The sequence below is a fragment of the Megascapheus bottae genome, chromosome 17, assembly GCF_031878675.1.
Source record: "Megascapheus bottae isolate mThoBot1 chromosome 17, mThoBot2.hap1, whole genome shotgun sequence".
Classification (NCBI taxonomy): domain Eukaryota; kingdom Metazoa; phylum Chordata; class Mammalia; order Rodentia; family Geomyidae; genus Megascapheus; species Megascapheus bottae.
In genome coordinates this window covers 42,150,581-42,206,549 of record NC_143525.1, presented here as the reverse complement: position 1 = coordinate 42,206,549, position 55,969 = coordinate 42,150,581, and the positions used below count along the sequence as shown (strand labels likewise).

Below are 55,969 nucleotides of genomic sequence, written 5' to 3'. Positions count from 1 at the left end.
TTGTGGCTTTGCTCTGGAGATCCTCAGACCTCTGTGGGTCCTGATCCATGGGCTGCACAAGTCTGCTTTAAATGTGAAGGGTGGTGGCAAACACGACCCCCGTTCTGTGTCCATAGTTCGTTCCCCTAGGCTGTCTCTCCACATATTATGTTCATCTGAACCCTTTCTTTCTTTCTTTCTTTCTTTCTTTCTTTCTTTCTTTCTTTCTTTCTTCTTTCCTTCCTTCCTTCTTTCTTTCTTTCTTTTTTTCTTTCCTTGACTATTCACAGTGTTTTCAAAACCAAATGTTTCTTTTTGTGTTTTTAACCTTCAATACTTGGTGCAACAGAAGCTGCAAAGATGCGTGCCACTTTATCTATGAAATGGAGCTTTGTATATCAATAAATTCTAATCAAAAAAAAAGAATGGAAGTAAGGGCCAGCCAAGGCATGATAGGCCTGCCTGTCATCCCAACACCTGCTAAGTAGAGGCAGGAGGATTGTGAGTTCAAGATCAACCTGAAATACCTAGTAAGATCTTGTCTTAAAAGCAAAACAGAAAAGGCAAAACCAGAAACAAGTGGAGAAAGGCATTGTCCAAAACCAAATATACTCTTTACATGACTAATGTAACTCTAATCCCTCTCTATATCACCTTTATAATAACAATAATTTTATTAAAAAAAAGAGTGAAGGAAGGAGTTTGGATGTGGGGCCAATATAATAGCATAATGTAGAAGAGCTTAAACCTGGTTTGTGTACAAATATTATCTGCAATATGAACAATTAATTTCTGAAAGATTTTGAAGAACGATAAGATCCAATCTAAGGACTGAATGCAAATGAGGTATTTGTATAGTCCTTTTTCCAACTCTCAGCTTCTATAGCCTTCCATAGCCTCCTTCTAAACCCCCACCCCACAAAATCATGCTGTAATTCCAACTGAATGGTTTCAGTTACAGCATTAAGAAAGAATAAGCTGTTTTGTAAGCAGTAGCTGACCAGGTTAACCGTTGAGCAGTGAGGCTTGGGAAAGCTGAGTGAAGGAATGTGAAGACAGAAATCTAGTACATTGGGTGGGTGTATGGGGGGGTTTCTTCCACTGCGGCCGTTTCAATGGGGCCATCTAGGGAGCACTGTCCTTCCTGTCACCACCCCCCCCACCCCACCTGGGTGTGGGGAACTGGAATGTGAATGTGACCAGTGCAACAAAGCTAGTTTGGGAACTTCTTCCAGGGAGAAACATCTTCTGGTTACTCTGCTTTGAGGCTTTGAGCCTCAAACATACCCAGAATGGAATACATTAAAGGGGCCTAGGGTAAAGGCTCAATACAAGTGGTGATGAGAAGCCAGGCACGGTGGCTCATGCCTGTAATCCTAGCTACTCAGGAGGCTGAGATCTGAGGATTGCAGTCCAAGGCCAGCCTGGGCACTAAAATCCATGAGACTCTTACTCCAATTAACCTCTAGAAAGCTGGAAGTGGCACTGTGGCTCAAGGGGTAGGGTGGTAGCCTTGAGCTGAAGAACTCAGGGGACAATGCCCAGGCCCAGAGTTCAAGCCCCATAACCAACAAAAACAAACAAACAAACAGAAAACAAGTGCTGATGGGAGAGGCAGCTGATCTTTCAGCCACTCTGGTTGAGTGATTGTTAAATGGTTAGAAACACTGAAAAACCTCATAGCATCTCCAGCCTCTGCACAGACATAAGCTTAGAGCCCAGCTCTGAGCCAAAGAAGGGGATCCAGAGGTGTTCCATCTTGGGTATTATCCCCTTAGTTGGCTAGGCACCTAAGAGCATTTGAACATCACCCTTTGGAAAAGCTTTCTAATAAATGTTAGAAAAGCTTTAAAAAGAGATTTCTTTGTTTCTATGACATACAAACCCTTAGCCTAATTTGGATTAAGTTCTAAAAACTAAGTCCCAGTGATTGTATATAGAGATTCCCTTCTTGAACACTTGTTTGTTAAACTTGTCATTTGAAATATGATGTAAAAATCAATGTTAATAAATTATGTAATAAAAAAAAGAAATTTCTTTGGTGCCAGGTGCTGATAGCTCATGTCTGAAATCCTACCTACTCAGGAGGCTGAGATCTGGAGGTGGCAATTCAAAACTAGCCCAGGAAGTAAAGTCCTTAACACTGTCATCTCCAATTAACCATCAAAAAAAAAAAAAAGCTGGAAATGGAGCTGAGGCTGAAGTGGTAGAGTGCTGGCCTTGAGTGACATGGGGCTGAGAGTGTAGTCTAGTGGTGGAGTGCTTGCCTAGCATGCAGCAAGCCCTGGGTTCGATTCCTTGGTACCCCATACTCAGAAAAAGCTGGAAATGGTGCTGTGGCTCAAGTGGCAAGGTGCTAGCCAAGAGCAAAAAAAATGTGTCCAAGGACAATGCCCCAGGTCCTGAGTTCAGCTCAAGCCCTGAGTTCAAGCCCAAGGACTGGCACAAAACACACACACACAAAATTATATTCTTTGACAACACTCTAGCACTAAGCCTCATTCCCAGCCCCTGCCTTGGTTATTTTCAAGATATCAGAGTCCATGTCTAGGCTGTAATCCTTTTGTTTATATTTCCTCATGCCACTGTATATGCCACCTACCCTGGCCATTGGTTGAGATTGAGTCTTAGAAACTTTTATGCTTGGATTGGGCTCAAATTGTGATTTCCCAATGTCTGTCTTCAAAACAGCTAACGTTTTTAAAAGTGTAGATAAGAGCTGGGTACTGGTGGTTCACACCTATAATCCTAGCTACTCAGGAGACTGAGGATCATGGTTCAAAGCCAGCCTGGGCAGGCAAGTTCACTAGACTCTTATCTCCAATTAACCACTATAAACCAGGAAGTGACACTGTGGCTCAAAGTGGTAGAGCATTAGCTTTGAGAAAAATAGCTCACGGACAGTGCACAAACTCAACGCCCTCATTTCAAGCTCATGACTGACAAAATAAAATAAAGCTATGATTATAGACTTGAGCCACTGTGCCTAGCTAGAAAAGCTTTTCAAACCTTTGTTGCCTTGTGGCTGCCTGTGTGCACACAGGGAAGACCTCTGCACTGGTGTGACATGAATGGATGCTCTTGGCTCTGGGCCAGTCTAGTCAATGCATCCTTCATGTGCTGTCCAAGTGACAGCTTGTCTTATCCTGCTTCACAGACTTTGTGGATCCTTAGAGGAATCCAGGATAAGAACTTCTCAGCAGGCCAGTATGGTGTTGGGCCCTGCCTGGGCCTCTGCCGTCTCCACAGCCTCATCTTGTCCCTGCCTCACCCCTGCACTGAAATGATCTGACTGCAGTTCCACTGTGCCAGGCCTGTGAGATAGCATTCTCTAGGCCTAGATGCTTTTCCTGACCTCTGTCCACTTGTTTACCTCAGAAAATCCTTCAACACCATCTTGAGTACCAGTCCCTCAGGAAGTCAGAAAGGTGAGGTACAATCTCCACAAGGCCACTTGACAAGAAATATTAAGAAGTTCTAAAAATATATGAGCTCAGAGTGAGGGAAGAGGTGACATTTTCCAGAAAGAAATGTACTCTTGACTTAAGTAACTGTGACCCCTCTGTACATCATCTTTATAATAACAACAAGAAAGGAAAAAATAATGGAAAAAAATGTACAAGCTCAGCCAGGCACTGATGGCTCATGCCTGTAATCCTAGCTACTCAAGAGGCTATGATCTGAGGATTGTGGTTTGAAGCCAGTGTGGGCAGAAAAATGAAGGGATTTAATTAACCAGCAAAGAGCCAGGAGTAAAGATGTGGCTAAAAAAGTGGAGTGCTAGTTTTGAGGGAAAAATCAGATAAGAGCGCAAGACCCTGAGTTTATGTCCCAGCATGCACACACACATGCACACATATGCAAGCTCAAATATGCAGCAATTTTAGTTTTTAAATATTTTTGTCAGTCATGTAGCTTGAACCCAGGGTATGAGTCATATTATTTCTATGCATAGGATGCCAAATTATTAAATGGGGATATTGGTGAGATTATGGGAAGTTATTTATGAGTAAAACAATGACAAACTGAGAAAATACTACCCACAATCTCACTTGTGTGTAAAAAATTCAAACTTAGTTTTCTTTTTTTGCTTGTGTTTTCTAACTTATCACCAGTGAATTTCAAAAAGTATTTCCAGCTGTGTACTGTAGGTCAATCCCATAATTCCAGATAGTCAGGAGGCAGGGATTGGGGAAATCTCAGTTTGAGTCTAGCTTGAGCATAAAAATTCTCAAGACTCCATCTCAAGCAATGCCTGGATCCAAAGGCCTGTTATCCTGAGCTCTGAGAGAAGTAGGACAGCTGAGAACAAACGTGTGTGTCTGTCATCTCAGAGACAAAGGGAAACAAATAGGAAGATCTCAGTCCAGGCTGGTTTGGACATAAAGCAAAACCTATCTCTGAAAATAACCAACACAAAAAGGAACTGGTAGAGTTGTTCAAGTGGTAAAGGGTCTGCTTAGTAAGTTCCAGGTCTTCAAATCCTAGTATTGAAAAAGAAGGGAAGAAAGAAAGGAAGCTAGAAAGAAAGAAAGAAAGAAAGAAAGAAAGAAAGAAAGAAAGAAAGAAAGAAAGGAAAGAAGGAGGGAAGGAAGGAAAAAAGGAAGAAAGAATTTCCCAAAGCCTGTACAGTTTTAGAAACTTTGATTCAAAGGACCACTTGACAAGTTACAAATAGCCAGTCACTGGCAGAGCAACATTGTAAAAGTCGCCTCCTCCCTCCTGGCTCATTTTTCCAGCAGGCAACAAGATCCCTAGGCTCAGGAGATGTGCTTGGGTGTGTTATTCCTTGTTCCTTGGCCAAGACGTGGTCAGCTCATAGAAGGCAAGAGTGAGTGGCAAGAAGGAGACTGAAAGCACGAGGTATAGCCAGACCAAAGCAGCACAGGGAGACATTGCAGGCATGTGCTTGGCCTCAGGTATGTCTCAGAAGGTAGAAACACAGTCATAAGTCATAGGTAATTTTCCTGCCTGAGAATGGCAATCAGTCTTTCTCAAGGGAGATATTCCTGCCCCTTCCCAACTTCTATTCGAGAATGATCCTACATTATTAACCTAAATCTTCCTAACTGACTGACCTTGTCTCAGAGAGGCCCTGGGTTGTGTCAGCTCACCACTAACCACAACAAGCTCTGCTGTCTGCTAGTTCCTGAAATCCAGGAACAGATGATGGGGTGCTAGAGATAGCATATTCTCCCTCTCCTCATAGGCCAAGAAGAAAGGAGAGGAAAGGAGGGGTAGAGGAAGTTACCTTGCTCTAGCCTTTAGCCCCTAGGATCCTTCTTCTTGTGAAGCCTAACGGTCTCCAGTCAGATTTCCGGTCCCCTTGGCAGCCTTTTGAGGCTGCCTGCCGGGGTTGGGCAGAGGGGTGACTGTTGGGTGGGGGTGGTTCTGAGGGTCCCTGGGTCAGTGCCATTTCATGCTTTCCCGCCACCCACCCTCCTCCTTTCTTTCTTGGGTCACACTGCTCCCACAATTCCTTAGCTGTTGCTTCCTGACTTTTGTATCTTTCCAAGGAATCTCGGATGCTCAGCTTAACCAGAGTTTTGAGAAGTTCATTGATTTCTTTTGGGAATAGCTCTGACTGGGGATTGCAAGGAGGAGATGAGGAATCCTGGGGCAAGACTGTTATGGTCAAAAGCTGGGGAATAGGGCCGGGAGTTTGGCCTAGTGGTAGAGTGCTTGCCTAGCATGCACAGAGGCCTGGGTTCAATTCCTCGCTACCATATACATAGAAAAAAGCCAGAAGTGGTGCTAAAGCTCAAGTGGCAGAGCTCTAGCCTTGCGAAAGTCCAAGGACAGTGCTCAGGCCCTGTGCTCAAGCCCAGGACTGGCAAAAAAAAAAAAAAAAGCTGGGGAATACTCTGTCCTTTCTTTGGCCCCTCCCCATTTCCCTTCTCTATACACCCACCAATCCCAGTGGGGGAGGAAAGGGTTAAGTCTCTGGAGAGCCCTCCCTCTGTCCTCCAACGTGGAGGGCATAAAAGCACTGACTCCTTCAGAGGAGATGACTCTATCAGGTGAGCTGCAGAGTTGAAGTCCTCGGGGTATCTGCAGCTGGAAGTGGGGTGTGTTGTGGGCCCCTTCCTCATGGAGGCCTGCTGTTGAGATGGGGGATGGGTGTGAAGGTGGGAGTAGAGAAGGACAGGGGCACCTGCCTTCTCCCCCACACTCAGGGGCCTTTCTGGGCTGGGGTGTCATTGCAGAGATGAAGCTGTTGCTGGCTGTTGCAGGGCTTCTGGCCCTTCTGATCCTGCCCCACAGGGCCACTCCAGGTAACAGTTCAAGAAGGGAGGAAAACGGGTGCACTGTGGAGGTTCTGAGTCCAAGGGCTCCTTCTCAGGGCAGGTCTTCTTGGTTCTGGAGCCTGGTGAGGGGCTCTGGACCCACTGCTGATCTAGTGATGTGCTCTGGGCAGCTGTCCCTGGGGAAGTGGACACCTCCGTGGTGTTGACCTGCATGGAGGAAGCCAAGCAGCTAGTGGACAAGGCTTACAAGGAGCGACGGGAAAGGTGGGGTGTCTAGCACTGGCGGAAGCTGCCTCAGGCCTTTCTGAGAAGAAGCAGGCAGCGGGGGTGGGGGTGCGGTGATGAGAGGAGATGGACCCCCTGTCTCTCTGTCCTTATGACTCTGGGTTCAAAACATCTTTAGAGCCATCTCTCCTATAGTCGTGCTTCTGTCTGGACACTTGGATCCATATCTCTGTGTGTGTGAGTGTGTGTGTGTATTGGAGCTTGAACTCAGGGTCTGGGTACTGTCCCTTAGCTTTTTCACTCAAGGCTGGTGCTGTACCGCCTGAGTCATTCCTCCGATTCTGTTTGCTGGCAACGGAGATAAGAATCTCATGAACTTTCCTTCCTCTGGGTTGGCATCAAACCAGAATCCTCGCCTCTCAGCCTCCCCTCCCCCCTCCCCGCCCCTGTTTTCTTTTTTCAAACCCCAGTACTACCCAAACCCCAACCCTTTTTATAAACAGAATCCCTCCTGCCTGGGGGGGTCTGTCCATCTTGTCCCCCGCCCCCCCACACCTTGGGCAGGCTCTCTCCTGAGTGTCCCTGCACCCCTTCCCCGGCCCCGTTGACAGCATCAAGCAGCGGCTGCGCAGCGGCCTAGCCAGCCCCATGGAGCTCCTCTCCTACTTCAAGCAGCCGGTGGCGGCCACGCGGACCGCGGTGAGGGCTGCTGACTACCTGCACGTGGCCCTGGACCTGCTCAAGAGGAAGCTGCAGCCCCTGAGGCGCAAGCCTTTCAATGTCACGGGTACTGCAGCTCTTGCGACCCCCGGGCCCTGCTCCAAGGCCTTCCGCGTAGAGACAGTTCCTCGGCCCCCCCTCTCCCCCGGGGCTGGGGGAGAGGGGCTTGCGGCTCCCCCATCCTTTCCTCCCCCTGGCAGACGTGCTGACACCGGCTCAGCTGACTCTGCTGTCCAAGTCGAGCGGCTGCGCCTACCAGGACCTGGGGGTGTCGTGCCCCAAGCAGGACGCGTACCGTACGATCACCGGGCATTGCAACAACAGGTAGAGGGGCGGGGGTGGGGTGGGGGTGGGGGCGGCCTGGCGGGGGCCCGGGTCCCGCCCCGGGTCCACGATCGCCCCCCCTAGCGCCCGCATCCTGTGCGCCCGGTGCAGGCGCAGCCCCACGCTGGGCGCCTCCAACCGCGCCTTCGCGCGCTGGCTGCCCGCCGAGTACGAGGACGGCGTCTCGCTCCCCTACGGCTGGACGCCGGGTGTCCAGCGCGGCGGCTTCCCCGTTCCCCTGGTGAGCGCCAGCAGCCAGAGGTGTGGAGGCCCCGGGGATCCCGGCGCCGCCGCCCGCGCCGAGACACCCGCTGTCCCCGCAGGCCCGCGCCGTCTCCAACGCCGTCGTGCGCTTCCCCACCGAGCAGCTGACGCCTGACAGGGAGCGCGCGCTCATGTTCATGCAGTGGGGCCAGTTCATCGACCACGACCTCGACTTCACCCCCGAGCCCGCCGCCCGGGCCTCCTTCCTCACCGGCCTCAACTGCGAGACCAGCTGCCTGCGGCAGCCGCCCTGCTTCCCGCTCAAGGTGCCTGGGGCGCGGCGGAAGCGTCCGCTCTTCTTCCCGGGGCCCCGAGGGAGGCTGGCTCTGATTCCCGAGTCCAAGCCCCAATCATGCCTGTCCCCAAGATGTCACCTGCCCCCCCCTTGCAGGGCCACCTCTTCCAGGCCAAGGGTGTGGGGGGGGCACTGGTCATGGTCTGGTGGTGAGATCCCTGGTTCTTTGCAAGGCTGGGAGAGAGATCTGGGGTGCGGACCTTGAGGCCAGTGCCTCTCCCATTCTCACGGCAGAAGCCCATTTCCTTCCCCCCTGAGGGCCCCTTTCCCCACAATGCCACAACACAGGGCAGAGAGCCTTGGGGAGATCAGGTTAAAGTACCTGCTGCAGAGAGGAAATGGAGAGGCAAATCTAAGGGGGAGGCAGAGAAAGGGACAAGAGACTGCCAGGAGCCAAGAGGGTAAAAGGCAGAAGAGAGAGGGAGGAGATGAGATTCAGTAAGAAGGGGTGAGCAGGCTGGCTCTCCCCCCCTTCCCTGTCCATTGCCCAGTGTCCTGGTCCCCGTCATCAGTACTGTGCTTGTAGAGGCCTCCCTGCATGCGGAAGGGACCAGAGGTCACGGGGTCAAGTCCTGCCCTATGAGCAGCCTCTGTCTGCGTCCCAGATCCCACCGAATGACCCCCGCATCAAGAACCAGCAGGACTGCATCCCCTTCTTCCGCTCCTGCCCAGCTTGCACCGGGAGCAACATCACCATCCGCAACCAGATCAACGCGCTCACCGCCTTCGTGGACGCCAGCGGGGTCTACGGCAGCGAGGACCCCGTGGCCATGAAACTGCGCAACCTGACCAACCAGCTGGGACTGCTGGCCGTCAACACCCGCTTCCAAGACAACGGCAGGGCGCTGATGCCCTTCGACAGCCTGCACGACGACCCTTGTCTGCTCACCAATCGCTCTGCACGAATCCCTTGCTTTCTGGCAGGTCAGCTCTAGTGCCTGGATCGGGGGTGTTCCCTGTGGGGAGCCCCGGGGGCTTGTGAGTGAGCAGCTTGTGGGTTTGTAATGACCGACAGTGTCCCCACCAATTTCCTACTAGGCCAGTTGCCTTGGTGACAGGTTGAATGGAGACAGGGAAAAAAAACATTCAACCCACTTCCAATCTAAGATGGAGTCACAGGGATGGCTGAGGAGCCTGCTATCTAGACTTGCCTTCCCTCCGGATTCTGAAGGACAGGCGAATTGAGTCCCATAGGGCCGTTGAGAAATATGTGGAACTCCCCCTCCCGAAGCAGTGCTGTCCACTCTAGAGCCAATAACCACATGTGGCTATTTCCACTATTATTATTTCCTTGGTGCCAGTATTAGACTCAGGGACTGAGCACTGTCCCCGAGCTTCTTTTTACTCAAGGCCAGTACTCTATCACTTGAACCACAGCACCACTTCCAGCTTTTTCTGTCTATGTGGTGCTGAGGAATCAAACCCAGAGCTTTATGCATGCTAGGCAAACACTCTATCACTAAGCCTCAGTCCCAGCCCCCAGGGGCCTTGCATGGAGCCTCAGGTGTGAACTTCACACACACCCCCATCCCTCCCCCACCACAGACTGCAGAACGGACAATCTCTGTTGAAATGGTGGTGGTTCTCTGGGGTCCTGTGCTGAGAAGGATTCTGAGGTTTAATCTGATTTGAGCAGAAATAATTATGCATGCCAGTGTGAGCATGGAAATAAGTCGTGCCAACGTGAGTGCTCTTTTCTGGCTTTCCTTGAATCAAGACAGAAGCTGACTAGGTAGCACGGGTGGATTGCCCACTTTGTGCCAGTCCCCTTTGTGCTTGCCCCATGTGCCAGTGAGTGTGGTGGGAAGGAGGGGAGGAAGGGATAGGAAGGTGGCAAGTCCTGGGGAGGGCCTCATGCCTCCTGGATTGGGGCAGCGTTGTCCCTGAGCAGGGACCAAAGACTTAAGTCAGCCTTGGACATCAAGGGTGGCCTCAAGAGTGTAGGTGAGCCTGGGTGAAAAGACAAGTGAAAGCATGATGTGCAAGAGACATTTCAGGCCTTGGCCGGATGGGAAACTTCAAACAAGCAAACCTGTCTTGGGATGGCAGCCACAGGAATGACCACAGCTTTGCTTCCCTCCGTCAGGGGACACCCGCTCCAGCGAGATGCCTGAGCTCACCTCCATGCACACGCTCTTTGTTCGAGAACATAACCGTCTGGCCACACAGCTCAAGCGCCTGAACCCCAGGTGGAATGGGGAGAAGCTCTACCAGGAGGCCCGGAAGATCGTGGGAGCCATGGTGCAGGTAGGTGTCCTGAGCAGCGTACAGACTTGGCACCCAGATGGGCCTCTGCAGTGTCTTAGCTGTGTGACCTTGAGCAAGTGACCCTCCTAAGTCCCAGCCTTCTTCTCCGTGATGCTGTGTGAACTGAAGCCCCCTAACAGGAAGAGCTTGACAAAGACCACTTTTCTTCCCTTTTCTCCTTCCCAGGCTTTTTTCCTGACCGTCCAGGAATGGTGTTTGGGTTTGGTGCCTAGCAGCGTTTCAGGAAATGTTTCTCACTCTCCTCACCTCATTATAACTCTTTTTGTTGTTGTTGTTGCCAGTCCTGAGGCTTGAACTCAGGGCCTGAGTACTGTTTGAGCCACATCTCCACTTCTGGCTTTTTTGGTAGCTTATTGAAAATAGGAATCTCATGAACTTTATTGCGTGGGCTGGCTTTGAACCATGATCCTCAGATCTGAACATGCTAAGTAGCTAGGATTATAAGTGTGAGTGAGTTTATAGGATGAGCTACTAGTGCCTGGCTTTTCCCTTTTTTTTGATGGGACTTGAAGTATGGGCCTGGCTGCTGTCCCTGAGCTCTTCAGCTCAAGAATACTGCCCGACCCCTGGGCTCGGGCATTGTCCCTGAGCTCTTTGGCTCAAAGCTACCACCCTATCCCTTGAGCCACAGCACCACTTCCAGTCTTCTAGTGGTTAATTGGAGATAAGAGTCTCAACGGACTTTAGTGCCTGGGCTGGCTTTGAACCGTGATCCTCAAATCTCAGCCTCCTGAGTAGCTAGAATTACAGGTATGAGCTAATGTCCCAATCTCTTTTGCTCAAGGCGCCTCAGCACTACTTCTGGTTCTGGTAGTTAATTGGAGATAGGAGTCTCACAGACTTTCCAGCCCAGGCTGGCTTTGAATCAAGATCTTCAGATCTCAGTCTCCTGAGTAGCTAGGATTACAAGCCACTCCCAAGGTTTGATGCTCCAATCCCTCTCTTCTCCTGGTGTGTGGCGGGGGGAGGGGGGTGGTTAAAGGTGCTGTGGGTTAAGTGTTTTACTCAGCATTAGAAATACAGTGGGGTTCCTATCAGCCTCAGAGGAAATTCTAGAGTCTCCATATTGAGGCCGACTATTCTCCATCGCGGTCTCTTTAGTCCTTCTTGTTTCCCTTCCATAAAGCATCATTAGGCCTACCTGTCACGGGCCAGGCTTTTGCTGGGCATGGTGAACAATTCATTTCCGTTTCCCTGGTTCTAAAGGAACTTTATAACATAGTCAACCGACATCCATAACTTGCGATGACAAACATTTTGCATTCCTAATTTACATTCAGGGTTCAAAGAGGTTATCAAGTGACCCAAGGTCACAGAGCCAGTCAGCCCTGTTTATGCCCTTCAGGGCTGCTTTTTAGTAACAGCACTGAGGGAAAGTGCTGCAACTGTGCGTGGCAGGGATCCCCCATCCTGCTTGGAAGGGGCAAAGACTTCTGCAGGGAGGAGGGGGTGGGCATGCTGGTTCAAGTCACTTTTCTTTAGATCATCACTTACCGAGACTACCTACCCCTGGTGCTGGGGCCAGCAGCCATGAGGAAGTACCTGCCCAAGTACTGCGGCTACAATGAGTCAGTGGACCCGAGAATCGCCAACGTCTTCACCAACGCCTTCCGCTATGGCCACACCCTCATCCAACCCTTCATGTTCCGCCTGGACAGTCAGTACAAGCCCATGGGGCCCAACCCGAGAGTCCCACTCAGCCAGGTCTTTTTTGCCAGCTGGAGAGTAGTGCTGGAAGGTGAGTGGGGCCTCGGCTGGCTGCTGAGGCAGGTTGCTGGGATGAGATCGTTCTTGATTTCTTTGGGGGCCGGGTCTGGCTTTCCCAAATCAATGTGCCAACTCTGCTTCTGGATCCAAATGGGGTGCAGATGGCAATGAGAAGACATGACTCTTTCCTGTGTGTGATGAGGCTCTGTGATCCAGGGGCCTCGTGCGTTGCCATCCTGGCAAGACTGAAGGGCTCACTTCCCTGAGACCTAAGTGCTTCTTGGGGCCTAATACTTGAGGGGTACTTGTGCATCGGTGTTGCACAGCTTCCTTCTCCACTCCCCTGATTCTCTCTGGACTGGACTGACTCCAGTCTGGGCTCTGGTTCCAGTAGTCCACACAGCTGGTTCTTGTTTCCCCTAGGTGGCATTGACCCCATCCTCCGGGGCCTCATGGCAACTCCTGCCAAGCTCAACCGCCAGAACCAAATTGTGGTGGATGAGATCCGGGAGCGATTGTTTGAGCAGGTCATGAGGATTGGACTGGACCTGCCAGCTCTGAACATGCAGCGCAGCAGGGACCACGGTCTCCCAGGTGAGGGCTGCAGAAATCTCCCGCCCACCTCCGCCCCGCCTCCAGGCTCCTCTCCACTCAGAGCCCCTCCCACTCCAGGGGCTCTGGCTGCTCAAAGCTCCCCCATTCTCCCCACTCTGCCCCACCAGCATTTGGGTCTCTGAAAGCCATGAGGTCAGGCCCTGCCTCTTCCTGGGCCCCGCCTCTCTCAGGGCCTCAGCCTGCTGGACTGAGTTAGTTCCATCCACATGGAACTAACAATAACCCACAGTCCAAATTCCATCTCCACCACCATTTTATGCTGACTCTTTATCAGAAACTCTGAGGGGGAAGAGATCATCACCTCTCTCTCTCTCTCTCTCTCTCTCTCTCTCTCTCTCTCTCTCTCTCTCTCTCTCTCTCTCTCTCTTTCTCTCTCTCTTTCTCCTTCCCTCACTCCCTCTCTCCCTTCTCCCCATACCCCTTTACCCTACTCTGTCCCTCTCCCTGCCTCTCCACCCCCTCCAATCCTGGAGCTTGAACCCAGGGCTGGGTACTATCCGTAAGTTTTGTTTTTGCCAGTCCTGGGCTTGAGCTCAGGGCCTGAGCACTGTCCTTGGATTTTCTCAAGGCTAGCTGTCTACCACTTGAGCCTCAGCACCACTTCTGGCTTTTTTCTATGCATGTGGTACCGAGGAATCGAGCCCCGGTCTTCGTGCATGCTAGGCAAGCACTCTACCACTAGGCCAAACTCCCAGCCCCTGTTTTTTGTTTTTTTGCTCAAGGCTAGTACTCTACTACTCAAGCCACAGCACCACTGTGGCTTTTTCTGTGTATGTGATACTGAGGAATCCATGCATGTTAGGCGAGCACTCCACCACTAAGTCACATTCCCAGCCTTCACCTCCTCTTTACTGACAAGGACACTGGGGCTTAGAGACATTCAGAACCTGTCCAGTGCTGTAACCAAGTCAATGCCAGATCTGGACCTTGGACCGGGATCAGTCTAGTCCCGAATCCTCTGCCTGTGCTACGGGGTGGTCTTTGAGACACTCTTCACCTCTCATGGCTCGGAGGCAGGAACATGGGGGGCTGCTCCCGGGGGACAATGAGGTGCCTATTTTTTTCTTCTGGCTTGAACTCAGGGTCTGGGCACTGTCCCTGAGCTCTTTCACTCAAGTCCAGTGCTCTTATTACTTTGAGCCACAACTCAAGTTTTGATTTTCTGGTGGTTAATTGGAAATAAGAATCTCATGGATTTTCTTGCCCAGGCTGGCTTTGGTGTGAGCCGCTGGCATCTGGTGAGGTGCCTCTATTCTTGAACCTGGAAGGGATTATGATAATCTAGGGTTTGTCTTAGGATGGCCAGGCAAGAGAAAGACAGTGGAGGGTCAGGGAGGCCCTGCCGTCCTCCTTGGCCTGAGGCAAAGGCTGCATCTCCCTCAAATCTATAGCCCAGAGTGTGAGAAGCTGGATCTTCTGTGCTGATGACCTACTGTCCCCTCTGTCCCCAGGGAGCTCTCCACCCTGCAGCCACCTCTCCCTTTCTCATGCAGGGTACAATGCTTGGAGGCGCTTCTGTGGGCTCCCCCAGCCCAGCACAGTGGGTGAGTTAGGCACGGTGCTCAAGAACCTAGACCTGGCACGGAAGTTGATGGAACAGTATGGCACACCCAACAACATTGACATCTGGATGGGTGGCGTGGCTGAGCCTCTGGAACACAGCGGGCGGGTGGGCAAGCTCCTGGCCTGCCTCATCGGCACCCAGTTCAGGAACCTCCGGGATGGAGATCGGTGAGTTTCTGGCAGCAGCCACCTTTCCCTGAATCACCTCCCCCGGCCCTGAGTTCCCCCCAGTAAATACAACGATGGAAAGAGTGGTTTTTCCAGTGTGCTCCAGGTTATCACTCTTGAGGTGCACTGAGGGGAAACTGGAGCTCTGGTGGTGAGAGGAAAATGCTTACTGCTCTTCCTCTGTCTTCGCTGTGCTACTATGAGCAGTCTCGGCTTTCTCACCGTTTCCATCACTGTGGTCCTGACATCTTCCCGTCTAAAGCTCTACTTAGCCTGCACTGTACCTTTGGGGATATTAACAAACCAAAATATGCCTCTCTTGGGCCAGACAACCCCCCCACACACACATGGATACCTATGTGTGTGCGCACGCATATGCGTGCACATGCACACACCTGTCCCAGGGTTTGAATCTCAGGGTCTCGCCCTCAGCTTTTGCTGCTCACAGCACAGCCAAGCATTCTACCACGTGAGCCTCCAGTTCCAGCTTTTTTTGCAGGCTAGCGATAATAAGACTCTCCTAGGTTTGTCAGTTTGGGCTGACTTCATACCTGCATTCTCAGATCTCAGCCTTCTGAGTAGCTAAGAGTATAGGTGTGAGCCACCAGTGCCTAACTTCCCACTGTATTATTATTATTATTATTATTGTTAGTACAATAAGTTGTACATTTTTTTATTTTTGTCTTTGGTCAGCTGTTGGCTTGAACTCGGGGCCTGTCTCTGAACTCTGTTGCTCAAGGCTAGCACTCTACCGCTTTGAACCACACTGCCACTTCCCGTTTTCTGGCAGTTAATTGGCGATAAGAGTCTTACGGACTTTCCAGCCTGGGCTAGCTTTGAACTGTGACTCTCAGGTCTCAGCCTCCTGAGTACAGGTGTGAGTCGCCAGTGCCTGGCTGTACAGGGGGTTTATTCTCATCTGTTCACATAGCATACAATGTAGCTCCATCAGACTTATCCTTTCTGCCACTCCCCCACATCTCTTCTTTCTCCTTCCTCAAATTAATTTCAGTAAGCTTCACTGTTTCCCTTTTACATAAGCACTTAACGTATTTTGACCACGTTAGCCCTCTCCTTCTCTGTTTGTCCTCTCTCGAGCACCTATACCTGTCATACCTGGGACTGTACCTGTTGTTTTACATTTCCGTTTTTTCATACATTTTTTATTGTAATTAATAGAAGGGTTACATGATATTTGCCAGATAGAAGGTGCATTAATTCACGTACATTGATACCCTTTCTCGTGTCTTGGTCCCCATTTCCCCCCCCCCTTGTTTTACATTTCCTGTGTTATGTACATCATTTAGCATGTGTTAATTGTTCAGAAGGCTTTCACTGGTGACATTTTCACATCATGCTACTATCAGACTTCTCTCATGAGTTTCCTCATCCTCATCAAAGCTCTGCAGTGACTGTGTTGCTGTCTTCATTCACAGAGGGAGAGAAGGGTTTGGGAAATTGACTCTTCCTCCCCCCAACATTCTCTTTTCCTCTTTTGGGGGACAAATTGGAAACTCACTCCTGTGGGCACAGCTCCAGGCACAAGGCTTCAGGAGCGTGTGTGTGTATGGGGGGGGGGTCTCCCTCTATAGCATGAATGGTACGGGAAAGTATTTCCAGGTGAGAGGAGAGGTAAGAGTGCCCTGGCATTGTATTCAACCCTTGAGTGGACTCCCCCTCTCCCACCGCCCCCCTCCCCGGGGTCTGGGGCCTGTCTTGTGCAGCAAGGCAGAGTCTTCTGCATTCCTCTTGCATCCAGGAAGTAGCTCAAGTCAGGTGACACCTTCTCAGCCCAGGGTAGCCCAGCCCAGGGCCCCTCAGCACAGCGCTTTGGGTGCTCTTCATGCAGGTTTTGGTGGCAGAATGCAGGCGTGTTCAGCACGAAGCAGCGCCAGGCCCTGGCCAGGATTTCCCTGCCCCGAATCATCTGTGACAACACAGGCATTACCATGGTGTCCAGGAACAACATCTTCCGGTCCAACTCCTACCCCCAGGACTTCGTGCGCTGCACTTCTCTGCCGAAGCTGGACCTCAGTTCCTGGAGGGAGGCCTAGAGGCTGGGTAAGGACACACAGGGCTTCGGGGAGAACTGGGCTGGCCCGTGGCAGCCAAGGAAACTCCCTTCCCAAGGTGAGAGCCCTCGGCCTGTGTTGGTGTGTTGGTGTGTTGGTGTGTGCGCGTGTGCAGTGTGTGTAAGTCAGCATTTCACATGCATGCGCTGTTTGTGAACTCGGGCAGTATTGGGTGTTTCGTGGCGCGTGTGCCATTTGTCAAGTGTGTGCACTTGCTGCTTCCAAGAGTATTAAGAACATGGGAAGCAGCCTAGGAGGCTGGTGAGGGGCCCGGCATAGGACAGACTTCCTGGTGTCACACTCTGGCTCTACAGATGACTGAGTGACCTGGAGCAAACTGTGCGGTTCCTTAAGCCGGAGTTTCCTTCCTTGTAAATAACTGAGATTATGTCTCCTAAAAGGGCCCATTCCAAGCTCTTCATTCATTGAGAAACTACTACATGTCAAGCACTGTTCTGGGCAATGGAGACACAGAGAGGCAAGAAAGATTCCTCAAGGAACTTGTGTCTTGACTGTGTCCTGGTTAGCCCAGATAACCAGTGGCTTCTGGAAGGATGACCTGTTAGCAGCTGGCATTATGGCAATTTGCAGTCAAATTATGGGTCAAAGCGAGTCAGGCTGAATCCATGGCTCCCCTTACTCTTGTTTTCTTGCTTATTCACAGGAACCCAATGGGTGGAAACCGGGACTTGCCGGCCTTTCTGTGTCATATGTTTGTACCTGACATTTACAGTAATAAACCACTGCCGCTGAGGCCTTCACTCTGCTCCGCTTGTGTGGGGAAGGGGCGGGAGGCCTCGTGGGAGGCTCCCTCTGAGTCCTGAACTTGAACAAGGGTGTTCCGGGCTCCCAGGCTCTGAACTGGGCTGAGGGCAGTAGGGCATCTTTCTTTGGCAACTCCACAGACAGAGGGCAGCCAGCTCTCAAGACCCTCATCCCTCACTTCCCACCCGGCCCTCTGTGGGGCAGGCACGAAGTCCCCAAGCCCTGATGTCTGGACAGGGCTCTAGGCACGGTTACTTTGTGCTCACCCCATGTCTGATCCTGGGACACAGAGGGGACAAAACTCGGTCCCATGAGGGGAAGGAGCTGAGGCTGGAAGGGCTTCCCGATGATGGGTGTCTCTGGGTCCTCTATCCCCGTGGTTGGGCCTGGAAAAGGTTTAGGGGCCCTTCAGGGCCACCGTCTCATCTCCCCATGTTTTCAATGTCCACATCAGAGAGCGGGGACTGAGGGGCAGGAGCAGTGCATGTCCCTAAGTAGCCCCCCTCCCCCCTTCCTGGCGTCCCACATGAGGGGAGGGGGCAGCCCCAGCCGGAAGCTGAAGGTGTATAGATGGTGGGTTCGGGGCACTCTTGGGGTCCCCAGGTAAAACTAGGTTGTCACTGTAGTGAACAATAGAAGAAATACAGGCAAAGAGAGAGCTGCTCAGAAAGGGGAGGGCCCTTGTCAGAGGCTGAGAAGTGGGGGTGCCAGGTCCACTGCCCTGGCATCTCCCCATCCTGCCAATGAGCCTTCTACTCTCACCCTGCCAGGCAGGGTATCTGGAGGCCCTTAGGGGCTCCACTGGTCTTACTTGCCGGGGAAGTGTGTGTGTGTGTGTGTATGTCTGGGACTTGAACTCAAGGACTGAGTGCTGTCCCTGAACTCTTCTTTTTTGCTTGAGGTTAACACTTCACCACACGAGCCATGATTCTACTTGTGAATTTGGGGTGGTTATTAGAGACAAGAGTCATATGGGCTCTCCTGCCTGGGCTGCTTTTGAACTTTGATCCTCAGATCTCACCCTCCTGAGTAGCTAGGATTACAGGTGTGAGCCGATGACGCCCACCTCCTCCATTTTAATCAATGAGTTATCTGTTTGTGTGTGCGGTGCTGGGGTTTGCATGGGGGATCATTTAAAAAGAATAGTATAAGCTAGGTATGGTAGTGCATGCTGTAATCCCAGCAGTTGGCGGGAAAGCTGAGGCATTCATTCCAAACACAGGAGGAGGGAGAGTTCAAGACTAGCCTGGACTACATAGCGAGACCCTGATTCAAAAAACATTAACGTTAAATAGGAATTATGAATAGATATTGGGCAGCAGCTCAAGGAATGTTCTAGAGCTGTCCTTTCAGAAATGTGTAGTCTTTAAGGACTAGCCAACAAGAAAACCTGGTGCCAGTGGTTCACACCTGTGATCTTAGCTTCTCAGGAGGCTGAGATCTGAGGATCGCTGTTCAGAGCCAGCCTGGGCAGGCAAATCTGTGAGACTCTTAGGCCCACTGTACCACCAAATAAAAAAAAATAGCCAGAAGTTGTGGCTCAAGCGGTTGAGTGCTAGCCTTCAGCAAAAGAAGCTCAGGGACAGTGCCCAGGCCCTGAGTTCAAGTCCCAGGACCAACACACACACACACACAGAAGAGGAAGATGAAGGAGAAGAAGAAGAAGAAGAAGAAGAAGAAGAAGAAGAGGAGGAGGAGGAGGAGGGGGAGGAAGAGGAGGAGGAGGGGGAGGAAGAGGAGGAGGAGGGGGAGGAGGAGGAGGAGGAAGAGGAGGAGGAAGAGGAGGAGGAGGAGGAAGAGGAGGAGGAGGAGGAGGGGGAGGAAGAGGAGGAGGGGAGGAGGGGGAGGAGAAGGAGGCATTTCCAGAGGGAAGGAAAGGTGATTTAATTTTAGCTGTAAGGAAACCCTTCTATCGTATCCCATGGCACCCACCTGTAGTGCCTCCTCAGGCCCCTGTCTGCTTCTCCCTGGCATTGCTTCTTTTCCCAAGCTTCCTCTCTTCTTTGACACCCCTTGGACCCCCTATCCAGTCACCCCTCTTTCCCAGGGCATCCAGACATAGGACACCCCAACAGGAAGACACTGTAAACTTGGCGTGTCTTCTTTGGCAGGGATGCTGAGGCCTGCCTTTGGAAAGAAACTGAGTCACTGCTGGCATCCTCAGTCAATCACCAGATGTTTATTGAGCGCTACGCTACCCCAATACCACTTCTAGTGCCCCAGGCAGAAGTCTAGGGCTCAGGAAGCTTGCAAAATAGTCTGGAAGGATGGGGAAAAGACAGAGGTCAAAGGCTACAGCCTCAGCCAACATTACTCAGAGGGAGGAAGGGTGGCATCTATCAAGCTGTATTAGAATGCCACCCCAGAGAACCTGAATGTTGGCAGAAAGGAAGATTTCCATACGCTAAGAGGTTGGAAGTGGTGGGAGCCAGAAGAGCTGGAAAGATGGAGGCTGTTGGCCTTGGGCAGATGCAAGAGAGGCCTAGCTGGAAAGAAGGTTGGTGGGATGAGGCCTGATGCTTAAGGGACTTGCTTGAAATGGCAGTGTGGACCAAAGGTGGATTCCCGGTGCCTGTGGGAGGCCAAGGCCTCTAATTCTCCACCGAGGCCCAGGGCGAGAGGTCTAGCTCATCAATGTCTGAGCAGTCCACAAAGTCTTGCGGGTAGCTGTGGGCCTGGAACGCGTTCCGTGGGACCTTGGTGATGTGGGTGTTGTCACAGACAAGGCGTGAGAAGGACATTTTCTGCAGAGAGGCTTGCTGCTGCTCTGTGAAGACCCCTGGGTTTTCCCACCAGTACCTGCAGAGACAAGTGGAGTCAGGGCCAGCAGTCCAGCAGCTGGGCCCGCCCTGGCCGCCAGAGGAGGTCACAAGGAAAAGCCCCCCTTTGGCGCTGAGGTCTGGTATCAGCCCTCTTGCAGGATGTTGGGGAGTCCTCCTCCCCCCACTTTCATAAAGGGCTCCCCAGCTCTCTGAGGCGGAGATCTTACTAACCTGTCTCCATCTCGGATCCGCTGGAACTGTTGGCCCACGAGGCAGGCCAAGAGACGCCCCACTCGGCCTCCTGCTACCAGGGGCTCTGCAATGGTCCCTATCCAGATGTCAATGTTGTCCGGGGTCCCGTAGAGATCCAGGAGCTTCTTGGCCAGCATCTCATTTTCCAGCACAGTGCTCAGTTCTTCCAGGGTCCGTGGTTGAGAGAGGTCACAGAAGTTTCTCCAGGAGTTGTACCCTAGCAGGGGAATCCGAGGCTATCTCATCCTGGGAGCTCATGGCCTCCCTCAAGGACCCACCACTCCAGCTCCATCAGCCCCAGAAAATCTGGGCTCAGAGACAGAGGGTGGATCCATCGTTTAGGTGTGGGGGGCATTTTGGTCTTAGGGGAGTTGGGGTAAGCTAGCTCACCTGGTGTTTACTCTCAGCCCAGGAAACTATTTTAAGCATTGCACAGTGACAAAGCTGAAGAACAGAAATGTTAAGTCACTTGCCCAAATTCCATAACTAGTAAATGGCATTCAATTCAGGTAGGATTCAATTCAATGGCATTCAATTCAATGGCATTCAATTCAATGGGATTTCAATTCAGGTAGTCTGGCTTTTCATCACACTACCTTCTTTTCTCGTGTGCGAATGGCAATATTGGGGCTTGAACTCAGGGCCTGGGTACTTTCCTTTAGCTTTTCATTCAAAGGCTGGCACTCTGTTACTGTGTTATCTAGCTTTCTGATGGTTCATTGGAGAAAAAAGTCTCGTGGACTGTCTTGTCTGAGCTGTCTTTGAGGCATGATCCCAGAATCCCAACCTCCAGAAAAACTAGGATTATAGGCATGAGCCACCAATTCCTGGTCTACATTGCTTTCCATAGGAACAAAGCAAAAACAAGTTCCCACACTTGCAGGTTTCTGGGCTTTTAAAGCTGATACAAGACCAGGAATGTGGCTTAGCTGCAGAGTGCTTGCCTAACACGCATGAAACCCTCAGGACCAGAGACACAGAAAAAGCCCAAAGTGGCACTGTGGCTCAAGTGGTAGAGTGCTAGCCTTGTGCAAAAGGCTAGCAAAAAGAAGCTCAAGGACAGTACCCAGGCCCTAGGTTCAAGCCCTGGGAGTGGCTTGAACCAGCCCCCCGTTGCTGGTACTGGGGCTTGAACTCAGGATTGTATGCTATCGCTTGGCTTCATCTGTTCAAGGATATCACTCTGTCGTTTGAGCCACAGCTCTGCTTCCGGCTTTGTGCTGGATAACTGGAGATTTGTCTGGCTTCTACTGGTGATCGTCAGACTTCAGCTTCCCGAGTAGCGAGGGATTATAGGAACAGGCCACTGGTGCCCAACTCAGCCGCTTATCTTTTTCATCTGAGGACCGCCCCCACCCCCGGAGAATACCAGCTAGATGTGCGTGTGTCCACATTTGAGAGAATGCAGGGCTCCATTTTATGGATGAGCAAAGTTGGTTTCCATGTCAGAATGGATAAGATCCTCAGGCTCACAGAAGAGAATCTCTAGGAGTCCCAGAAGGGAGTCACAAGTTCTCCAGGCCTAGCCAGACCCCAGAGACCTACTCACCAGGCTGTCCGTGGTCCCGGCAGCGTTGTATGTTGATGGAAGCCAGGTCGAAGCCATGGATGGTATGCGTTGGCTGGAATAGCTTGTCACGCAGCTCTCCCGTCATCATTTTATCCTGCTTCATTAACTTGGCCTTTCTGGCTAATAGGCCTCGAACCAGAGGGTCAAGTCCACCTGTGAAGGGAGACCAGTGGCTATGCTGAGGATGAGAAGAGGGTGAGCTGCCCCCATCAGAGTCTCTCAGTTGAAAGTAGTTGCCAGCAGGGAGGCAAGAACAGAAGAGAAGAGTCCTAGCTGCCTGTTTTGTTTCTGAGGTGGTGGCAAGAGGCATCTGTGGGATGATAGCCTGAATAGCAAGGTTGAGAGTATTTTCAAGTTCTAGTTCAAGTTCTAGCTCCTCCTCCTTCTTGGAGTAACACTGAGGCATGGGAGATGTACCATAAGTATGTAGGAAATGGTTCTCATTTGTTAGGCCTTGAGGCAAGTTGGTTTCAACACAGCCCCCAGCCAATCAAACTCATGGAAGCGGAAGGTACTAGAAAAGAGCAGGATAAAGCTCTTTATTTACCAACTCCATGAATTCCCTCTTTGAAGTTCAGAGAAGCCAAGAACAGGGGCAGAGCGAGGGGAATTTCAGGTATCTTAAAAGCCACCAGTAGGAAAGAAATAACTAGTATTTATCACTCACATCATGACTCATTTTAAGGTACTCAATAGATCTTATTTCATTTAATTGCTTGGACATCCTCAAGAGATATCTTTTTCCTTTTTTGTGTGGCTTGAACTCAGGGCTTTGGGTACTGTCTTGTCCCTTCACTTTTGTGCTCAAGGCTGGTGTTCTGCCATTTGAGTCATAGTTTAACTTCCGTTCATTTGTTTATTTTGTTTTGCTTTTTTTGCTGGATAATTGGAGATAAATCTCTTGGCTCTGTCTGACTGGTCTGGCTTGGAGCTGTGATCCTCAGATCTCAGCCTCCCGAGTAGCTAGGATTATAGGCACGAGCCATAGGTGCCCAGCTGAGGTATCCCCATTTAACAGACCAGAAAATTGAGGTACAATGACAATTCACTTAGTCAGGGTCTCATAGGAAGCTCATGGACCATGACTTCCAAACTAGATTTCCTTACAAGTAGGTTAACAGAGTGGGAGAGCCGGATGAGAACTCCTTTAGGAAAGAACATACCGTCTTTGACCAGCCTCCAGGTGTTGAAGAAGAGTGTATGCAGAGGAAGTTCTGGTTCTGGCCCCCAGGGCTGATAATTCTCATCCAGCCGGGATATACTGGAGGGGACCTCCAAGTGGCCAAAGCGGAAAGCAAAGGTGAAGACGTTGGAAATTCGGGGGTCTACAGATTCATTGTAGCCTTGGTACGCAGGAATCCACTTCGGCATCTCATCACCCAGCACGATGGGTAGATAGTCTCTGAAGGTGATAATCTAAAGGGAGAAGAAACACGCCACAAGGACAGAGTGTGAGGCTTAAACTACTGCAGAAGGAGGTAGAAGCGAACTGTTGTCACTGGGATTAACAGTCTAAGTCCAAGGACATTAAACAGATAGCATCTGTACCCACTTTTCATTCCTATGCTCGCAGCAGACATTGTTAATCGATGATGGTCTTTCTGCTGATCTCTCTGCTAGCTGGTCATTTGAATTTGGCATTTGAGGTATATTCTATGCTCTAAGTAGCATGATTTGGCTGTCCAACTTATTTAATGTGGAAATAGATCACTTTGGATTCTTCTTTCAGTGCTGGGAGTGAACCCATGGTTCACTCTTGAGCTACATCCCCAGGCCTGAAAATAGATCCTATGAATCATTAAAATATTTGTTTAGAGCTGGATACCGGTGGTTCATGCCCATAATCCTAGCTCCTCAGGAGGCCGAGATCTGAGGACTGCAGTTCAAAGCTCTCCCTAGCAGGAAAGTCCACGAGATGCATCTCCAGTAACCTACTCAGAAAGAGCCAGAAGTGGCACTGTGACTCCAATGGTAGAGCACTAAGAGCTCGGGGACTGCATCTACGCCCTGGCAATAGTAAGCACCGAGACTGGCAAAAAAGAAAAGTGCTTAAGATTTCTGATTTTAACTTTCTCTCTCTTCCTCATTCCTTATGACTAAACTCTCTGGAAATTATTTAACAGGAGACTACAACAGGCGTGGTGGTATACGCCTGTAATCCCAGCACTTGGCGGGTGGGGCTTAGGCAAGAGGATTGTGCTGAGATCCGCTTAGGTTATATAGCTAGACCCTGTTTAGAAAGAATGCCCTCCTCCCCCCCTCCAAAAAAAAAAAACAAGCTATAGAGAAAAAAAAAAGAGGGACTAGCCAGGGACCTTAGAACTGAAGAAGTAACAATGTGGTGAGCTCTCCTATCCCCTCGACTGGATGCAGGAGGGACTGGCAGCCTGGAATCGCCAATAGAAATAGGCAAAGGAAGCCAAGGGAGGCATGCTCTCCCCTTCCAAAAGACTAGCACAAGGGAAAGCCAGCACAGACCTAGCAGAGAGCACAAGCCCTCGGGCCACCCTGACCACCTCAGCCTCTGCTCGGGAACCCAGGCTGTAGGACAGTCTGATTAGTTTGCTGTGGGGGTGCCTATACCTTAGCTCCTCATCAAGGAGACCCAGGCTTAGAAGGTTGCTTGGCAACCCACACAGCCAGAGAGAGCCTCCCTGCCCTGCAGTAGGCAGTGGCAGGAGCTAAGCAGGAAGCCCAGAAGTAGACCAGAACAGCACTGCAAGAAGTCAGAGAACTAAGCCATCACCAGACCCAGAGCAGAACTTTCTTGCCAACCAAGGTCCAGCAGGCTAAGGCAGGAGATCAAATAGGACTCCTAATAACTGGAATGTTTCCGGGGGGCAGTGGCTCCCTCCTGTGATCCTAGCTACCCAGGACACTGAGATCTGAGGATCTCTGTTCACAGTGAGCTCAGGCACAAAAGCCATCAGAGTCTTATCTCCAATTACCCATAGCATAACGATGACAATGTAGAAGAGATTAGTGTTTTCCAAGGAGGAGAGAGTAGAATGAGAGTGGAGTGCTTATGAAAGGTGGCATAAGGAGCCCTGTGCAGTTGTCTATTTTGGTGGTATCTGCATAAAAGTTACACCTAAGATAAAAATTGCACAGCACTGCACACATGTGTGTGCATACAGGCATGGGCGAAGCATTTATGACCAGTGAAATTGGAATAAGCACTTATGGTTTAGATCAATGTTAATCTCCTGCTTTGGACACCACATAGTTTTTATCATATAATTATGCAAGATATAACTATATCTTGCACATATAGTGAGGAAAAGTAAAGGAGGAGGCTTATTTTTTCTGTGAAGGCTAGAAGTCTACCACTTGAGCCACAGCTCCATTTTTGCCTTTTTCTGTAATGAATTGGAGATAAGAGTCTCTTAGACTTTCCTACCCAGGCTGGCTTTGAACCGTGATCTTCAGATTTCAGCTTCCTGAGTAGCTAGAGTTGCAGGGATGAGGCACTGGCTCCTGTTAAGGAGAAGTTGAGGGAATAGAAGGGGAGAGTGTTCATAAGAAGGAGACCGTGGGGATGGGCAGCCTAGGAGAGGAAGGTGTGGGAGGCGGCTGGAATGGACAGTGAATGGAGCTGGAGGCCCCTCCATACCTGCACAAAGGCTCCCAGGATTTTCCGGGCTTCCTGGTACAGCTTGTCTCCATCCCAGTGAGGGTTGAGTCTCTTCAGTTCTCTGGCCAGGCGGTTGTGCTCACGGAGAAAGAGGGTGTGGGATGTGGCCAGCAAGATCTGCTCAGAGGCACGAGAATCTCCTGGAAGCCCAGAAGGCAGGAAAGTGGGTTCTCCCCGAGCAGCTGCAGGACCCAGGGACCCCACTGAGAGACAGAGGTGCCCCAGGCACAGAGGGAGGGAGCCACAGGTTTGTTTTTCCATTCCATACGCTTACTTTTTAGCTATGGGATCGTAACATTTCTCAGCTTCCCTCTCCTTATTTGGCAAGATGGGGCTCAAAAGCCTACAAGGATTTGGTAAAGGTCAGGCCCTGAGTTCAAGCCCAGTACTGGTACAGACAAATGAAAGAAAACCAAACCAAACAAAACGAAGGCTTTAGGACTGCAGCTGAGAGGGGACGGCCTGGATGGTAGCGAATTCTTCTGTGCAGTGAGGAGAGAAGGATCTGGAGAGGAGGCCTACGGGGGCGGAAGAGAGGAAGAAAGATGGAGGAGACGAGGGGCAGGAGGGTGGCAGTTTACTTCTGGCATCCTCTTAGCTTCAAGAAAGCTTACACAATTCACAAATGCTTGGTGCTCCTAGCTGCTGTTATGAAAACCTGGAAGAGGCTTAATTTGGGGTCTAGACTGGTGTAGGATACTACATGGGGGGACACACAAACCAAGAGAGCCAAACCAAGAGAGCTAACAAGGGAGCTTGGCTTGGGGCTGCCTTTTGCCTTGTCAGTGCGGCCACAGTTTGTCCTTGGAGAGTCTGTTATTGTTGTTGTTGTTGTTTTGTTTTGTTTTTTGCTTTCAGAAGCCAAAGACAGAGGGAAGCAGAGGGCATGACCCCTGGAATAAATAGAATTGGGAGGCTTTGATTGTTTACAGGTTGCTTGGAATACTGGCTTTGTGCCCAGGTTTTAAAAGCCTAATACACACACACACGTACACACACATACTCCTCTTAATCTAGAACATCTTCTAGAAAATTGCCTTAATAAATGAGAATATCCCTGGTACTGCAATAACAACAATAAAAAAAGGAAAATAAAGATTCATCAGCAAGGATGTTGGTTACCTAAGCAACAAGAAAACAGGAAGAAAAAAAAAACAAGAAGATAGCTGCATAACTCTAAGAAGCATTAATAAATAAATAAATAAGGTTTGGGCCGGAGTTTAGCCTAGTGGTAGAGTGCTTGCTTAGCATGCATGAAGACCCAGGCTAGATTACTCAGTACCACATACATAGAAAAAGCTGGAAGTGGTGCTGTCGCTCAAGTGGTAGAGCTCTAGCCTTGAGAAAGCCCAAGGACGGTGCTCAGGTCCTGAGTTCAAACCCCAGGACTGGCAAAAAAAAATTTTAATGAGATTATTACATGGCCTCTATTAGAGTACCCTCTTAGCATAGAGTATGTAGAGTAAAGACATCGGGTTATAAAGCATTATTTATAGTATGTCCTTAACTATGTTAAAATACCTGTGGTAGGCAAAGTATGGGAAAGATTAGAATTAAAATGTTAATAATAATGGCTGGGTGCCAGTGGCTCATGCTGGTAATCCAAGCTACTCAGGAGGCTGAGATCTGAGGATCTTGGTTCAAAGCCAGCCCAGGCACAAAAGTCTATGAGACTCTTATCTCCAATTAACCACCAGAAAACTAGAAGTGGTGTTGTGGCTCAGCATGGTAGAGTGCTAGCCTTGAGCTGAAGAGCTCAGGGACAGCTCCCAGACCCAGAGTTCAAGCCCCACAACTGACCAAAAAAAAAAAAAAAAAAAAAAAGTTCAATAGTGATTATTGGTGAGTGGTAGGCACATGTGGATTTTCTTGCTGCTTTTCTGGATTTCCTCATTTCATTTTACTGTGAGTGTGTCTTCTCTTCTCACTGGGCCTTAAAAAAAAAAAATGAGCAGGGCGCAGTGGCTCATGCCTGTAATCCTAGCTACTCAGGAGGCTGAGATCTGAAGATCAAGGTTCAAAGCCAGCCTGGGCACAAAAGTACCAGAGACTCTTATCTCCAATTAACTTCTAGAAAACAGGAAGTGGGACTTGACTCATGGGTAGGGCAGTAGCCTTGAGCTGAAGAGCTCAGGGACAGTGCCCAGGCCAACTTCAAGCTCTATGACCCACCAAAAAAAGAAAGATTGTGATGGGTTTCTTTGTTTTGTGGTTTAAACTCAGGCCCTGGTTTCTTGAGCCACAATTCTACTGCCCACTTTTAGGGCTTAATAGGAGATAAGTCTCACAGATTTTCCTGCGTAGGCTGGCTTTGAACACCTATCCTCAGTCTTAGCCTCCTGTGTAGCTAGGATTACATGCGTGAGCCACTGGTGCCCTTTTTTCTACTTATTCACTGCACCTCAGACAGCGGTGGCTGGGGGCAGAAGCCTCCCTGGATGCTCTCCTTGTCTTTTCCCAGCCTAGGCTCACCTGCAAGGAAGCATGGCACCTGGGCGGTAGTGTTGATGACCTCGCAGGGACTGGGCCTCTGGGTGACAAAAGGCAGGTAGGGCAGCTCCCCATCTGAGAAGTCTTGGTTGACGGCCAGGAGGCCCAGAGGGCTGCTAAGGTTGCGCAAGCGATGGGCCAGGCTTGGTTCCGGGCCATACACGAAGCTGGCATCCAGGAAGGAGGTCAGAGCATTGATTTGTTCTCGAGCCAGGCTCTGATAGGGTGGAGCAGGACACACAAACCCAGCGCGGAAGAAAGGCATGCACTTCCCTTGAGTCTTCACCTTGGGGTCACTAGAGGGGAACTGCAGAGAGATGGGGGGGCATTGCTGACTTCAGGGGGCCGCAGTCTGGGCTTGGACAACTTTCCCAAGGGAAGAGTGGATGCAGATGGCCGGGCACTGGAGGCTCAGGCCTACAATCCTAGCTACTCAGAAGGCTAAGATGTGAGGACTGTAGTTCAAAGCCAGCCCAGCAGGAAAGTCCTTGAGGCTTCCTTCCAGTACGCTATTTAGACAAAGCTGGAAGTAGTGCTGTGGCTAAATGGTAGAGCACTAGCTTGGAGCACAAAGAGGCTCAGGGACAGCACCAGGCCCTGAGTTCAATCCCTAGGACCAGTAAAGAAGAAGAAGAAAAAAAAAACTATATTCAATAAAGTTTAATAGTAGAAAACCTTCAAATCTTTCACAGTGAGGGTCTCTGAATTTTGAGTGGGGAGTATGTTCTGGCATTCCTGGACAAGAAAATATCACATAAGACAAAATAAATAAATAAACAAACAAACAAATAAATAAAACCTTGGGCCAGGACTTTGGCCTGGTGGTAGAGTGCTTGCCTAGCAAGCACAAAGACCCAGGTTCGATTCCTTAGTACCACATAGATAGAAAAAGCCAGAAGTGGTGCTGTGGCTGCAGGGGTAGAGCTCTAGCCTTGAGGAAAAAGCCCCAGGACAGTGCTCAGTCCCTGAGTTCAAGCCCCAGGACTGGCAAAAAAAAAAAAAATCTCTTATCTCATGGCCTTTCTTGCCCGGGCTGGCTTTGAATCAGGATCCTTGGATGTCAGCCTCCTGAGCAGCTAGGATTAGAGGAATGAGCCACGGGCTCCCGGCTTGAGTGCCCCAGATTTGTCATGAGCATTTCGCTTGTTCACTTACCACACTGAGCCTTTTGTCTTTGACAGCGGGAACAATGCCTTCCTCATCTTTGAAACCCCAGTGCATGGGGCATTGCCTGGCAACTTGGTGGTTAATGTGTAGTCACTCACTAGGTAGATACGTGAAGCAATGAATGCCCATATGAGATCTGGGGAGCTCCTAAGTCAGCACCCACATGTCCCAGGAGACCCATGCTTGCTCCACCGGGGTGAGGACGGGGCCTGCAGCAGGGGCCTACCATGATGGGGAAGCAGTTGTCTCCCTGGAGGCAGTACTCATCACACTGGGCTTTAGAGTAGCTGCTACTGCTCAGCTCAGTGTCAGGGGCAAAATCCAAGTCGTGGTCCACAATTTGACCCCACTGCATGAGGAGCAGGGACCAGTTCGGGTCCAGAACCTCCTTGTCGTTCAGATAGGCAGCAATCTGGTTGGACACATCACGGGCCTATAGGTGGAGAGAGAAGAGGAGGGCAGATGGGAGGAAAAGTGCTTTGAGGGCTCAAAATCCAATATGGTTCCCTCAGTACTTAAGATGTATGAAGCTACAAAGCTTGTAATTCCCCACCACGAGTCTGTGAGGTATTAGCTCACTTTGTGGGTAAGGAGACTGAGCCCCGCAAGTCTCTGTTCCCGCTGTCCAGCAGCTACAGAGACACAGGGGTGGGCTTGAACCAAGGTCTGTATGATTTGTGTGTGTGTGTGTGTGTGTGTGTGTGTGTGTGTGTGTGTGTGTGTGTGTGTCAGTGTGTGTGGGGGGGGGGTCATGGGGCTTGAACACTGGGCCTGGGTGCTGTCCCTGAGCTCTTCAGCTCAAGGCTACTGCCCAACCCCTGGAGGCACAGCCCCACTTCCCATTTTCTAGTGATTAATTGGAGATAAGAATCCCATGTTCTTTAGTTCCTGGTCTGGCTTTGAACCTCTGTCCTCAGATCTCAGCCTGCTGAGTAGCTAGGATTACAGGCGTGAGCCACAGTGACAGGCTTGGGTCTGTATGGTTTTATGTGCAGTATCCATGTCCTGTCCGCTACTGGTCAGGGCGAGAAGACAAAGACAGGCTGTACCCGAGCGGCCTAGCCCGGGCTATGCCAGGTGACTGTGGACAGGGGCAGGGACTCTGGGGAGGCGTTGCCAACTCAGATGAGGCAAACGACAGCTGAAGCACTCCAGGGGCTGAGGCAGGGGCGAAGGGGGGCAGGATGGGGCAGGCAGGCCATCTGCTTGAGAGACCCCAGGGTACCTGGCCTGGAGGGGAGGGGAGGGGAAGGGAGGGGAGGAGAAGGAGGAAGATGAGACAGAAACAGAGCTGGAGAGATGGAGACAGAGAGAGGGTAGGAGGGGGGAGCCTTAGGGAGGGGTGAGGATGGGGGTAGAACCTCGTGGCATTGGGGGAACTGCATGTGCCCAGCCTCTCCTGCCTCCCCCATCCCCTCTGGGCCTCTGTGGAGAGGGGTTGGGGTTCCTGGATCTCCCCCCCCACCCCCCGGCCTCCCTCACCAGCGGGAGCGGGAAGCCATTCCTCTTCTTGCCAGGCGTCCACCCGAAGGGGAGGGAGAGCCCGTCCTCGTACTCGGCCGGCAGCCAGCGAGCCAGCGCCCTGTTGGCAGCGCCCAGCGTGGGATCCCTCCTGAAAGCCGGGGAGACCCCCTCAGCCGGGGCCTGCTGGTGTCCGGGGCAGGGGCCCTGCCCCAGGGCAAGGAGGCTCTGAGTACCCTGTCCCCCCTCCCCAGGGGGTGGGGTGGGGGAGGTCCTTCCATTGGGTACAGGGGTCTCCTTTAACAGGGTCCAGGAGGGTGAAGCTCTGGGAGGTCTTCCTGGGGCAGGGTGGGGGTGGGGGGATCCTCTTGCTGGTGGGGCCTGCAGGTTCACCGCACCCTACCCAGTCACCTATTATTGCACTCTCCAGTGATGGTACGGTAGGGGCTGCTCGGGTCACAGGCCATCACTGGAGCAGGGGGATCGCAGCCCACCTCCCAGGATAGCGAGGTCAGGTCCAGGCTGGACCCTGAAACAGCAGAAGAGACTCACTCACTCACTCACTCACTCACAGGGGCTGAAGTTTTCTAGCTTTTCTGAGGCCTTGGCAGGAGGCAGAAAAACCAAAGTAGGAGTATGTCAGATCAGTCTTAACCCAGAACAAACAGGAGTCTCAAGTCTGTTGTGAAATAATCCCAGTCAATCCCTCTGACACAGGTGGCTTAAACGTTCTGGTCACTTAGAGAAGGGAGGACTCCGGTATGAGGCAGAGAGCCTGTTGACTGACTTTGGTGCTTCCTCCAGGCAGAAGTCTTACAAAGAACACCCTCATCCCCAGTGTGACCTTTCTTGGGGCTCAGTTCCTTCATTTTCCAAAAGGGCACTGGCCTAGCTGTCCCCTAAGGCACTCCTGTTTCTGCTGTCTGGCCTGTGAGCCTCAGAAGGGAGAGTTAGAAGACAGACAGCTGCTGGCAGGGATTGAAGCTTTTAGTGGCCTCTGAGCTTTGCTTTTCTTTTTTCCTCCCCTCCCTCCTCACTCTTTCCCTTCCCTTCCCTACTCCTCTCCCCCGACTCATTTTGTATTTTTTTCTGGTACTAGCAATTGACTTAGGGCCTCAGGCTCTCACTTGGTCTTTTGTTGTCGTTTGTTTTGGTGCTAGTCCTGGGCTTGAACTCAGGGCCTGGGCACTGTCCTTAAGCTTTTTTTGCTAAGGATAGCCCTCTACCACTTGAGTTACATATCCATTTCCAGATATTTTTGTGTGTGTATGTGTAGTTGAGTGGAGATAAAAGTCTCACAAACTTTCCTGCCTAGGTTGGTTTTGAACTACAATCCTTAGAGCTCAGCTTCCTGAGTAGCTGGGATTCTAGGCATGAGCCATGAACACCCAGTTTCACTTGGCTTTGTTACTCGAGTCTGACACTCTACCACTTGAGCCACTTCCAACTTTTTGCTGGTTAACGGGAGATAAAGAGTTTTCTGAGCTTTTCTACCTGGGCTGACTTTGAACCTCCATCCTCAGATCTTATCCTCTTTTTATTTTTGTGGGTTGTGGGGCTTGAACTCTGGGCCTGGATGCTGTCCCTGAGCTCTTCTGCTCAAAGCTATCACTCTACCCCTTGAGTCACAGCCCCACTTCCAGTTTTTTAGTGGTTAATTGGAGATAAGAGTTTCACGGTCTTTAGTGCTTCGAGGTGGCTTTGAACTGTGATCCTCAGATCTCAGCCTCCTGAATAGCTAGGATTATAGGCATGAGCCACGGCTAATCAGATCTCATCCTCTTGAGTAGCTACAATTACAGGCATGGACCACCAAGAGCCTGGCCTGCCTCTGATCCTTTCAGCAGGGAGATGACGCCTTCCTGCCATCAGAGGACCTGTGAGCTGAACATACCTGAGGCATTGGTTGAGGCAACCTCCTGCTGCAGCTTCTTGAAGGATTCTTCCCACACCTGTCCACTGCGTATGGCCGTGCGTGTTCGACCTTTGGCGTGCTTGAGATACTCTGAGAGCTGTCGGGTGGAGGGAGCCTGGGAGCTCATGGCTGTCTTCAGCCTGCAGTGGAGAGCAATGAGGATCGTGAGCTGGCCCTGTAGAAGGGAGTTCGTGGTCCTCTGCGGGGATGTGCAGTGACCCTGTATCCAGGGAAGAGCCCTGGGATGTCAGGGGCCCAGGGAAGACAAACTCTGTCTTCTCAGGATCTTTTCTAACACTGTGGGAAAATCTCTTCTGAAAAGAAGCTTGAGCTTTGTTAGTTCTGGTCCAGGCAGGATCAAGTGTTTCCTGAATTCCAACCAGAGGGTTATACCTAGGCTGACTGCTAGCTAGGATTCCAGGGGTGAGTCACTGGGCTTGGTTCCAAAGCTTTTGTACTCAAGGCTAGCACTCTTCCACTTGAACTGCAGCTTTCCTTTAGGTTTTTTGGAGATAAGAATCTCACCAACTTTCCTTCCCTGGACTGGATCAAACGGGATCCTCAGGTCTCTGTTTCCTGATCCTGGTGACTGGTGGCTGGCAGAAAACCTCTTTTTGAGTATATGCACTGACTGTAGAACCAGGGCTGTCTCTGGGGGTCAGTCAGGCCTCTAGTTCTGTCTGAAGAGCCAGAGGATGCTGGGTCTCAGCCTGAGACAGCAAGTGAGCAGACCACAGGAAGGAACGTGGTCATTGGACTCTTATCTCCAGGCCTGCCCCAGCTTCCCTAAAAGAACTCAAGAGAAAAACCAGAGTGCCATTCTGCTGCTATTGCAAAAAAGACAACATGGCCAAATTAGCCCACATAGGCATGGATGGGGTGGAGAAAAAAGCTGGATGCTTCAGGTTTTGTGTTAGAGCTGCCAGCACTGGGTGAGAAGTCCAGAAAAGTATCCCAGCAGAGCAGATTTGTGCTCTTCCTTGAGGCACTGAGTTAGTCAGGAAAGTTAGTCATGTCACACTCCATACTTCAGCAGGGAAGTGGGGCGGGGGGGGACAGGCCAGGAGTGACTCCCCACTCTCACCAGAGGCTCCCAAGGTCACTCTCAGTCTAGGGGAGCAAGCAGTCTGAGACTATGTCTGCTTATGCTGACCTTTCAGTTCCTGAAATGGAATTCTAGTCCTGGGGACAGAAATTACCAGAGCATATTTGATTATCTAACAGTCACCCAAAGAGTCTGGTACCTATAGCTTGTGCCTCTAAAATCCAGCGACCCGGGAGGCTGAGATTTGAGGATCATGGTTCAAAGCCAGCCTGGGCGGGAAAAAGTCCAAAAGACTGTTATGCCCCCAAAAGCCACACACAAAAACAAACCAAGTGCTGGAAGTGGAGTGGTGCAGTGATAGAGCACTAGCTTTGAGCAACAGAGCTCCGAGATAGTACCCAGGTGCTGAGGTTAAGGCCCAATACCAGTGCTAAACAAAGTGGCCAAAAGAATCATCAGACCACTTGAAGACTCATCCTAGAGCAAGAGGAATGAGTTAGCTCAATGCTAGAGTTCCTCGTGTTTCTCATTAGCCCTTTTGGTACAGAGCGGGGGCTTCCTGGTGGCAGCAATCGAGCCTGGACTGCCTTTTCCACCTGTCGCAGCCCCTGGGTGGAAGGTGGGTGACTTTGCTGGTGTCCGGGAGGCCCAAGTTTCCCTTGGATTTTTTTTTTTTTGAGGGTTTCTATGTTCCTCCTCTAGCTGTCATGGGAGCAGCTGCTAAAGGTTCACTGCTGTAACTTTGTTGGCCACTGGCTTCTGGTCCATGCATCAGAGTTGCCTGGCTGGACATGCCCAGGAGTAATGGAGGTCTCCGGGGGGTAAGGTTAAGACTGGACCAAAACCGTATCCTCACTTAATTCTTTCCTTCTACTTCTATTTCCTGCATTCCACAGCAGCTTCCCACAGCAACCCGACCCTGGTAAACCACCTGTCCTGAGCAAGCCTGGGGTTCCACTTCAAGAGAACTAGAGGGCCGGGAGTTTGGCCTACTGGTGGAGTGCTTGCCTAGCATGCACGAAGACAGACACGGGTTCAATTCCTCGGTACCACATACATAGAAAAATCTGAAAGTGGTACTGTGGCTCAAGTGGTAGAGTTCCAGCCTTGAGAAAGTCCAAGGACAGTGCTCAGCCCCACAACTTGCAAAAAAAAAGAAAAATGTAAAAAGAGAGAGAGAGAGAAAAAACTAGAACTAGAAAGACTCAGTCAATAAAGAACTTCCACCCTTCTGAGAGGGGTCACTCAGGATCCAAGGAACACTGGGCCAGCCACCTAGAACAAAGGCCTTGTGAGATTTGATATCCCTTCAGGGCACCCTAGAGGCTGAGGATTTTTTTGGGGGGGAGGGGGGCTTGAACTCTGGGCCTGGGCATTGTCCCTGAGCTCTTCAGCTAAAGGCTACCTACCACTTGAGCCACAGCACCACTTCAAGTTTTTCTAGTGGTTAATTGGAATAAGAGTCTTACAGACTTTCCTGCCTAGGCTGGCTTTGAACCTCGATATTCCAATCTCAGCCTAAGTAACTAGGATTACAGGCGTGTGCCACCAGATCCCTCTGAGGTTAGGGATTTGGGGAGTTGGGAGCTGTTGCTGCTGCTTGTCACATTCTTTGAGGTTCAAAGCCTGTGGAAGGGCTGGCTTTATCATTGCTTGGGCTCACCGGATGGGTAGGGCTGGTCTAAGTGTGCTAATTAACAGGAAATCTGTGATGGGAACCCCACATATATGTATATGTATCTTTCTTACCTGGTCCGGGATTCCAGGTAAGCTTTGTTGACTTGGATCTTGACTTGACCCACAGTAGCAGAGATGGTGGAAATTCTGATGGTCTCTGCTTGGAGTTGGGGGGAAAGGATCAAGAAGCAGACTATCAGATACCATTCCTTTGAGACGTCCTTTTTTTCTCTCCCTCTTTTTTATGTGGTACCAGGTTCTGAACTCAGGACCTGGGCACTGTCCCTGAGCTTCTTTTCCTCACTACCACTTTGGCTACAGCTCCACTTCCAGCTTCTCTGCAGGCAGTGAGGAGTTTATTGCAGATAAGAGTCTCACAGATTTTCCTTCCCCAGGCTGGCTTCAAACCACTATCCTCAGATGTCAGCCTCCTCAGTAACAAGGATTACAGGCATGAGTGAGCCTGCACCTGCACCTAGCTCCATTACCCCATATCTTTCAAATGTGAGCAGGCAGGAAATGTATGTCCTTAAGAGAAAGAGACAGAAGGGGAAGGATAGTCTTTGATCTTCAGATCAAGACACTCCCCTCCCCTTCTGGAGTGCAATGGAACACTCAGGAATAGGACCCAATCAAGCTGGTTTATCCTCCAGGATTTCTCTGGTTCCTGGTGGAACAATTCTGTGGGTACCTAAGCAAGCCCCTCAATTTACTGAGTGCCAGGTCCTAAAGTAGGTCCTAAAGTAGGGAAGGGAAGGCATAAAGGCAGAGGCTGGTCTCCTTGTTTTCACTCATGATGATGTTGTAGCCCCATTTTCCGAACAAAGAAAAATGTCTGCTGCAATTTCACGTGCTCTTGAATCTTCAGATATAATATTTTTTTTTTGCCGGTCCTGGGCTTGAGCTCAGGGCCTGAGCACTGTCCTTGGACTTTCTCAAGGCTAGAGCTCTACCACTTGAGCCTCAGCACCACTTCCGGCTTTTTTGTATGTATATGGTACCAAGGAATCGAACCCGGGTCTTCGTGCATGCTAGGCAAGCACTTTAACCACTAGGCCAAACTCCCAGCCCCTTCAGATATAATCTTATTTACAGTCTTTGCAGATATAACTCATTCAGGGGAGGTCAGGAAGGGAGGACCCTTCATCCTGTGTTTTGTCTGTTGAACTCAGGGCCTGGGCATTGTCCCTGAGCTTTTTGGTAGAATGCCAGTGCTCTATCACTTTGAGTCACAGCTCCACTTCAGGTTTTTAGATCGCTAATTGGAGATAGGAGTTTCATGGACTTTGAACCCTGATCCTCAAATCTCAGCCTCCTGAGTAGCGAGGATTACAGGCAGGAGCTGTGACACCTAGCAGGTGTTATCGAAAGGGAGAGGACACACAAAGGTGGCATGGGAGGACTGAGGCAGAAGTTAGCATACTGTAGCTATGGAGCAAGAACTCCAAGGAATGTCTGGAGCTACCAGAAGCTGGAGTAGGCAAGGAAAGCTCGTCCTCTTCAGCTCTTCGAGGATGTAGGGCCCCCGCCATCACCTACACTTTGGACTTCAAGCCTCCTGGACTGTGGGAGAATCCATTTCTGTTATCTTCACGATCCTGTGTGATGAGAGGCATGGGAAACAAATTCTATGGGACACTTACCTTTTTTGGCAGGTGTTTTAGCCTGGAGCAAGACCAGAAAAGCCAGCAGGGCTGGGAGATGGAGAAGGATCCTCATCCCTGAGAGAGAAGGGGGGAGGGGGGGAGAGAGATACCATAGTCATGCTGGGAGCCTCAGTGTGGCCAGGGACTACCAGATAACCCTGCCGTGGGAACAGGGAAGAGACAACCACATCAATTCATTCATAAAGCACCTACTGTATGCACAAAGAGAGAGAAGGAACACTGGCTTCAGGGTCTGAGACCCTGAGTTATCATTCGACATTCATTCTAACCAGCTCTGCACTCTTGGACAGATTACCTGGCATTTCTGGGCCACTGGCCTGTCCATGAGGGGGTAGGGCCAAGTGGTGCAGGTTGTTCCACTCCACCCTGACAGCCTGTCATTCTGAAATCCTGAGTTTGTTTTGTCACAGGGTGTGAAAAGTGCTGCTACCCAGCCACCGGAGTTACCTTCCTTCCTCCTTCCCAGGAAACTGCTTTTCCTGTTATCTAGTCTCCCCTGACTGCAGCAGGGATGGACTGTGCCCGAGGCGGACACCTCATCCTTCCTGTAAAACCCCACAGGGGGTTCCCCTGCCAACATATACAAGGACATGGGGACGAGCTCAGAAATGCCTCTAAACTCACAGTGGAATCCCAGGGCACAGGAAGAAGTTCCAGCTTCTAGATTAAGCTCATCATTGTGAACTTCAGACTGCCTAACCTACCACATTCAATTTCAATTTCAGCAGCTTTGTCTTTTGGCAAGGAACTTCCTTGGGCTTGGTGGAGTAGGTGCCAAATAGCCTTTGCAGAGATTAAGGTTCTTCACCAGAGAGGTACCCACATAGACAGAGGGAATTATTGCTTCTTTTGACGAGGCTCTTAAAGTGTGTGTGTGTGTGTGTGTGTGTGTGTGTGTGTGTGTGTGTGTGTGTGTGTGTGTGTGTGTGTGTGTGTGTGTGTGTTGGTACTGGGATTGGAACTCAGGGCCTGGATCCTGTTCTTGAAATTCTTTTGCTGAAGACTCTACTACTTGAGCCTTAGCTCCACTTCTAATTTTCTGATAGTTAATTTGAGGTAGGATTCTCATGGACTTTCCCGCCCAGGCTAGCTTTGAACTGGCACCCTCAGATCTCAACCTCCTGAGTAGCGAGGATTACAGGCATGAGCCACCACTGCCTGGCTTAGACCAGGCTCTTGACTGGCTCCCCAGACTTCTCAACAAGGCATAGTTTCTTTTTTTCCTTCCACATAGTATTTCTAAGTGGAGTCCAGACACCAAGGAGAACAACCTCAGACTAGCTGATCTCCCATATCTGCTCAAAACTCCCTGAGAGAAAGCACACCCTAGCTTTGTCTGAGAGATGACCTAGCCTGTCTCTCAGATACACTCCAAATAACTTCCTGTGTGTGGACCAGAGGAGATGAATCATGCACTTGGTTCAAGGAATTCAGCTTTCCATGCCATTCTCCATTTGGCTTTTTATATTTCCCCCTACTTTTTTTTTCTATAATGTGGTTCAACTCCTAGGTCAAGGCTCATTGGTTATTTGGAGTAAAAGATCTTTAGAGATTTTTTTTTTCTTTTCAAGTGTGGTAACAAAACAAAACAAAACAAGAAGGCCAGGCGCCAGTGGCTCACATTTATAATCCTAGCTACTCAGGAGGATCATGGTTCAAAGTCAGACCAGGCAGAAAAGTTCATGAGATTCTGATACCCAATAAACTACTCAGAAAATATAAACCTGGAAGTGGTGCTGTGGCTAACGTGGTAGAGTGCTGTCCTTAAGCAAAAGGAGCTCAGGGACAGCCCCCCGGGCTGTGTAAGAGATCTCTATGTGGTTTCACCCTGAAGAATAGAAACTTTCTACTCACTGAACACCAACTCTGCATTTTCCATCTCTTTTGGCCTCTGTCAAGGGATGTTAGGGTATCACTGGGTAGACCAGGCTGGCCTTGAACTTTTGATCTTCCTGCCTCAGCCTTCTGCATGCTGGGATTTCAAGTGTGAACTACCAATATAGGGTAGTCACAGGAAACCAAACTTAGCTACTCATTTTTCCACTCCTTTCCTTCAGACATTCTCTCCATAGCAGAGAGAAGGAAGAAATTCAAATTCAAAGCTAAATTAGTTTCCATGATTCTTGATTGCTGTGAAGGAAGGATGTGGGATAGAAAGTAGAGCCGAGCAAATACAGGGTCAGGGCACTGCAAAATGGGTGTGCCCATAATGCCCTCTGGCAATACAGAACAAAACCGGGCAAAGAGCAAACAGGGCTTCAGAGAGAGGGTCAGCTGGCAGGTTCTGTGGTGTTTTGTTGTCTGTCAAATTCTTACTCTCATGGTCAGTGCCAACTCATTCCCGAGCCCATTAGTTTTTAGCAAAGTGTGGAGATTGCAGGACGTAGAATTCTAGAGCACATGTTAAGTGAATGACAGAGCAGAGAAATTTAACATTTGGAGGTTGTTGTAAATGAGAGAGCAATATTATAGCCCATAGATGGCTTTCCACACTGAAGCATAACTAAGAATGACTTGGGGATCTTGATAAATTCAGCGTGGAAGGTTATGGAAGAGCCTGAGAGCCTGTACTGTCCACAAACTCCCAAGCGATGTGTCTGGTCTACAGACCACTCTGCCTGCCACACCTTCTAAAATGTGGCTTTCAGACATGCTGAGCAGTCACCAAAGAGACTGGAGGAAGGACTGAGAGGGGGGAGGAGCCAAGAGAATTCTTTATTATAATTTTTTGGGGGGGAGTCCTGGAGCTTGAACTCAGGGCCTGGGTACTAGCCTTGAGCTAGTACTCTACCATTGAGCTACAGTACCACTTCCGGCTTTTTCTGTGTATGTGGTACCGAGGAATGAAACCCAAGGCTTTGCATGTTCTAGGCAAGCACTCTACCACTAGGCCAAACTCCCGGCCCCCGAGAGAATTCTCTTCCATGAATGGTAAGAGCTCTGGTAGAAATGGTGGTATAAGTCAACAGGAGAGCCACAAAATCATTTGCATATAGAAATATATATGTATATAGAAAATATATGTATATAAAATTATGTACACATAAAACACACATTATGTATGTGTAGATAGATAGATCGATAGATAGATAGATCGATAGTTTTCATCTATGATTCCAGGATTCTTGGCTTATAAGTTCCTCTCCCAGATTAAGCCATAAAAAATGAATTATTCCAAAAGACGCATGGTATCCTTAATATGTGGCTATTAGATCCAAACAGTATAAGAGAGAGGACTCAATATTTGCATACCCAATGCTATGGACATTTCGGAAATATAAACAGAACTACATAGACATAAAAACCTATGACTCTATAGACATAATGTTTTATTTCATAAATTAATATGTATCTATGATATACAAATCCTTAGCCTAATTTTGATTATGTTCTAAAAACTAAACGCCAGTGATTATATATAGAGATTCCCTTCATGAACACTCACTTGTTAAACATGCCATTTGAAATATGATGTAAAAATCAATGTTAATAAATTCTTTAATAAAAAATGAATTATTCTTTCCCAAAGAAAGTCTAATCTCTCTGTATCTTTCTGTGTTGGAGCTGGGCATAATGAAACTCTCAAAATGACCTTGTCTGATAGTTGATCATAAGGTTTCTATTTCAGAAGGGATTCTGCCCCTTTTCCAGGAGAGTGCAAAGAATGGTTCACAGAAAGGACAGGAAGAATCTGAACACAGGCCTTGTTGAGTGTCCCCACACAGGCTGTTAGCATTCGATTTTCATGGTTGTCTGGGCTACCATCATCCTTAGTGAAATCTCTATAAAGGCACAGAGAGGCAGAGGCATCTCATTGTTCCTTCCTTCATACCTACCTTCTGCACCTCTCTTCTGTATCCTTTATATGATCCTTCATAAGGAACTCATAGATACAATTGTTTCCTTGAACAACTCTAGCAAATGAATCAGATTTGAGGAAAGAGGTTGTGGGAACACTGATTTATAGCTAGTTGGTCAGAAGCCCAGGATAAAGCAGCTAGGGGCTTGTGATTGGCAGCCACAATGTAGAACAGTGTTAAGGACTGAACCTTCAACCTGCTGTCTTCAGAGAGTGCCAGCACCCAATTAGAGGGCAGTCAGGGGGTGGCTAGCTACAGCTGTGCTTGCTGAATGATTCAGGAACCCACAAACTTAGTATTGGAAGCATTTTGTGAGCAGGTAGTAGGGAAAATGGAATTTGGGTTTGGGTTTATTTCTCTTCTATAGCCTTAATGGCTCTTATCAAGCCTTCTATAACAGAAACAATCTTCTACCTCAGTTGAAGGTGAGGTATTGTGTACTTGTGGAATGCATCTGGTTGCATTTTAAAAATATGATTCAGGTCGCTTGCATCTATAATCCTAGCTACTCAGGAGGCTGAGATCCGAGGATCACAATTCAAAGCCAGCTTGGGTAGGAAAGTCCAGGAGACATTGATTTCCAATCAAACACCTACAAAACAGTACTGGAACTGTGGTTCAAAGTAGCTCAGGGGCAGCACTCAGGCCCTGAGTTCAGGCCTTACCACTAATCTCCAAAAAATATGGTCCAACTACCTCATTCTCTCAAAAGGAAGCCCATCCAGTTCATGCGTTTGGATGAGAGTCGGGTAGCCAGAGGACATTTAAGACACACCAGGGCCAGACATTCAGAGCTAAACTAGATGTTCAGATATGCTTCAGATAGCTGGCGTGAAATGCCGGAAATGAGATGAAGATTTGAGAGCCCTGGCTTAGGGAGCTCTGGAAAACACCACAGAAGTCTGACAATGTGGCTTAGTGGTAGAGTGCTTGCCTAGGATGTGTGAAGCCCTGTGTGATTCCTCAGTACTTCATAAACAGGAAAAGCTGGAAGCGGAGCTGGAGCTCAAGTGGTCGAGTGCTAGACTTGAACAAAAAGAAGCTTAGGAACAGTTCCCAGACCATATATTCAAGCCCCAGGGCTGGCCAAAACAAAAACAAAAACAAAAGAAACACTTGTTACTATTTACCTGCAACCTTTTGAGTGAACCTAGACACCTGTCTTAAGAATCCAGTTCCTAGTTGGTGGCTCACACCTGTAATCCTAGCTACTCAGGAGGCTGAGATCGGAGGATCCAAGTTCAAAGCCAACCTGGGCACAACAGTCCATGAGACCCTTATCTCCAATGAACCACTAGAAAACCGGAAGTGGCACTGTGGCTCAAGGGGTAGGGTGATAGCCTTGAGCTGAAGAGCTCAGGAACAGAGCCCAGGCCCAGAGTTCAAGCCTCATAACAAAAACCAAACCAAACCAAAACCAAAAACAGCCAGGTAGCCCACACCTGTAATCCTAGCTACTCAGGAGGCTGAGATCCGAGGATCCAAGTTCAAAGCCAGCCCAGGCACAAAAGGACCTGAGACTCTTATCTCCAATTAACCTCTAGAAAATGGAAGTGTGGCTTGGCTCAAGGGTAGGGTGGTAGCTTTGAGCTGAAGAGCTCGGGGACAGCACCCAAGTGGAGTTCAAGCCCCATGACCTACCAAAACAAAAAACAAAAACATCTCAGTTCCTAAATAACACGTGTAAGAGATGTCTCTGGCCCAAAGTTTTTGATTCTGTATCTTTGTTTTAAGGAACAGAAAAGCCTTCTTGCCCTACAGTGGGAGTACACCCATTCTATCTTCCTCTACACGGGCATGACCTATCTGACAGGTGTTTGCCAAACCTGGCACCAGAAAATGTCTCAGAAAGGCATATCTGAACCCAGAACTAAGTATTTTGAGAAAGCTTTAGGAAATCACATGATTAACTTTGTAAAAAGCAGTGAAGACTAACACTACTGAACCTTACCTGCCATGGGTCTCAGCCTCCTGTGGTAGCCCGGGCTGTTGCTCTGCACAGAAGAGTTGATCAATTATACCTTCTTGTAAGAATTTACTCCTGGGAAAGGCCCAGAGTTTTGAGGGGCTGAGGTGACTTAGAAGAGACACAGGTTCAGCAGGAAACACCCTGTGACTCCAGGCAGATACACAAGGAAACTTCAGGATGGTGAGATTTGGTTGATGTAATATCATTGACTTAGGTGGGGCAACTCCCCTTCTCCCCATTTTCCAGCTTAGCTATGTCATATTGATCTAGCCATGGAAGGCAGAAATTTCCACACCCTGCGCATGCTTATTTCTTAAGCCCCTAGTAGGTGATAAATAGCTCTGAAAATTAGGAACTACAAAATGGTTCTCTTCCCCCTTCCTTCATTCACCATCTTCGCCTGTCACCCAATCCTTTGTCAATAAAGTGATTTTTTAAAAGCATTATACTTTTTTTTCAGTCATCATTTCACAAGATTTATTTTTGGAAGACAGTCAAAAGAGACGTGAGAAGAGCCTGGAATGCTCGTCAAAAGAGTAAGCTGCTGTCCTTTCCTCTCTCATTGTGAAGCTCTTGGCAAATCATCTTGCTTTCCAGGGGCTTAAATGTTCTGTTAGTGAGCTCAGTGGTTGATTTAGCTGACCATTATGAGTAGCCCATGAACAACACTAAAGAAAGACATTGAAAAAGACCACAGAAGATGCAAAGACCACTTTTGTTCATGAGTTTGCAGAATTAACACTGTGAAAAGAGTTAGATTGCCAAAAGTGTTCTACAGATTCAATTCAATCCCCAGAAAATTCCAGTGACATTCTTCACATAAATAGAAAAGATAATTCTAAAAATTAATATAGGTCAGGCACCAGTGGCTCACACCTGGAATCCTAGCTACTCAAGGGGCTGAGATCTGAGGAACGCCATTCAGAGCCAACCTGGACACAACAATCCATGAGACCCTTATCTCCAATTAACCACCAGAAAACTGGAAGTGGTTCTGTGGCTCAAGTGTTAGAGGAGTAGCCTTAATATGAGACTTGAAAGTATAGGAAAAATATAGGGAAAACAGTTCATGATATAGGCAATGGCTTTCTGAATAGGACTCTGAAAACTCAGGAAGTAAGAGCAATTTTATCAAATTAAGAAGTGGTGGCTCACGCCTGTGATCCTAGCTACTCAGAAGGCTGAGATCTGTGGATCTGTGGTTCAAAGCCAGGCTAGGCACTAAACACTGTGAGACTCTTATCACCAATTAATCTCTAGAAAATGAGAAATGGGTCCGTGGCGTAGGGCAGTAACCTTGAGCTGAAGAGCTCAGGGACAGCGCCCAGGCTCAGGAATAGGGTCATAGTCTTGGGCTGAAGAGCTTTGAGACAGCGCTCAGGCCCAGAGTTCAAGCCCCATGACCCACCAAAAATAAATAAATACATACATACATACATGAGGCCCGGGGTGTGGCCTAGCGGTAGAGTGCTTAACTAGCATGCATGAAGCCCTGGGTTCAATTCTTTGGTACTATATACACAGAGAAAACCAGAAGTGGTACTGTGGCTCAAGTGGTAGAATGCTAACCTTGAGAAAGCCCAAAGACAGTTGAGTTCAACCTCCAGGACTGGCAGGAAAAAAAAAAAAAGCTTCTGCACAACAGAGGAAAAAATGACCAGTGAACAGGTAGTCTACATAATGGGATAGAAATTCTTTGCCAATTAGTCATGTGACAAGGGATTAATATCCAGAATATATAAAGAACTCAAGAAATTAAATACAAAAGAACAAATAATCTAATCAGTAAGTATGCACAAAGACCTGCATTCAATTCCTCGGTACCACATACATAGAAAAAGTTGGAAGTGTTGCTGTGGCTCAAGTGGTAGAGCTCTAGCCTTGAGAAAATCCAAGGACAGTGCTCAGGCCCTGAGTTCAAGCTCCAGGACTGGCCAAAAAAAAAGTACAAATAGCCAATAAATACATGAAATAATGCCGAACATCCTTAGCCATAAAGAAAATGCTAATGAAATTGATATTGAGATTTCATCTCAGTCAGAACAGCTGTCATCAAGAAAATAAACAGCAAATGCTGATGAGGACACAGAGAGAAAGGAACTGTTGGTGAGAATGTAAATTAGCAGAGCCATCTAGAAATTAGCTTGGTGGATCTTCAGAAAACTAAAAATAAGACCACTGTATATACACAATCCTATGCACATGCTTGAAAGAATGTAAGTATATAAAGTATAGATATCAGAACCACCATATTTATCACAGCACTATTCACAACAGCAAAACTACGGAATAAATCTTGGTGCAGTAATGGACAAATAGATTAAAGAAAATGTGGTAGGCTGGGAATGTGGTTTAGTGGTAGAGTGCTTGCCTAGCATGCATGAAACTCCACGTTTGATTCCTCAGTTCCACATAAACAGAAACAGCTAGAAGTAGGGCTGTGGCTCAAGTGATAAAGTGCTATCTTTGAGCAAAAAAGCTCAAGGACAGTACCCAACCCCTGAATTCAAGTCTCAGGACCAGCACAAAAGGGGGAAAAAAGAGAGTAATATTATTTATTGACTTGATTTTATTAGACAGCAAAAATGAAGGGGCTGGGAGTTTGGCCTAGTGGTAGAGTGCTTGTCTAGCATGCACGAAGACCCAGGTTTGATTCCTTAGCACCACATACATAGAAAAAAGCCAGAAGTGGTGCTGAGGCTCAAGTGGTAGAACTCTAGCCTTGAGAAAGTCCAAGGACAGTGCTCAGGCCCTGAGCTCAAGCCGAGGACTGGCAAAGAAAGACAGACAGCAAAAATTAAAAAAAAAAAAATAGAGGGCCGGGAGTTTGGCCTAGTGGTTAAAGTGCTTGCCTAGCATGCATGAAGACCCAGGTTCGATTCCTCGGTACCACATACATAGAAAAAAGCCTGAAGTGGTGCTGAGGCTCAAGTGGTAGAGCTCTAACCTTGAGAAAGTCCAAGGACAGTGCTCAGGCCCTGAGCTCAAGCCCATGACTGGCAAAAAAAAAAAAAATAGAATCCTGGAAAAAAATTTTAGCAAAAACCCAGATATTAAAACCAGATACTTTTCTATTTCAATGACTTAAAAAATCATGTTCATTAGATTGGTAGAAGAAGGAAATAGGAAGTGGCAGAGAAAAAGAAATTTCATGAAAATGTCTTTGACAAGATAGACCATTTAAGACATAAATCTTTTAATAAAATAGATATACTTTGGGAGAACGTTCAGAAACCCACCCATCAAGCCCCTCTCCCCTCTTTCCCTCTGCTTTACCTTCAAAAGAGTGATGTTCCCTCTTCCCTTACCGGAATGTATCTAGCAATGTTTCTCTTACGATGAATCCAGTTAAAATGAGCTGGGCATCTCAGAAGAAGGCTGTATTCAGGAAAGGGGAACAAGATTTCAGGCTCTTCTTGTTTTCTTTGAAATACATTTAAGCACCTTGGCCAAGCATTGTTGTTTTTATCTAACCACTCCCTGCTGAAGCCTGCTCTGGATTTCATATTTGAAGGTTCAGGAAGTGAAGTCTTCAGATGGATTTTTTTTTGTGGTCCTAAGGTTCAAACCCAGGGCCTAGTGCACGTTAGGCAAGTGCTCTACTGCCGATATGCACCCTTGACTCTAGCTGGATCTTGATCTACTTGATTCCAAAGGATTCCAAGATAGAACTTCCTTCTAAGAACCTCCCTGAGATAACATTGTTTCTGACCTACAACGCAAGTGAGCTACTACAGTTAAGTAGCAACACAATTTAGGTGTAACTGACACTGGGTATTTGTCATGTTAAGCATGATGAGGAATGGTCTAGGTTTGACCTTCCTGTAATGGTCAAGGTTGGGGCAGTGCTAGGGCCAGCACATGATGGCCCATTTTCTTTCTTTTTTTTCTTTTTTGCCAGTCCTGGGCCTTGAGCTCAGGGCCTGAGCACTGTTCTTGGGCTTTCTCAAAGCTAGAGCTCTGCCACTTGAGCCTCAGCACCACTTCCAGCTTTTTCTATGTATGTGGTACCGAGGAATTGAACCCAGGTCCTCATGCATGCTAGGCAGGCACTCTACCACTAGGCCAAACTCCCGAGCCTTATAGCCCATTCTGGCCCTGATATGAAGCATTCCTTGTCATGAAGCATAGGAATGAGCATATTACCAACCTCTATGCTAATCTGAACTGCTAACAGGACATTGATGACTTGTTTTCCTGAGCTGATTTCAATCTGGTCAACTCCTGTCATCCCAAGTTACATGGCTCCCCATCAAGAAGTGGCAAATCAGCCTGAGAAATGGAGGTTGGAGACAGAAAACCCAGGAGAACATGAAAAAGGCCCGCAGCTTTCTCGTAAGTCTTCACACGAATCCAGGAGTAGACACAAAAACAACGGACAGTGCCTAGTGACACTGAGTTTGCACCAGTGCATCACAGACACACGGACCCCCCCCCCCACATACACATGCATTTTCTAGGAGTTCGTAGTTTGTAGATAAGACTGACCTCAGACACAACTGACTTACCATTATTTCCTTCCAGTGTTGAATGTCGTGTTGCAGCTGGTCAAAGAGGACATTCATGTCAATGACAGAGGAACCAATCCGCTTGAGGGGATCGTAGCTCTCACACTGAGCCATGGCCTCCAGTCAGGTGTCCATCTCCCTTCTAAGCGCACTCTCTTCTCTGTCTGTTTTCACCATTCTCCCCACTGGCTTGGCAGTCACACATTGCTAGGCAGGTTTTATTTCCTTTTCTAGCTAAAATACATTTCCTCTTGGTTTCCTAGAACATTAAAAAAATGGGCTTCTTGTCCTGAGGAGGGCTCCAGAGGCCTGTGCACTGTGTTTGGGATGCACCCGCCAGTCCTACTAAGAGACGGGGCTCCCAGGTGTTTTGGCTTATGCCATCCCTGGCCTCTGGAGGAGTAGGAAACTGGTAACACTTCTCTGACTCGTGTCTCTGAGCCATATGGGCTCTGAGAAGAGAGGGAGACATTGTAAGACAGCCCCCTGTAAAGGAAGGATTTGGGAAAGGAAAAGGCAATGTCTGTGTTAGATTCTGTGTTTCCCTGGAGCGTGACGGGAAGAGGCTTTGCTGTCTTCTCAGAATTTGGTGAGCGTGTCCAGCTGGTGTTCTTTAGCTCCTGAGATTGGCATAATATAAGGGTTTTCAGTGGCGAAGCCAGTACCAATGAGTTTTTCCAATTAACATCAGCATGTTGAAGCCAAAGGACCAGTTTTGTCCTGGGCCTCCCTGGGCACTGACCTTGTGAAGTGGACAGAGGGAAGTCCCAAGAGCCCCTGGTGTGGTGATCACGATGCTGCCCCTCCCTGCTTATCATGAGTGGAAAATCCCTCTTCTCCTTGCATCAAAGCCCAGTTCCCTACCTCTCCCTCCTTCCTCTTTCTCTCTTCCTCTTACAGTCTTACTGAGTTCGTGGTATTTCTGTGTATCTTACTGTCTTCTTCCATTGTCCCCTCCCCCTAATTAGCTTACAATTTGTGAGTTTGGATAAATTGGCTTCAGATGAAAAAGACACCAGACCTATTCTCTGTCTTGGCAGGCTAATGTAGAGAGACGGTCAGGGAAAGTATCACATCTCAGAGCTCAAGCAAAACAACTGAACTTGACCCAAGGTAAATCCTCAGCTGGTCAGGGCAAAAACATCATATGTCACAGATACATGCAGAGTTGTTGATTTTTGTTTTTGTTTTTGCCAGTCCTGGGCCTTGAGTTCAGGGCCTGAGCACTGTTCTTGGGCTTTCTCAAGGCTAGACCTCTACCACTTGAGCCAAAGCACCACTTCTGGCTTTTTTTTCTGTGTATGTGGTACTGAGGAACTGAACCGGGCCTTTGTGCATGCTAGGCAAGCACTCTACCACTAGGCCAAACTCCAGGCCCCCAGATACAGAGTTTTAAACAAAAACCAACCTTGAATCATTATTGCTATTCTCTAAAGAATGGAAATCCATTCTTATTCTTTATTGTAAATCCACAGAGAAGAAATCCTTTCAATAAAACACTTCATTTCTTAAGGAAGCACACAGGTACCTGCCTCTGTCTGGCAGATGTGATACCAGGCAATTAGTAGAAATGCAAAAAGCATGCGTGATTTAACAAAGCAGCTTCTCGTCCTAGCTTGCCGCTCTCTAGTCATATGATCTTGGAAAAATTACCTTTATTCCCTATGTCTTTATCTGTAAAGAGAGGTGGGTATACTAAACAACAACAAAAAGGCCCTGGGAGCTAGAATTGTGCTGTGAGCCATCAAATCTACGAGACAGAGACCCTAGGCCCAGTGTTTCTCTGCCTCATTGTGCAGTTCTGTGCACATCAAAAATCTTCTAGTTCTCTTTACACAAGACCACAATCTGAACCCTGTGATTCTCTTTACAAGCAGCTGAGACATGGTGGAACTGTTTTCCCCAAAGCCATTTTCCTTAGTTCCAGAAACAAGAGAATGGGAGGAATCTTATTGAGAGAAACGAAGACAACTTCTGCAGGAAATGTGTCCATTCTCTTAATTACACATGTTGGAAAACAGGGAGATATCCTGGGCTCTTGTTCCTTCCTCTTTTCTCCTGTTCTCTTCTTTCCTTCCTCTCATCTTACCAGTCGCCACATGCTCTCCATTTTTCCCTCCACAAATCCCTCATCTCTGTTTCTTCCTTTCCTTCCCCACATCATGTTTCTGCCCTGTCATCTCTGTCTCACTTCAAGCCCACTCCCTTCTACCCCCTTCTCCTCCACCCTCCCCCAACTCATACCTCCTCTGCACCCAAGTTTTTGGTCCACAAACTTCCACTAACAACAGGACAAGGGGCCAAGAGCATGGCCTAGTGGTAGAGCGCTTGCCTAGCATGCACAAAGCCCTGGGTTTGATTCCGGAAAAAGATGGGAGTGGTGCTGTGGACTTGCTCAGGGACATTGCGCAGGCCCAGAATTCAAGCCCCACACTAACAACAACAACAACAACAACAACAACAACAACAAACAAAGGACAAGAGTCAAGCTTTAGCTAAGGTTCTATATTGCTTAAGTATCTCTTTATCAAACAGCACATATCAGTCCTTTACGGAAGCTTTTCCTTCCAGAAAACCTGATCATTCTTCCCTGACATGGCACACAATTCTTGCTTCTATACCTTTCCACCTGTCATCCTTCATGCCTGGCGCTCTCTGTCTCTGTCTATCTATCTGTCTGTCTCTCTCTCTCTCTCTCTCTCTCTCTCTCTCTCTCTCTCTCTTTCTCTCTCCCTCCCCCCTCTCTCTCTCCCCTCTGTCTCTTTTCTTCTCTGACTCTGTCTCTGTCTCTGTCTCCCCCCCTCCCCATCCAGTATCTAAGCTAACTAAAGGGCTATTTTCTTCATGAAGTCTTCTTGGTCCAATAAGCTCTTCTCCTCTTTAAGCCTACAATTTCTTTTCCTTTCCCCTCCCTCCCTCTCTTTCTTCCTCTCTTTGCTTCTTCCTGTCTTTCTCTCTTTCTTTTCTTCCCACAGTTCCAATTTGGTCCATATCTCCAGCCTGGTTTTTTTTTTTCTCCTGATTATTCATGCAAAGTCTCATGAACTTTTCTGCTCAAGCTGGCTTCAAATGAACATCCCAGCTCCTGAGTAGCTGGATGACACGTGTGAATCACCTTCTCTTGGCGTCCAATTTTGATTTGTATCTTCCCTATTGCCTCAATTATATCAGGAACTCCCCAGGAGCTCTGCATTGGGTTAGGCAATCAGTAATTTACCTGTTTTGATGATCCAGATGATGATACTGGTAAAGAAATCCACTTTTGCTTAACCCAGTTATTCAAGTCTTGACTACTGGTCTAAAGCTATTTGTGGAAACCATTTTCTAATCTGAATGAAATAGTATCTAGAAGGCATCATCACTGCATTTTTCTCTTCTTCCTTTCCCTTAAGAGGACCCCCACCCCCAGGCCCCACCCCAGCTCATCACAGGATCAGAGAGAGCCGGAGGAGAATCCGATGAGGAACATTTGAATCTTGGTTCACTTGCAGTAGGAAGAAAACAGCAGCTGAAGCCCATTTCTCAACCTAAGCAGGAACTTCAATTCTGTTTCCCAGATGCCCAAAGAATCTTTCAGAAGCAACAGGACCCAAGCGCCCTTTCTCTTGTGCACATGCTTTCTCAGGCCTCTGAGCCAGATGGAGGCCGGGCTTCGGAAGGCACATCCCCAGAAAGCTTCCTACTTACTGCACATGAACCCACAATGTGGAAGGCTGCGGGCGACCACAGTGTGTCTCACTAGGATTGCCGCAAACCACTGAGGTCTCTCTCCTTCCCTGCTGGGACTCCACCTGGATGGTTAGGAGCACACCAAGTGGTCGAGACATTCTCCCCGTCCCTGAATTCTTAGCGTAAGAATGTGCCTGCATAGTTCCTTGCCCTAAGGTCACTAAGCAACCCTTGCCTGCTTGGATTGATATGTAAACATCCTACCACCTGACCTCCTACCCTGAGCAGTACCCCAACCCCCTCCTGCCTCTCCTGAAGAGGCATATAAACCCCTGTGTGAAAAATAAAATTCGCAGCTTGATCAGGATGCTTGTCTTGCTGCCTTCTTCGTGTCTCCTGTCCTTCATTCCTCCCTCTAGGTTCTTGGCCCTAGTTGACGTCCCGCCGGACGGGACACCAAGTTATGGCTGCTCTGGAAGATTGGGGTGGAGCCTGGAATGGGGTGAGATGCTGAAACAGACTGCAATGGAATTCCTGCTATTCTGGTAGGAATTCTACTCACAGTACTAAGAAGGGGACAGAGACTAGGCAGCAGAGTGACAGAATCATTACCGTCTTGGCTTATAGTCTTCCAGGCTTCCTCTCTCTTTCCTCCCTCCCTTCGTCCCTCCCTCCCTCCCTCTTTCTTTCTTTCTTTCTTTCTTTCTTTCTTTCTTTCTTTCTTTCTTTCTTTCTTCCTCTTCTTCCTTCTGTTCCTCCCTCCTTCACCTTGTCCCTCCTCCTCATTCTTCTCCTTCTCTTCTCTCTTGTGGCTCAAGCCACAACTCCATTTGTGTCTTCGGTGATTAATTGGAGATAAAACTCTCATGGACTTTCCTGCCCAGGCTGGCTTTGAACTGTAATCCTCAGATCTCAGTCTCCTGAATAGTATTATAGCATGAACACTGGCACCCAGTTTGTTGTTGTTGTTGTTGTTGTTTAATTATTCTTAACATAAGGCCTTCCATTTGTGCCTGAAGCTAGCCTGGATTTCAATCCTCCTATGTACACTTTCCAACTAGCTGGAATGGCAGATGTACATCATACCACATCCAGCTTTTATTGGCTGACATGGGGGTTCTCATAACTTTTTACCTGAAACGGCCTGAAACCACAATCCCCCCAGTCTCTGCCTCCAAAGGAGCGAGGATTGCAGGTATGAGTCCTTGTGAGCATGCGCTGGGGGGTCATTTTGCTCTGTGAACAACAGGTAGGGACAATGTTTTTCAAAAATGGACTGATGTAGCTCTCTGCAACAGAAATGGACTATGATTAGATGCCTTTGGAGAGAGCTGAGATTCTAAACTTTTTTTTTTTTTTTGCCAGTCCTGGGCTTGAGCTCAGGGCCTGAGCATTGTCCTTGGACTTTTGCAAGGCTAGAGCTCTACCACTTGAGCCTCAGCACCACTTCTGGCTTTTTTCTATGTATGTGGTACCTAGGAATTGAACCCGGGTCTTTGTGCATGCTAGGCAAGCACTCTACCACTAGGCCAAACTCCCAGCCCTCTAAACTTTTTTTTTTTGCCAGTTCTGGGGCTCAAACTCAGGGACTGGATGCTGCTCCTATACTTAATTTTTGTTTAAGGCTAGTGCTCTACCACTTGAACTACAATGGTGCTTCCAGTTTTGTTTTTTTTTTTCTGAAAAGTTTATCTGAGATAAGAATCTCCTGGCTTTTCTTCCCAGACTGGCTTTGAACCACGATCCTTAGATCTCAGCTTCCTGAGTAGCTAGGCATGAGTAACCAATGCCCAGAAATCTCTCTCTCTCCCTTTTTTTTTTTTTTTGCCAGTCCTGGGCTTTAGCTCAGGGCCTGAGCACTATCCTTGGACTTTCTCAAGGCTAGCACTCTACCACTTGAGCCACAGCACCACTTCCGGCTTTTTGCTATGTATGTAGTACCGAGGAATTGAATCCGGGTCTTCGTGCATGCTAGGCAAGCACTTTAACCACTAGGCCAAACTCCCAGCCCCAATATCTCATATTTTTAAGAAGGAATCAAAAAACCAATTCTAGTTGGGTGCTGGTGGCTCACGCCTATAATCCTAGATACTCAGCAGGCTGAAATCTGGGAATTGAGGTTCAAAGCCAGCCCTGGCTGGAAAGTCTGTGAGAAGCTTATCTCCAATGAACCACCAGAAGTCCAGAAGTGGCCCTGTGACTCAAGGGGTAGAGTGGTAGTCTTGAGCTGAAGAGCTCAGCGACAGTGCCCAGGCCCACAGTTCAAGCCTCACCACTGACAAAGAAAAAAATAATTCTAGAGCTGTTTCGGATTTACAGTATGAGTACAAACATTGTGCCAAGAGAGCTAGATAATACCACCTTTGTTTTCTACTATCAACATCTGACTTTAGTGTGGTAAATATGTGACAGTACATGAACAGATATTATTATGTTTTTGTTTGTTTTAGACTGACCTCAAAAATCATGATTTTCTTTTCTCAGCCTCCCCAGTGTTGGGGCTCTACAGGCATGTGATACCATGTCTCAGTAGTATCAGTAAAGAAGTCAGTATCTTTTTCTTTTCTTTTTCTCTTTTGTTGGTCATGGGGTTTAAACTCAGATCCTGGGCACTGTCCCTGAGGCTCTTTTGCTCAGGGGTAGCATTCTAACACTGAGCCATAGCTCCACTTCCACTTTCTGAGTGGTTAATTGGAGATAAGAGACTCTTAGACTTTGCTGTCCAGGCTGTCTTTGAACTGTGATCCTCAGATCTCAGCCTCCTGAGTCGTTAGGATTGCAATGGCTAATAGCTCATGTTTTATCTTTAAAAATTATGCTTCTGCCAGGCCCAGGAGCTCACCCGGTAATTCTAGCTATCCAGGAAGCTGAGATCTGAGGATCGCTGGTCAGACAGCCTAGGCCCTAAAAAGTCCGTGAGAGCCGGGCGCTGTGGCTCACACCTGTAATCCTAGCTACTCAGCAGGATTGATCTGAGGATCAAGGTTCAAAGCCAGCCCAGGCACAAAAAGACCTGAGACTCTTATCTCCAACTAACCTCTAGAAAATAGGAAGTGGGGCTTGGCTCAAGGGTAGGGTGGTAGCCTTGAGCTGAAGAGCTCAGAGACTGCACCCAGGCCCAGAGTTCAAGCCCCACAACCAACCAAAAAAAAAAAAAACCAAACAAACCCAAATATGCGTTTGTGACCCATTTGAGAATTTACATGCTTTTAAAATATAGATATTTAATTATTTCTTTACATCAAACTAAATACGCAGGCTAATTAGAGTCACAAAAAGCTGGTGCTCTGTGTTAACTGGGTCATTAACATGGTCCCCTGGGAAAGCTTCCAGCCAGCTTGAACAGCTCAAGTTGCTGAGGGTGAGCTCAGGGGTCAGAGAAATCTTGCTATGCCCTGACAGTCGCACTCCCCAGTTGTGGAAGTCCAGGAGAGTGACTTGGTCTCTGAGGCTCAGCCTCCTCTCTGACAAGCGATGGTGTTAACTTTCAGGGTGCTGTAAGGATCCCCTGAGATGCATATGTGGACGCGTGATGAGTAGCTGGCACAAAGAAGACCAGTTATCAAGTACTTTCTGAGTCATGGGAAGTGACTGGGTCCTTGACACGGTCCATTTTACACTCAGTCTTATCTGAATCTCCATTTAGCATTTGGATGAAGGAAGGTCCCAGCTAACCCTGAAAGGAAATGGCTTAAAGCCCTGGTCCTTATTACTGTTTTCTGCTGGATTTCCAGTGCATTCTCATAAATTATGGATTTCCTGTGGGCTGCTTTGCTGTTGGATGGAAAGAAAGCAGATGAGGGAGAACGCCTTATCCCTTCTAGGTTTTCTTTCCTGAGCATGTGCATGTGAAAAATTTAGCCTGAGCAGGTGGCCCAGCCACTTGAACTCAGGAGTCCTGGCTACCTGTTCCCACTGCTGGGAAGTTCCTGTGTGGCCTCCTGGCTGCTGCATAACTGGTGATCACAGATCTCAGGATAAAACCCAGCCGGATCTCCTAGCCTCTCATCTGACACCTAGCTCACACTGCATCCAGTAATTCACATTGCTCGCTCTCCCTTTCTTCCTCCTCCTCTCTCACACTTTCTCTTCCTCTCTCCTACATTCCTCTATTTCTCCCCCTCTCTCATTCTCTCCTATCCTCCCTCTTTCCCTCTTTCCTTCTCTTTCTCTAGCTCTCTCTCCTCTCTTTTCTCCCCTGTCTTGTGCTAGTCCCTGAATTTGAGCTCAGGGACTGCTGCTCTTTCTTGGCTTTTTGGCTGAGAGCTGGCACTCTACCATTTGAGCTATACCTTTACTTTCTTTTTCTTTTTTTTTCTTGAGTTTTATTGGAGATAAGAGTCTCGTGGACTTTTCTTTCTGGGCTGGTTTTGATCCTCAATCTTCCTGTTTCAGCCTCCTGAGTAGCTGGGATTTTAGGCATGATCACCAGCCCCCAGCTACCATGTTTATGCCCCCCACTTCTTGCTGCAGACTTTCAGAGGCTCATCTTAATCTAAGCATTCAGGCCCTGGAATCAATACCTTCATTGTTAGCTTCTCTTGTCAGAACCCTGGAGTTTTGCCCTGAATCTCAGCCCAGTACTAAGGACACTGTTCCTGATAATCTACTTCAGTCCAGTGCAATTCAAATAATTACAAATCAAGTTTGGGCTTACACAAGGATACAAAGATAGACTGAACCTAGGCTTTCCTTTTAGGAAGCTTACCGATTAGTGGAGCAGAAAGACATAGAAAATAATTGTTTACTATAAAGACCTGCCACATGCCAGGTACTTAATTTCTGAGGATGTCAGATAGGTAGGATTTATGCCACCAAGGAAATTAGAGTTAGTAATTAAAAACAAACAAACAAACTCCATTTCCATTACATAACTAGCTTAGAGTCGGTAGTCATTTTTAGAAATGATAAACCACAGATCCATTATATAACTTGAAACTGGGAAATAGGGGTGTCAGTAGTGTGAGGGCAGGTATCAAGCAGTCTCACCAGTTGAGAAGGAGACTCTGCTGATTAACAGACATCGGGGGTAAGAAGGGAATGTGGAATTAAGTAGGGAAGAAGAGGAAGGGGAGAGCATAGGCGGAACACACATGATGAGCTTACAGTA

At 48.6% G+C, this 55,969-nt stretch overlaps 2 protein-coding genes across 3 annotated transcripts; one reads left to right on the top strand and one right to left on the bottom strand.

The window, feature by feature from the left end:
- The first annotated feature begins 6,178 nt into the window (after positions 1-6,178).
- Mpo (myeloperoxidase) lies at positions 6,179-17,196 on the top strand. The gene is made up of 13 exons (XM_090351746.1): positions 6,179-6,254; positions 6,398-6,491; positions 7,064-7,239; positions 7,373-7,496; positions 7,608-7,737; positions 7,820-8,026; positions 8,661-8,979; positions 10,142-10,302; positions 11,806-12,061; positions 12,454-12,624; positions 14,139-14,376; positions 16,226-16,437; positions 17,113-17,196. The coding sequence occupies exons 1-12, from the start codon at positions 6,188-6,190 to the stop codon at positions 16,428-16,430; spliced, it is 2,148 nt and encodes a 715-aa protein (XP_090207872.1). The 5' UTR covers positions 6,179-6,187; the 3' UTR covers positions 16,431-16,437; positions 17,113-17,196.
- Positions 17,197-19,372: 2,176 nt separating this feature from the next.
- Positions 19,373-46,016, bottom strand: Lpo (lactoperoxidase). 2 transcript variants are annotated; one of them, XM_090351744.1, is made up of 13 exons: positions 45,959-46,016; positions 36,830-36,907; positions 35,259-35,343; positions 32,444-32,604; positions 30,961-31,078; positions 30,571-30,700; positions 29,315-29,521; positions 27,904-28,228; positions 25,411-25,571; positions 22,961-23,213; positions 21,777-21,950; positions 20,207-20,444; positions 19,373-20,012 (listed from the first exon to the last, which is right to left on the bottom strand). In XM_090351744.1, exons 2-13 carry the CDS (start codon positions 36,903-36,905, stop codon positions 19,805-19,807), a joined length of 2,136 nt encoding a protein of 711 aa, XP_090207870.1. In that variant the 5' UTR covers positions 36,906-36,907; positions 45,959-46,016; the 3' UTR covers positions 19,373-19,804. The 2 variants fall into 2 exon arrangements, with proteins under 2 accessions (XP_090207870.1, XP_090207871.1); XM_090351745.1 differs by lacking the exons at positions 35,259-35,343; positions 36,830-36,907; positions 45,959-46,016 and adding an exon at positions 32,990-33,132.
- Positions 46,017-55,969: the final 9,953 nt, after the last annotated feature.

What these genes read in the sequence shown, in the direction of transcription:
- Mpo (XM_090351746.1), top strand. Translation starts at nt 6,188, where the DNA reads ATGAAGCTGTTGCTGGCTGTTGCAGGGCTTCTGGCCCTTCTGATCCTG. An exon ending in TACAAGGAGCGACGGGAAAG is followed by an intron (nt 6,492 to 7,063) that starts GTGGGGTGTCTA and finishes CCCCGTTGACAG; the next exon opens with CATCAAGCAGCGGCTGCGCA. An exon ending in AATCCCTTGCTTTCTGGCAG is followed by an intron (nt 8,980 to 10,141) that starts GTCAGCTCTAGT and finishes TCCCTCCGTCAG; the next exon opens with GGGACACCCGCTCCAGCGAG.
- Lpo (XM_090351744.1), bottom strand. Translation starts at nt 36,905, where the DNA reads ATGAGGATCCTTCTCCATCTCCCAGCCCTGCTGGCTTTTCTGGTCTTG. An exon ending in TACCTGGAATCCCGGACCAG is followed by an intron (nt 32,605 to 35,258) that starts GTAAGAAAGATA and finishes TCTCCACTGCAG; the next exon opens with GCTGAAGACAGCCATGAGCT. An exon ending in CTGGAGGCTGGTCAAAGACG is followed by an intron (nt 21,951 to 22,960) that starts GTATGTTCTTTC and finishes CTCCCTTCACAG; the next exon opens with GTGGACTTGACCCTCTGGTT.